This window comes from Furipterus horrens, unplaced genomic scaffold (assembly GCF_987537825.1).
Source record: "Furipterus horrens unplaced genomic scaffold, mFurHor1.1.pri manual_scaffold_17, whole genome shotgun sequence".
In the NCBI taxonomy this organism is placed as follows: domain Eukaryota; kingdom Metazoa; phylum Chordata; class Mammalia; order Chiroptera; family Furipteridae; genus Furipterus; species Furipterus horrens.
This window is the reverse complement of record NW_028327187.1, coordinates 72,570,882-72,642,970: the sequence shown is the minus strand read 5'-3', so window position 1 is coordinate 72,642,970 and position 72,089 is coordinate 72,570,882.

The following is a 72,089-nucleotide window of genomic DNA, read 5'->3' as shown; positions in this document are numbered from 1 at the left end:
CATAGCCTTGGCCTTCCTACATGAATGTTCAAGGCTGCTCCTCCTGCCCTTGCTCTTGGGAAAAAGAGATCCACAGCCTTCTAACAGTGGTGGAGCAGGGTGCATGCTCCACCGTGTGTGACTGTGCATGAGTGTGGGTGTCTGCGCATATGTGTTTGTGTACATCACTAGGGAAGCACATTTAAAAATGAAATCTCCTCATGCTAGGGCTCTGGTTGTTACCAAAAAGCCCTGAAAAACTAAGGGTGACCTTAGAAGGTAATAAAAGCCCACGAGAAAAAAGACCTGGTACCTAGGTTGGATGTGCGGTCCATGGCAATCTTTCCAGGGAAGGAATGAAGGTTGCTTTCCTGAAAGATGGCTAGAAGGGACCTTAAAGCACAATGGAAAATCTGAAGGACTTGGAAAAGACAGGTGTTTACAGGCAAGACTGAATGGCAGATATATGGCTCAGCTTCTGTGCCCTGAAGGACAGACTAATGGTCACCCTAAATGTTCCTTGTATAAGTTCCAGCAAAGCAGACTTAAAGATCATAAGTGATCATACCCTGCTCTTATTCAGTTTATGCAAATGAATAGGATAAATTAAAAATGGACCTAATGCTGTCCCTTTAATGACAAGGAGGGTAATCTTAAGGAGAAAAATAGTGATCCAAGGAAAATCACAATGCTCAGTGGTGGACTATAAAGTAGTGCAGCTAACTGTCGTTAAAGTTTCTTTTCATTTAAAGTTTCCTTTCATTTGTAAGTTAAACTAGGTCTGTAGCATCATCAAAGATGCCTAACTTTCAGGCAAGAAGAATGTCAAATGCCTTGCAACTGGGTGTCTTTCCAATAAGACAGGCTTACAGATTTAGAGACTGGTTTGTGGGTTATGTTACATAAATTAACATGTGTTTCCTGTTTTGAAAGGGCATAAGCCTAGGATCTCACTACCTGAGTGATTGTCTGTAAGTATAGGCCTCACTTAATCCTGTCTGTATCGCTGCCTCCTGAGACTGAATGGTTTGTCTGAACTAAGTGGCTGGGTTGGTGAAGAATGCGGTGGTCTGTGGGCTTCACCTTAAAACAGGTTTCTCTTTTCTATCCTAAAGACTTGGACAGAAAGGACCCAGAGGTCTGAGAGGGGAGAAACCTGAAATATTCTCCTCAGCCCAAGCTTAGTGGACAAAAGGGTTTTGGACAGGTATGACATGCCTGGCACACCTTCCTCCAAAAAAGCCCTTCTTTTTCCCTAAGGGGGGGGGGGCATTGAAAAATTAATAACCTGCCTTTTGTCATCCAGTGATTAGGGATTGAATGATGCCTTTTAACCCTGTTGCCAAATCTGTTGCCCCTAGAATACAACAAGGATGCCAGCCTGTTAAACCAAGCACGCCATTGTCCGGGGACAGCCAACTGACCTGGAGTCTGCAAGAACCTTTCCCATGTGGGAAGGCCACCCTCCCCTCCACACCCCCACCCTTATTAGGGAATTATGGACCCAAGGGAAAGTAGGACGATGACCACGCCCAGCTTGAAGCAGCTAGAAGAGCATGAGACTGTCGCCCATTGTCCTCTATAAGATTATAAAGGGTCTCAAGTCTGAGAGGGGGGGATTATTATTTTTTTTATTGTTATAAGAATTAATTAATTAATTTTAAAAATAATAATAATAATATAGGAAAGGGAGAAACTGGGGAGCCTGTATGTGTGACCCATGGGCATGGACTAGGAAGGGGTTGGATTGCTGAGGGAGGGTGGTGCTGGGAAGTGGGGAGCAAAGGGGAAAAAATGGAACTATTGTGACAATATAATAAATAAAATATACCTAAAAAAAAAAAAAAAAGAAATCTCCTAGCCCAGGAGACCTCTCCACAAAGGCAGAAGAGAAACAAAACCATTTTGTCATTAAATAGGCAAGAAATCAGAATTTGCTGCTCATCACAGGCAACCACTGAAAGGATTACAGAAACAGAAATTTCATATAGCCAAGTGGATACAAGCCATTACATTTGGTAGGTTTAACAATTTGAAGTCAGGTGGTGGCCTAAGATAGACCTATCTCCTCCCAAGAAACTGGGACATAGGGTGTTATCTGCCTTGAAGATTACATTCCATGGATTTGGCTCCCAGGCCCTTGAGAAAACTTGGCTGAGTTGTGAGACTGGCAAGAGGCCTACTTAGCCATTAAAAATATTTACATACATTTGAAGAGGACAGAGAAAGAAATTCTAAAAGAAAAGAGAAGGAAGGAGTTCTCTTACAACAGGAAGAATTAAGCCTCTTATTTTAAATTTGAATTTGTTCTTATAATATTTGCTAAAGGCCAAGAATTGTGTGTTTGTGTGTCTGCCTGTGCACATGCATGTGCCCACACACACTTATGAGTGCACACTGATAGACAAAGCCCCAAGTGGCCCCAAACTCTCCAGTGTGCTCTCCCCTTCCCTTAAATTTCCTCCAGCTCTTTGTACTCTCCAAGCTCCTTCTTCCCCCACACAAACACTTTGGACAACTTTGTGGAACATCCAAAACATGTCAGTATGAATTGGCTTGTGTTGTTTTCCCACTTGAAGTACCATTGTCCCCATTTCTGCTACCTCCCAAATGCCACCTTTCCTTTCACTATCTCCTGTGGCACTTCTGGCCTACATGAAAGTTTGTGATTTCTTCTATATCCTATTACATGCTATTGGGACTTCTAGTGTCCCCCACTAGACTGTACACTAGTTGGGTAAGGAGGACATATCTGTGGGCTTTTTCGTCTCTGTACTGCCACAGCACAGGGACTTTAGTCAGCGCTGCACTGAGAATCCTGCCAGGGCTCTCCAGCCCTCCCCATCTGACCCTCTTCTGTTTCTCTCCTCCCTAAACTCTACTGTGTGACTATTAAAACCAGAAGAATAAGGATTTACAAGACCTGTTTCCAGAGTGATTTCCCCTAAGAGTCCTTGGAGTACAGAGCTGACCTAGTGCACTTAAAATGTAGGGGCACCAAATAGTCCCTGTAAAAAAGTTTCAATATGTAAGTATGTAAGGGCTTTAAATGTTCTTTGTAAGAAGTAGCAAGGACTTGCTAAAAGGCCTAGGAAAAAGGAATGTAAGAAGGAGTGTTATATCAATTAGTGATTTACAAGCTAAAAGGACCTCAGCCTCTATCACCTTCCATTTACTTGTGTCTGGTTTATAACATTTGTGAAGGTTGTGCTTTGCAGAATGTCTAGCCCTTTGAAGATAAATTGCTTCGCAGGGAGTTCGTCCCTGGCTGAAGAGTTATGCTGCCGCCGGAGATAACCTTATAGCCTTGCGAATTTCTGTTTCTGTTACTGCCAAGACATTCCTGCAGTCCTACCCAGCCCCCTCTTCCTAAGGCTGTTTCCCGCCAAAGAAGAAACAAAGAGACTGCACCAGTATAAAAACCCAGCGTTTAGACTTCATTGTAGGTTGGAGCACGTTAGAGACCAGATCAGGGTCTGCCCAACTCCTGGCCATCATTAAAAATCCTTTGCTTACTTTATACACCGCTTCAGAGTGTTTAATCTCGCCTATGTAGCCATAACAAAAATGCATAAGGGCCAAGCTAAATTCCTTCTCACCTTGCCTCCCACCCTCCAGGCTCCCAGCACCTCATTGTATAAAGTCCTAGGGCAGTGGTTCTCAACCTTCCTAATGCCGCGACCCTTTAATACAATTCCTCATGTTGTGGTGACCCCCCAACTGTAAAATTATTTTTGTTGCTACTTCATAACTGTAATTTTGCTACCGTTATGAATCGTTATGTAAATGTCTGATATGCAGGATGTATTGTCATTGTTACAAATTGAACATAATTAAAGCATAGGGATTAATCACAAAAACAATATATAATTATATATATATGTTTTCCGATGGTCTTAGGTGACACCTGTGAAAGGGTCGTTCGACCCCCAAAGGGCAATTCACAGGTTGAGAACCGCTGTCCTAGGGAATCTAGATGATTTTGCAAGGAACTGTGTCCAGCACCCCTTTGTGGTGGACAGGATGGTACTTCAGGCCTGAGGAAGGCAAGAGGTGGTGAGAAAGAAGTCACCTTCCTAGAGAAGTTGGTTCAGACAGGCTGTCCAGAGCCTTTGCCAACCAAGAAGGCCAAGGTTTGTGCCACAAAATAGCTGCTCTTTTGGAAATTGTGATTTGGTAAAATAATGTGTCCAGGTCAGGCTGAGATGTGACAACAGAATAGTAGTTAAAAATTCGGTGCCGGGAAGTTCTATGCAAAAAGGCAGCCTGGCAGCCACCTGCCACCCACTTTGTGATGGGAATATCACATTCACTTTGGTGCCTTGTGTTTAATTTGGACACATGGCACTGGCATCTGGCTTCCCACATGTCTGAGGGCCTGGTCAAGGCAGCCATCATTCCCTACCTCTCCTATCAAAAAGGACAAGTTAGAGCAAATGTTGTCTTGTGAATGAGTGGGGCAGTGGAGGCTCACATCCTCACAGAGATAATCTTTTCTATAACTGCCAAGTGGTCATCTAGAGTCTATTCTTCCTCAAGAAACAAGGAACTCGGTGCCTCCAAGACAGCTGCCTTGTTTTTCTAGTCTCTGTAAGTAGCTTGTCAGTGGCAGAAATCAGTCTAACTATCTCCTTCCCTCTTCACAATGCTGACCTCTATTAATGTTGCCAGCACTTGATGGTGACCACAGGTCAGTGTCCCTTTGTGGGCATTTGTTTAACTCATCTGGAAATGGTTTGTTGTGAGAATCTGATGACCAAGTGGGTGTAGTAGTCACTTGATAAACTGCAAAGTCATGATGTGACATGAGGGAAAGAGTACCGGATCGGGAATAAAAAGATCTGGGGACCAGGTATGACTTTGTCCAGAACTCCTGTGTACTCTTGAGCAAGCCTCTTGACCTCCCCATCTGTCAATAACATAACAAAATGTGGGTGAAACTAGAGGGATTTCTACTGGACTTTCTGGAATAATTAAAGAAAGGTGGAAGTTGGAGAACTGTCTGTTTGAGAGAGCATAAATTCCTTTCTAAGAGCCAAGACTTTATAATCTCAATGCAATCCATGGGGTCATCTTTGTTCCACTGGCAGTTTTGTGATCCACTGCAAGAGAAAAGATTTTCAGGATGAAATACAGAAAGCTGCTTCAAAGAAATCGGAGCAGATAGATTATGGTGGACAGCAAGCCCTGCAAGCAGGTATCACCTGAGGAATGGCTGCAGGAACAGGATATGTAGCCTGAGGAAGAGAAGAATGATAAGAGCTATCTTTGGATGTTTGAAGGGGAAATGAAACTAGTAGTGAGTACTGTCAGGCTGCCTTTGCTCTGAGAAATCACCCAGAGAAAAGTTTAAGATTTTACACTAGGCTTATTAAAGGAAGGGAAGGAAAGGAGTTAGAATTAAGAGAAAACTCCCAAACCAACTCAAAGGCCTATAGGAGCAACAGAAGGGGAAGGAGACTCCCCGTCTGCTCCAGTGCTTGTAGGAGTCCTCTTCTTATCTGCCTGCAGGCGCTGACTCCACACTTTTCCAAACATACATTTCAGTTAGGGCAAGTTTACCCATCAACACTTTTGGCAGGTTATTTACATCTCCCTGCTTTCCCCCCACCAGGCCAGTCAATATGTAGTGCTAGGTCCCTCAATATTTTGAGCAAAGTTCATTTTGATTTCCTATGGGAGAGACTAGATCCAGGTTAATTTGCATATGGTTAATTTGCATATGTCAAAAGTCTGGGCGGGCAGTCCAGCTGCCACCATGTTCTGACAAGTACAAAGCAAAGAACTGGCTGAAGAACTATCATCCAAAGGCAAAAGCCATGGGGAGTTTGCTTCCTCCCATTCTAAGGAGTGGCATTCCATCTGTTAGACTATCAGAGCTACTTGAGTAATGCATCTGCCCCCTTCGTGGGCTCTCCACCTGGAGTGGAGTTAGAAATGGAGAGTAAATTGGACTTCAATGACTAGTTCTTTCCTTCCCAAACCGAATGATTTGTGATCTCCAAGTGGCAGTGAGATCAGGCATATTTTTTATAGCACCTAGTACAGACTTGTGTACACAGTTGGGCTTAGCAGAATGAGTGAATTAATCTTTCTTCATATAACAGGGAAAGCTTGTAATGGGGTGTTATCTTTGGCTTCTGACACTAGAGTAGTGATGGCGTCTCACAGTAAAACATTTTTGTATGTAAATATCACTTAAATCTGCACAGCAGTTGTAAAACAGTGAGGCCCTGACAGAAGCCAATGCACCAACCCAGAAACATTTTTATGGTAATCATTTTCTTACAGAACTTGGAGCTTCAGAAGGAGGGCATTGAAATACTCTCCTAGACTGCTGCAGCTGGGAAGAACTTTCAAAATCACAGAATTCAACCCTTTCATTCCTCAGATGGCTAACCTGAGGTACCAACTGAGGGAGTGAGGGAAGGGGAGTGACTCTCCTGACCCAAGGCCTGGCACAGGGTAGCAACCTACCAGAACATTGCTGACTGCCTGCTTGAAAGTGGGCCAAGTGAAGCAATGACAGAGTGGGGAGAGAAATCAGCCTTTGCTACCACCTAGGTGAGTCAGCAAGACCAAGATTAGGTACAGGAGTGGCTGGAGGTAAGAAAGCTGTATAACCAAGAGCTACAAATGAGACTGTGGTCAGAAGGGGAGAAATCAGGAAAGGAGAAATAAAATAAAAAAGGAGGGAGGTCCAGTTGTACAAGATTACATTGTGGGTCCTTGTGACAGGACATAACTAAGAATACCTACTGATACCTCCCACAGGTATAATGTGGAAGCTCAAAGAAAGACATCATCCCTATAGAGGATGATGCCCGTGAACACTGAAAAGATCCCACAAGTTTGCCACTTGGGGCAGGCCCTGGGCACTCCTTTCCTGGATGACAAGCAGGGCCCCAAAAAACTGGTCTTTATTCTGCATGTGGAGCATCCCTTCTGGGTATGCCCTATCCCAAATTTACAATTTCAACAGTTTCTCTGTCTCCCTAACTTTCCCTTTACTTGGATTGCTTTCTTGATGATAGTTTTGAAAGCCTGTCCATACTTAATAGTTCAGCTAAAATGCAACCTCTTCCTTGAAGCAGTTGAAATGCCCAAGTATTAGATCTTCAGCCCCATGACCCTAGTTGTCTCCTTTAGCATTCATCTCATCTTGCTTTGTATCAGTGGTGATGCATCCTGCTTCTTTTCACCACCCAGACCTCCCTTCCCATTGTTCATTTATTGAGCACAGAGAAGTTGTTTCATATGTGTTTCTGGCTCCTCTAGACACTGGTATTACAGGTACTCAGGCAGCATTTGTGGCCCAGTCAAATGCCCAAAGGAAGAATGACTAAAGAGGGGGGTTGCTGTTTAGCTGCACCCTCTTCATAAAGCAGTACTCCCTCTCCCATATTGCCCAGAGGAAAGGAGGGGAGGAAGGAATGGAAAAAGTAGAGGAGGGAGAAGACTGAAGGTAAGAAAATAGGAAGGAAAGAAGGAATGGAGAAAGAAGAAATAAAGGAAAGGAAAAAAGAAGGGAAGGAAGGGAGGGAGGACTGCTTAGAAAACACATAGGTTTTGTTTTGTTTTGTTTTGTTTTTGTCCTGAGGACCTCCTGGGAGACACAGAGTCAGGCGGTGGTGGTAGTGGTGGTGGAATCGCAGACCAGATTCCCTACATTACAGGGAACACTTCACTGTTCCACACACTGATTAAATTATTGATTTACTTATGGAGAGTCTACTGTGTGCAAGGTATGGTTTTGTTGGTGGTATATCCTCGAGGTTAATTGTAAGACTGTGTTCAAATCCCAATTCTGTCACTTACTAGCTATGTGACTTTGGACAAGTTACTTAACTTATCTGTGCCTCGGTTTCTTTATCTGTAAATTGGGGATTGTAATAGTACTTTCCTTATAGGTCCTTTTGGGAATTAAATGATTCAGTTGATACTGAGTGCTCAAAGCAGTGTCTGGCAAATAAATTCTATGTCCAACTGGCAATTATTTTAGGCACTGTGAATATATACATCAGGGAACAAAGCCAACAAGTTAAATCTTTGCCCTTACTGGGCTTAAATTCTAGTGGAAGGAGATGAACAATTGACAGTAACAGCAGAAGAATACATGCTAGGAGATGATAACTGATGTGGGGAGACAGAGAACAGGGAAGGAAAGTTGGGAGTAGAAAGGTGAGGGATGATATTTTAATTGTGATGGTGATTGTCGACATCACGGAGAGACCCTTATGCTGACTGTAGCTGCCTGAAACTTCAGCCTGGGGCTGACCATTCAGTCTTTCTTCCAACACAACCAAAGCACTTAAGGTTGCTTGTGCTCAAGAACATCTCTCAGTGGGACAGGAAGAGATCCTTTGTGAGAAAACTCTGAGGGACCAGGTGCCATTTTGAAAGTGAGAAGCTGTTTTCTGTTGATTTAGAAAAGACCCAGGTCCTTGGCCAGTATAGCAGTGTAAACATTTGCGGTCAACTCTGGCAGCTGCAGGTCCTCTGTGGAGCAAATGTGACCCTTTGAAGCTGGCATAGAGGAAGCTAGGAGAGCCAAAGTTCTTCAGAGATATTAGCTAATGAGGTCCTGAAGCCAGAAGCTTGGCTCAGTCTTGCTACCCCATGAACCTGCATCATGTTTTTTCTCAGCTGGGCCTCCTCTTACCTGAAAAGCCTTGTGGAACAGACTTGGAGCCCTGAATTTTTAATGATGCATAAGGTACAGAAGGTTTTGTGTGGGACATTCAGAGAGAATATTTTCTAGATTTCTAAGATCATTATGTATTCTGAGGGCAGGGTTTCTTGTGAGAGTCTTCCCAATCTGCACCCCCGCAACCCCAATCACTCAAAGGCTATCCTCACAAGTCATTGCCAGTCTCAGTCCCTTCTTTGCTTCCTGACAAAACACCACCTTTTCATTCTGTTCCACTGCTGCTTGTGGTAACTCAGGTGGTAGACATTCCACTTTTGTATTCTGTCTCTGTAACTGGATTGTAAATTCCTCAAGATCATGAACAATTTAAGGAGGTGACAAATTTTAGATGAATCAAACTGAAAGATGTATTCAACCATTTATTCAATATTTATTGAGCACCTACTAAGTGTCATGCATTGTTCTTGGTCCTTGGGGAAAGCAGTGAACAAAAGAGAACCAAGTTATTTTCTTATAGAGCTCATATTCTAGTGGGAAAAATAGACAATAAACTTAATACATATATAAAATTATTTTGGGCAGTAGTAACCACCATAAGGAAAAAATAAAACAGAATAAGGGGACCAAGAGTGATGGAAACCTTTTGGTTGTGGGACAGAGAAGGCTTATCAGATAGTGACATCTGAGCCAAAGTTGAATGACACTATGGGCCAAGCCATGTCCCAGGCAAAGGGAACATTGAGGGAACAGCAAATATTGTACAAAGGCCCTGAGACAGAAATATGCTAGTGCAGTTCTGTCACTTCACTAATTCAGAAATTAGTCAAAAGAGGAAATCTGTCTCTTCCAAGACTGTAGATTATGGAAGAAGTGAATGAATTAGGGATCCTGACACTCATGAATGCCCACTATTAATATTTTATGTATTTTTCCAGGCATATAAACATATAACATGTGCATGTGTCTGTATGAGTGTGTGTACTCATACAGACACATGCACATGTTTTACATATATATAGTCTCTCTAGAAAGTACCAGCCATATAATATAAAAAAGAGACATTTATTAAAGAAGGTACAAGATACAAGAAACATAGATGCCTCAGTCCCCTTAAAAGTAGGCACCTTGGGACATCACAGTTCTTTCAATTGCCATCACCTGCCCCATTGTATTTTCCTGAATGTCATCGAGGGTCTGAACTCTCTTCCTTTTCGAAGATGATTTTAGCTTTGGGAAAAGCCAGAAGACACATGGGCACCAAATCTGGGCTGTAGTCCAGGAAGCACAGAGGGTCCCAATGCAGATGAACTCAGACAGACATACTCCAAGACACAGACGCTCACTTCCTCTGTGCACAAGTATCCGGGGCCCCACCCCAAGGGGTGAGAGACCCACTCCTGAGGCGCAGCTCAGCAGGACTGAGGCTACTGCGCAGGCCACCTTGCACACGCACAAGCACACCGGCCGGCTCCAAACAGGCGCCAAACAAACGAACTGGCCACCGCGGGCACCCGGAAGTAACCCGGGGACGCAACAAACACCGCACGCAGGCGCACACCGCTGCTGCAAGGATCAGGAACCTCTGTCCCGCATCATTAAACCAGCTGTGGGTCCAGAAAAAGATGATGACACACAAAGGCTGAACTGAGTAAAAACTTTCCTTTTGGGTTCTTTTTTTTGTTTTTTTTTTTAATTTTTATTTCTACTTTAGTTTTTTTATTTGTATTTTAATTTAATTTTTTTTAATTTGCTATTTTTATTTTAATTTTAGTTTTAATTTTTACTTTTATTTTTAAAAAATTTTAAGAAACTATTTCTTTAATTTGTTTCATACCATCTCTCCTCATCCTTCTTCTTTAATTTTTGTTTATTTGTCTGTTTTGTTTAGCCTACCTTTCACACTAAATGAATAGACTATAACTACTATATAAATCTAATACTATACAATTCCACTTTCTTACTCTATTCTGCATTCTTCTCTCTTTTTCTTTTATTATTATTAACATACAATGTAAACATTACCTACTGTCTTGCATAGTCTCAACACTACTTGCTATTATTATTAATCTGTCATCCCCTCTCACAAAAATCATATTTTTCCTCCTTAAAAACAACTCTTATCTATTCTTCATATAGTACAAAAGCCCTAGCCTCTCTACATTTATATTAATACTGGCTCATTTGCTGACGATAGCGGGATAGAAGGTGGGGGTATTTTTGAGGGTGTGGGTTTCCTGATTGGGCAGTGTGTTTATGTTTTTAACAGCATCTCTACAAAAGAACTCAAGACAAAGAGGACAGAGTGACTCTCAATCAACTAGCGAGAGGGAAGGTCCCACCAAAGGGCATCTGAAATATAACCAGACAGCATAAACAAACGACATAGGGGGTATACCAAGAACATCAGGCTCAGGAGATCAAAGAGACTGCACCACTGAAACCCCCAGATCTCCTATAAAGAATCTCATACCACGAAGGTGGGAAGTCAGAGCAGACAAACCCCAAAAATAAAAATAAACAAGAAGAATCCAACATGGTAAGACGCAGAAACAACCTCCCAATGAAAAGGAAGTAGGAATCCCCAGAAAGAGAGGTAGATGGAATAGACATAGCCCAAATGTCAGACATAGAATTCAAAACAATAATGGTGAAGAAGCTCAATATACTCGACGACCTCAAAAACAACTACGACAACCTCGAAGGAAGTTACCAACAGCTCCAAGAAAATTACAGGGAACTTACGGAGAACTACACCAGCATAAAAAAAGGACATAGAAACTATCGATAAGAACCAGGAAGAAATGAAGAATATAATCTCTGAACTGAAAAACACAGTAGAATCAATCAAAAGCAGGCTAAACGAAGCAGAGGATAGGATCAGTGAGTTAGAGGACAATGAAGAAAAAAATTTCCAGACAATACAACAAAATGTAAAAAGATTGAAAAAGTATGAAGAAGATGTAAGGGAATTACAGGATAACATAAGACAAAGTAATATCTGGATCATCGAAATAAAAGAGGGAGAAGAAGAAGAACAAGGAATAGAAAAGCTGATAGGAGAAGTAATGACAGAAAGTTTTTCTAACCTAATGAGAGAAAAAGTCATGCAAGTTCAAGAAGCACAGAGAGTGCCAATGAAGAGGAACCCCAAAAAACCCACTAAAGGCACATCGTAATTAAAATGACAGCATTCAAACACAAAGAGAGAATCCTAAAAGCAGCAAGAGAAAAACAGCAAATAACATGCAAGGAAGCTCCGATAAGGCTATTGACCGATTTCTCAACAGAAACACTACAAGCCAGAAGGGAATGGCAAAAAATATTTCAAGCAATGAAAAACAAAGGCCTACAACCAAGAATACTCTACCCAGCAAGGCTCTCATTCAAAATGGAAGCTGAAATAAGGAGTTTCTCAGACAAAGGAAAACTAAAAGAATACATCTGCACCAAACCAGCATTGCAAGAGATGCTAAAAGGAATGATCTAAGAAGGAGAAGGAAAAAAAAAAAAAAAGAGGGAAAGGAACACAGATACAAAGGGAAATGAATAAATACGTCTCAATAATAACCTTAAATGTAAAGGGATTAAATGCTCCGATTAAAAGACATAGGGTAGCGGAATGGATACAAAAACAGGACCCATATAATTTCTGTCTACCAGAAACACACCTCAAAACAAAAGATTTACACAGACTGAGAGTGAAGGGATGGAAAAAAGTATTTCAAGCAAACGAATATGAAAAAAAAGCTGGGGTAGCAATACTCATATCAGACAAAACAGATTTCAAAGCAAGGGCAATAAAAAGAGATAAAGAAGGACATTTCATAATACTTAAGGGAACAATCCATCAAGAAGATATAACACTGATAAACATATATGCACCCAATAGAGGAGCACCCAAATACATAAAGAAAATTGTTGCGTGAATATTTGTGGAAAGAGACGCTGAGATCAAGTCCAGCAAGCAGGATGAGTGGCCAGCTACGCACGGAGGACTGTGGCTCACTCTGGCCATCAGCAATTGTTCACAGCCCGACCATTCCTTTTATTGGGTTACAAAAAAGATTTTTTTTAAGTAAAACTAAATAGAAACTAAAAAGGCTTACATGGTAACAAACATTCTTTCCACTAAAAGGAATAAACATTAACCTATAGAGCTACAGAACTAAAAGGCTTACGTGATTCCACTAAGCGGCATAAACATTAACCTATAGGGCTACAGAGCAAAGCAGTAAATCACAAAGGTCCAAGGGTCTGTTCCACATCCGATACAGTTGCTATGGGAGAAGAGACACTAATTTTCAAGCTTCTTTGTTCTTAGAGACTTGTAAACCGGCCCCCAAGAATTGTGTGCGAGTAAGGGTGCAAGGGTCTGCATCATTCGATGTTATCACTATGTTACAGAAACAGGAGAGTCCAAAAATCCCCGGAGTTTGTGGCTGGGGGGTGGGGAGAAGGAAGCAGCTTTCAGAATGCCTCTACATGCCTGAGGCTGATGGCCGGTGTCTTTCATTATGTAAATTGCTTTAATGCACCCAAAGCCTCAGGTGGATGGGAGGAGTCTTGAACCAGGTGATGGTATGGAAAGCACACAGAGTCTACGTGGGGTTCTGTGAATGGTCAGAACTATTGGCAACACCCACTGCGTCAGAGGACGCAGTCAGGGATATATAGGCAGCTGCGAACACTTTAGGGGGGCCTCGCTCTGGGGCTGTCTCCCTCGCAGAGGTGCTCTGGAGAAGGAGAGGAGATCACACGGTTTACAGAAAGAAGACAGCTTGCAAGGAGCCTGAGAATCCAGGTGGTCCTGCATTGAGAGGTGGAGGACACCACAGCACAGAAAGGACCTCGCCAATCAGATTGAGTGATTGGCAGCTGCTGGTAAAGCTGAACTGTGCCTAGGAAGTAGGGAAACGGTGTTTATGACCCCCCCCAAAACTGGTTAGGTTTGGTAGAGGGGAGGCAAGGATATGTGTAACTGTTAAATAAACAATTTTTCTTTTCACTCAAATATAATATTCAGAGTTGTAATTTTGGCGGCGGGCAATTGGACCCCTAATTAAAGATCCCGTGGGTTTGTTTTCAATTGGAGCAGCCCAGGGGTTCTGTAACAATTATGGGAAGGAGGCTTAGGTCTTCAGACCTCTTTGTTCCCTGGTTTCTGTGACTTAGTCATGAGGAGCCAAGGAGCCGAGTGCAGCTTCTGGCATCAGCAAGACTCGCTTGCAAGTTCTTGCAGGCTGAGATCACAGGACACCTGGGTAGGGGGGCCCGCTTGCAGGCCCCCCGGCAGAGGGCTTGTGACTTTCACCTACAGAAAATACCAGAAGACCACAAGAAGGATATTAACAGCAACACACTCATAGTAGGGGACTTTAACACTCCACTATCAACAATAGACACACGTTCAAAGCAAAGAAACACCTAGGATATACAGGCATTGAACAACACACTAAACCACATGGACTTAACTGATATATATGGAACTTTTCACCCCAAAGAAGCAAAATATACATTCTTTTCAAATGCACATGGGACATTTTCAAAGATAGACCACATGATAGGACACGAAACAAGCCTCAACAAATTAAAGAAAATTGAAATCATATCAAGCATCTTTTCAGATCACAATGCCTTAAAACTAGAAATCAACTCCAGAGAAAAAAATCAAAGACACCCAAACTCATGAAGAATAAATAACACGCTATTAAATAATGAATGGGTTAACAATGACATCAAAGAAGAAATCAAGAAATTTCTAGAAACTAATAATAATGAACACACAACAGCCCAAAACCTATGGGACACAGCAAAAGCAGTCCTAAGAGGGAAGTTCACAGAAATACAGGCCTATCTTAAAAAAATGAAAGAATCCCAAATAAAAAATCTAACCCTACAGCTACAAGAACTAGGACAACAACAACAAACAAAGCCCAGAACTAGTAGAGGGAAGAAAATCATCAAGATCAGAGCAGAATTAAATGACATAGAGACCAAATAAACAATTCAAAAGATCAACAAAACTAGGAGCTGGTTCTTCGAAAAAATAAACAAAATCGACAAGCTTTTAGCCAGGCTCATCAAGAAGAAAAGAGAGAAGACCCAAATAAACAAAATCAGAAACGAAAAATGAGAAATCATGACTGATACCACAGAAATACAAAGGATTGTAAGAAATTACTAAAAGCAACTGTATGGCAAGAAATTTGACAACCAAGAAGAAGTGAACAAATTTCTAGACACATATAACCTTTCAAAACTGAATCAAGAAGAAGTAGAAAGTCTCAACAGACCAATAACAAAGAAGGAAATTGAAACAGTAATCAAAAATCTCCCTGCACACAAAAGCTCTGGACCGGATGGCTTCACAGGTGAATTTTACAAAACATTTAGGGAAGAACTAACTCCTACCCTCCTCAAACTATTCCGAAAAATCCAAGAAGAGGGAAAAATCCCAAACTCTTTCTATGAAGCCAGTATTACCCTACATCCAAAACCAGATCAAGACACAACAAAGAAAGACTAGAGGCCAATATCACTGATGAACATAGTTGCTAAAATCCTCAATAAAATATTGGCAAACAGGATCCAGCAATACATCAAAAAGATCATACACCATGATCAAGTGGGATTCATCCCATGGATGCAAGGATGGTTTAATATTCACAAATCAATAAATATAATACATCACCTAAACAAATTGAAAGACAAAAATCACATGATCATATCAGTAGATGCAAAAAAAGCATTTGATAAAGTACAACACCCATTTATGACGAAAACACTCAGCAAAATGGGAATAGAAGAAGCGTACCTTAACATAATTATGGCTATATATGAGAAACCTGAAGCCAACATCATACTCAATGGGCAAAAACTGAAAGCATGCCCCCTGAAATCAGGAACTAGACAAGGCTGTCCACTCTCTCCACTCCTATTCAACATAGTGTTGGAAGTCCTAGCCACAGCAATCAGACAAGAAAAAGAAATAAAAGGCAACCAAATTGGGAAAGAAGAAGTGAAACTATCATTATAAGCAGATGACATGATGGTATACCTAGAAAAGCCTATAAACTCCACTAAAGACTACTCGATATAATAAGTGAATTTGGCAAAATAGAAGGGTACAAAATAAATATACAGAAATCTAAAGCATTTCTGTACACCAACAATAAAATATAAGAGACAGAAACAAAAGAGAAAACACCATTTACCATAGCAACAAGAAAAATAAAGTACCTAGGAATAAACTTAACCAAAGAGATAAAGGACCTGTACTCGGAAAATTACATAACATTGAAAAAATTAAGGAAGATACAAATAAATGGAAGCCAATGCCATGTTCTTCGATGGGAATAATCAACATCATCAAAATGGCCATACTACCCAAAGCAATTTACAGATTCAATGCAATCCCTATTAAAATACCAACATATTTCACAGACCTAGAACAAATCCTCCAAAAATTCATATGGAACCAAAAAAGACCCCGAATAGCAAAAGCAATCTTGAAACAGAAGAACACAGCATGAGGAATCACAATACCAGACATCAAACAATACTACAAAGCCACTGTAATCAAAACAGTCTGGTACTGGCATAAGAACAGACATATAGATCATTGGAACAGAATAGAGAGTCCAGAAATTAATCCAGGAATATACGGTCAACTAATATTTGATAAAGGAGGTAGGAACATAAAATGGAGTGAGAAGAGCCCCTTAAACAAATGATGCTGGGAGAACTGGATGGGGACATGAAAAAAAAATGAAACTAGACCACCAACTGACACCACACACGAGAATAAACTCAAGATGGATCAAAGACTTAAATGTAAGCCATGACACCATACATAGGTAGGAAAATTTCAGATATCCCAAAATGTAACAATATTTTCATGGATACCTCTCCTAAGGCAAGAGAAATAAAGGAAAAATAAATGAATGGGAATACATCAAACTAAAGAATTTCTTCTCAGCAAAAGAAAACATCAGCAAGATGAAAAGGGAACCAACCATATGGGAAAAGATATTTGCCAATGATATCACAGGCAGGGGACTGATCTCCAATATATATAAAGAGGTTGTATGACTCAACATCAACAAAACAGACAACCCAATTAAAAAATGGGCAAAGGAACTGAACAAACACTTCTCCGAAGAGGACATACAGAAGGTCCATAGACACATGAAAAAATGCTCAACATCACTAGCCATCAGAGACATCCAAATAAAAACCACAATAAAATACCACTTCACACCAATCAGAATGGCCATCATCAACAAATCAACAAACAAATGCTGGTGAGGATATGGAGAAACGGGAACCCTACTGCACTGTTGGTGGGAATGCAGACTGGTGCAGCCACTATGGAAAACAGTATGAAATTACCTCAAGAAACTAAAAATGGAACTGCCTTTTGAACCAACAATTCCACTGCTAGGTTTATACCCGAAAAATCCTAAAACCCTAATTCCAAAGAACTTATGCATTCCTATGTTCATAGCAGCATTGTTTACAATAGCTAAGTGCTGGAAACAGCCTAAGTGCCCATCTGTAGATGAGTGGATCAGAAAACAGTGGTACATTTACACAATGGAATACTATGCAGCAGAAAGAAAGAAGGAACTCCTGCCATTTGCGACAACGTGGATGGAACTAGAGAGAATTATGCTTAGTGAAATAAGCCAGGCAAATAAAGAAAAATACCACATGATATCACATAATACAGGAAACTAAAGAACAACATAAACAACAGAACTAAATAGAACAAGGAGCAGAATAACAGTCAATAGGGGGGAGGGGGGAGGGAGGGAAGGAGGATAAGTAAGGAAAGGGTTTAGTCAAGGAACGTGTGTAAATGACTCATGGACATGGACAACGGGGAGGGATATGATTGTGGAAGAAGGGGTGGGCTGGGTGGGGGGGAGTACTGGGGACAAAATGGGACAACTGTAATTGAAAAACCAAAAAATAAAAATTAAAAATATATATATATATATTATCCACTGAATGGGTTTATTAAATGTTATTTTAAAATAATGTATTAAATGTTTAAAAAATCTTTAAAAATAAATAAATAAATAATAAAATAAAATATTATAGTTTATTTAACTGTTCTCTGATTGTTGAGCTTTTAGGTTACTATTTTTTTATCACAATTATAAATATGATCAACATATATGTATATACATCTTTGTAGAGATGTCTAATTTCTTTACATAAATACCTATTGTATCTATTGCTCCATAAAGATTTCCCCCAAACTCAGTGGTTTAAAACAACAAACATTTATTATCTCACAGTTTGTGCTGGCTTGCCTGGGTCCTCTGGCCCAGAGTCTCTCCCATGGCTTCAATCAAGTGTTGGTCAGTGCTACAGTCATCTCAATGCTTGTCTGAGAGAGGTTCTACTTCCCAGATCAGTCATATGATTGTAGGCAGGCTTTCATTTGGACTAAGGGCCTCAGCTCCTCACTGGTTGGCCACTGATCAGAGGCTGCTCTCAGTTCCTTGCCACATGAGCCTCCTTATAGGGTAGCTTACAACATGGCATTTGACTTCCATCTGAGAAGCAAGAGACTGAGAGATCAGGGAGAGCCAGCAAGACATAAGCCACAGGCTTCTTGTACCTAGTATTGGAAGCAGTATCCCATCATGTTTGTTTTCAATTTATTGAAAATTATTCACTAGGTCTGGACTACTCTCAAGGAGACAGGATTACACAAGGACACACAAATAGAAGGAGATGAGGGTGTGTACGGGGCATTTTAGAGACTGCAGAGCAAGGAATGTTGGTTAAGAAGAGTGTACAAACATTTCATTGTTTGTAAAGAATTGTGATTATGCATTTAATTATAGCTCTTTTATTCTTGTTTTTCAAATGACTAGTTTTAAAAGATATTTTAAAAATAAAATAATGAGTAAATAGAAAATATTCCTAAAGTATATGCAGACATACTTTACATAAACACTCATGTAAATACCACTCAGTTTATTTTTAAAACATGTATCCCCTTCCTTTTCCTCTCGGGACTAATCACTACTCTATTTTTTGTGTGTTGTTTACTGTTCCCTTGACTTTCTTTAAACTTAACTCCTGTTTTGCTTTGTTTTTTTATTTTTTATAATTTATTTACTTGTTTGTATGTTTATTTATTTATTTATTTATTTATTTATTTATTTTTAGAGAGAGGGGAAAGGAGAAAGAGAGGGAGAGAAACATCACTGTGTGGTTGCCTCTCACTTACACCGCCAACTGGGGACTTGACGTGCAACCTAGTCATGTGCCCTTGTTACAGAACCCCTGGGCTGCTCCAATTGAAACAGAACCCACGGGCTGTTTAGTCAGGGGCCCGATTGCCCGCCGCCAGAATTATAACTCTCAATACCAGCGTTTAGTGAAAAGAAAAAGAATTGTTTATTTAACAGTTATATAGATTTAGTTATTTGTGGATTTCTGTTGTTAAGTCTTATGTTCTTTAAAACACCCATAAACGCATATCCTTGCCTCCCCCCTACCAAACCAGGCTAGTTTTAGAAAAGTTAGAGAAACTGTTTCCCTACTTTCCAAACACAGTTCAGCTTTACCAGTAGCTGCCAATCATTCAATTCTGATTGGGGAGACCTCGTCTGTGTTATGGGATCCACCAGCTTTTAATCCAGAACCTCGTGGATTCTCAGCCTCCTTGTAAACTGTGTAGTTCATCCTTTTGTAATCCACATGGTCAGTCTGTTCCTTTTCAAAGAGGCAAGGTATGTCCCTTCCTTAAAACTGCATCGTCAGACCTCGTTAAATCCGAATAGTCAGCCTGTCCCCAGTTTAATTCAAATGGTCCACCTTTCCCCAGTTAAATCTGCACAGTCAGCCTCAGTCTCAGTTAAAATGTCTGCCGCTTATTTTTAAATCCCTGACTACATCCTCTGATGCAGTGGGTGTGGTAACCAGTTCTGACCATTCACAGAACCTCACTCAGGCTCTGTGTGCTTTCTCCATACCATTCCCTGGTCCAAGACCCCTCCCATCTACCAGAGGCTTTGGATGGGTCCAAGCAATTTTGCATAAGGAAGACACTATCCACCAGCCTCAGCAGGCATGTGGAGGCATTCTAAAAGCTGATTCCTTCTCTCCATCCCCCAGCCACAAACTCTGGGGATTTTTGGACTCCCCTGTTTCTGTAACACCCTGACTGGGAATCGAACCGGCAACACTTGGCTCGCAGGCCGATGCTCAATCCACTGAGCCACAGCTGCCAGGGCTTCTTTTTTTTTAAACAAGGGCTTACTCTTTGCCATATTTTAATTAAGATCTTTAAATTTTTGACGTTTTACAAATAAATATTTTAATTTTTATTATTTTAAATTATAGTTTACATTCAATTTTATTTTGTATTATTTTCATGTGTACAGCATAGCAGTATATAATCACATACTTTACCAAAGGTTCCCTCTCAAATTTCCAGTACCCACCTGGCACCATACATAGTTATTACAATATTAATGACTATATTCCCTATGCTATATTTTACATCCCCATGACTATTTTGTAACTACCAATTTGTACTTCTCAATCCGTTCACCTTTTCACCCAGTTCCACAAATCTCCTCCCCTCTGGCAACCACCAATGAACTCTATGAGTCTGTTTTGATTTTTGTTTGTTTATCTTGTTCTTTAGATTACACATATAAGTGAAATAATATGGCATTTGTCTTTCTCTGACTGACTTATTTCACTTAGTATAATTCTGTCCAGGTCCATCTATGCAATCAAAAATGTAAGATTTAATTCTTTTTTATGACTGAGTGATATTCCATTGTATATATGTACTAACACTTGTTTATCCCTTTGTCTCTTGATAGGCACTTGGGTTGCTTTCATATCTCAGTTGTTGTAAATAATGATGTAATGAACATAGGGGTGCATGTATTCTTTTGAATTGGTGTTTTAGGTTTCTTCAGATATATACCCAGAAGTGGAATCACTGGGCCATAAGGCAGTTCAATTCTTAATTTTTTGAGTACCCTCCATGCTGTTTTCCATAGGGCTTCACCAATCTGCATTCCCACCAACAGTGCATGCGGCTTCCTTTTCTCCACATCCTTACCAGAACTTGTTATATGTGGATTTATTGATGATAACCATTCTGACAGGTGTGAGATATCTCATTGTGGTTTAAATTTGCATTTTTTTGATGATTAGTGAGATTGAGCAACTTCTCATGTGTCTATTGGTCATCTGTATATCTTCTTTGAAGTAGTGTTTACAGGTCCTTTGCCCATTTTTAATTGGGTTGCTTTTATTTATTTAATAAATAAACATTTTGTTTGTATAACCCCTACCTGACTAGAAGAGGGTATTATACTCAATAGGTACTCAATAAATATGTATCAAATCTATTGAGAGAGACTCTGGGTCCTTCGGAGTGGATGAAGAAACTGCTCAGACACCATCTGAGGAAGGAAGGGAGGGGGTTTTCTCTGAAGAAAATCGCCCTCCTTTCTTTATTAGCCAGGGTTTTTATCTACTTTCTACATGGGAAATGCTTAAGAAAAACATGCAGCCCTTCACCAAATGGTTGGGAGTAATAACAAAGGGAAATGCATATCAACACAGGGTTGAAACACCCAGGTATTTCACACAAGTTCAAAAACATTTACTCTTACTCAATTGTTCTATTTTTCACATCCTACTGACAAGAATTTGGGGCTATTTAGAGAAAAACATAGCAGGTTCTTTTTTCCTTAAAAGTCACTTTGTATTTCTATTTTATTTTTAAATATCCCGGAGGGTGGGATTCAGAGCAAGCCTGAAAGACAACCTGCTGGCTAAGGGCCCAGCGGGGGGTGGCTCCGCACAGTGGTCAGTCTTTTAAACCAAGCCTGTCTGTTTCCCACACCTCCCCATGCCTGTATGTCCCCCACAATCTATAATAATTGCTTTTTGCTTGACCTTTTAATTTTTTCCTGTCAATCTGTTGAAGGCTGTTAACCCTCAGCTTAAAAGTAAACTCTCAGTTTAGAAGTATTTCTTATGGTTATAGCCACTTCTTGCTTAAAATTTATTTGTTTAATCAATCTCTCATGCACCCCCTCCCTCTTCTGTCTCCCTCTCTTCCTTTTTTTTTTTTTTTTACTGACAAACGAATGATAACCCCTGCTTCATAATTTCTTACACAATCTTATAAAACTTCTTGACAACTCCTCCCACCCGTCTCTCAAACCCACTTAGGAGTTTCATTCAATAGTAGAATCTCAGTCCCTCTCTGGCTTGACTGAGATGAAACTTACTCAGGCTGCTGAACATTCCCTGAAATGGTTGCTGGTCTCCAGAACTTCTGCCAGAATTAATGATATACTCAAACAGCATGACTTTAGTCAAAGTGAACTATAGACACTAAAAGAGGCACTTAATTTTATCTGAAATATTTTCACAAGAAAAATATCAAATATCGGCATGGCTTGTGATTAACAACTCTATAAGAATAAAGATAATTTTGAAATTTTAAAAATTTGAGGGGCAAAGAACCAAAAACACAAGAGAAAAGTGAGAAAGATATATAAACAGACAATTCACCCCCCCAAAAAATATAAAATGCCCCTTAAATGTATGAAAAATGATCAATCTCAGTACATAATTAGAGAACTTCTGATGAAAACTACACTGGGATACCATTTCTTACTTATTGACAGGAAAAATTATAAGTGTGAGAACAGAATTTGTTGATGAGATGGTGGGGATACAGACATGCTCATGCATTGATGCTGAGACTGCCAACCAGTACAACTCTTCCACAGGGACCCTGGAAATACCTAATAAGACCTTTCAACCTAGAAATCACAAATCTAAAAAATCTATCATTGAAAATGAACTTCCAAAAATACAAAAACACAAATGCACAAAAATATTTTTGCAGCATAGTTTGTAATTGGAAAATATTGGAAACAACCTAAATGCCCATACATAGGAAAGTGCTTGAATAAATTATGCTGCATTAGTACAAAGATGTCCTATACAGCAGAAACAAAAAGAATGAATAAAAACTCTGTGTACTGATGATGAATGATTTATATGACATAATACCCAAGTGGAAAAAAAATCAAAGTTCAGGAGGGCACATTCAGAATGACAGAGAAAGGGCTTCTAAATGTGTTTCTTTAGAAAAGCAAGAACACTGCAAAAATTGTCAAAATCAACACATTTTCAGAACTCTTAAAATTAACTTAAGTCTTCCAATAATCCAAGGAACATGTATTCAACAAAAATGATTGAATCTTGACCCTGGCTGCTGTGGCTTAGTGGATTGAGCGTTGGCCTGCAAACCAAGTGTCACTGGTTTGATTCCCAGTCAGGGCACATGACTAGGTTGCACTTCAGGTCCCCAGTTGGGGGCGCAAGTTAGAGGCAACCACGCAGTGATGTTTCTCTCCCTCTCTTTCTCCTTTCCCCTCTCTCTGAAAATAAACAAACAAAAAAACAAACGAAATAGAAAAAATGATTGAATTTTAATAAGAATAGTAAGCTTGTTTTTTAATTTGCCCTGATTCCATTCCCCTCTCTTAGCTGCACAGTAGCTTAGAAACACAGTGGCCTCACAACTACAGCAGTTGTGAAAACCAAAAGTCTAGCATCCACTGGAAAGGGCATAACAGGTTTGGAGTCACCCAGAACTCTTTATGTGGGTTTAACAAGTTTTGCCCATTTTATCATGTTATTAAACTTATGGGCATGGGGGTGTTCATACTACTCCTTTATTATTCTGTTTATGTTCATGGGATCAGTAGTGATGACTGGTCTTTTATTTCTCACATTAGTAATTTGTGTCCTCTATCTTTAGTTCTTCTTTTAAAATTGGGGTATAATTGGCATATAGCATTATATTAGTTTTGGGTGTATAATATAATTATTTGATATTTATATATACTGAAAAGTGATTGACACAATAAGTCCACTTAACATTCATCACCATACATCCCCTCGTCGACAGCCGTCCGTCTCGAGAGACGATGGCGTAGCTTCTTGAGAGTCTATCTGCACCGCCGAGAATGGCTGTGCAGTCCGACTCGGGAGTGACAATCCCTGCCGCACTTGTTACAGGTGAGGGCAGATGGCTGTTGTTGCTGCTGTTGACGCTGCTTCCGCCTCGATCTTTTCTGGACCGCCTCCTCGTTGCGCGCAGCCTCTGCGCGTGACGTACCTTGCCTGACCGCGAGCCTCCAGGCTAGGCGGTCGTCTGCTTGAACTTCCCATGTGTTGAGATTGATGGAGCATTGTGTCATGTCCTTTTTGCAGATGTCTTTGAACCACAGTTTTGGGCGCCCTGTCATCCTCTGGCCTTCTGCTAGCTCGCCGTAGAGGAGGTCTTTGGGAATACAGCCTGCATCCATTCTTTTGACATGGCCGAGCCACCTGAGGCATCTCTCACTAAGAACTGCATGCAAACTGCTCGTGTTGGCTCGCTTCAGCACCTCGGTGTTGGGGACCTTATCCTGCCAGGCGACATGCAGAACGCGTCGCAGGCACCTCATGTGGAAGCTGTTGAGTTTCCTTTCGTGCCTTCCGTAGGTGGTCCACGTCTCGCTGCCATAGAGGAGAGTGCTGAGTACGCAGGCTTGGTAGATGCGCAGTCTGGTTTTCTCAGTGAGGCTGGAATTGTTCCACGCTCGCCGGTTCAGTTTGGCCATAACTGTGGCTGCCCTGGCGATTCTCCGATTGACCTCCAAGTCGACTGACAGAGAGCTCGAGATGGTGGACCCGAGGTAAGTGAAATCGTTGACAACCTCCAGGGTGTATCCGTCGATGGTGATGCATGGGGGAGTCCCTGTGCCTTGAGCCATAACATTCATCTTCGTCAGGCTGATGGCTAGTCCGAACTCCTTGCATGCGTGGGAAAGGCAAGTGACTAACTGCTGGAGTCCCTCTTCGGAGTGTGATGTCAAGGCTGCGTCGTCGGCGAAGAGCATCTCACGGATGAGCACCTCTTTGACTTTTGTCTTGGCTCGTAGACGGGCCAGGTTGTAGAGCTTGCCATCGGATCTGGTGTGAATGAAGACACCCTCGCTGCAGTCCTTAAAGGCATATTGGAGAAGCATGGAGAAGAAGATTCTGAACAAAGTAGGCGTGAGGACGCAGCCCTGCTTTACTCCGCTGCTGACTGGGAAGGCCTCAGAGGTTGCGCCGTTGTAGGACACCGTGCTGTGCATGTTGTCGTGAAAGGACATGACCACAACAAGCAGATGTGGTGGACAGCCAATCTTCCGTAGCAAGCTGAAGAGTCCGCTTCGACTGACCAGATCAAACGCCTTCGTGAGGTCGATAAAGGCGAGGTAGAGTGGTTTATGCTGCTCGTGACACTTCTCCTGCAGCTGGCGTAGGGAGAAGATCATGTCCACTGTTGATCGGCCAGCTCTGAAGTCACACTGGGACTCTGGGTAGACGCGGGAAGCAAAGGTCTGCAAGCGGGCAAGAACGACGCGGGCGAATACTTTGCCGACGACGCTGAGGAGAGAGATGCCCCGGTAGTTGTTGCAATCGCTGCGGTCTCCTTTGTTCTTGTACATGGTGATAATGTTGGCGTCTCTCATATCCTGGGGGATGTAACCCTCCTTCCAGCAGAGACAGAGTAGATGGTGGAGCGGCTGTAGCAGGACTGGTTTCCCGCTCTTTAGGATTTCTGGAGGGATTCCGTCGCTTCCTGGTGCTTTCCCGCAAGCGAGGCGGTCGATGGCTTTGCCGAGCTCTGCCGCAGTAGGTGGGGTGTCTAGCTCCTCCATGACTGGTAGGTCTGGGATGGCGTTAAGAGCAGTGTCTGTTACGGTGTTCCTCGTTGCGTACAGCTCGAGGTAGTGCTCGGTCCACCGCCGCATTTGCTGTTCCTGGTCAGTGATGACCTCACCTGTCTTGGACTTAAGGGGGGCGATCTTGGAGGGGATTGGGCCTGTTGCCTTCTTGATACCCTCATACATTCCTCGTGCGTTGCCTATATCGGCGGCTTCCTGAATGCTTCTGCACAGGTTTAGCCAGTAGGTGTTGGCACAGTGGCGGGCGGTCTTCTGGACTTTTTTCCTGGCAGCCCGTAGAGCTTGAAGTGTACTGGGAGTGGGCGTGGCCTTGTAAGCCAGTAGGGTCTTCCTCTTAGCCTCGATCACGGGTTCCATTTCTTCCCAGTGAGCCTCGTACCAGTCAGCGTTCTTCCGCTCTTTCTTCCCGTAAGCAATAATGGCGGAGTTGTATATGGCGTCGCGGAGACGTGACCAATTGGATTCGATAATGTCATCTGCCGCCATTCCCTCGCCGAGTGCATCTTCCATCCTGTTGATGAATTGCTGGGTCTTAACTGGGTTGCTGGCACAACTGGTGTTGATGCGTGGGCGACCCTTCATCTTGGAGTGGTGCAACCTCTTCGACGTTATGCGCACCTTGCTTACCACGAGGGCATGGTCCGTGTCGCAGTCTGCATTGTGGTAGCTGCGGGTGAGGAGGGTGCTGCCAATATCCGTTCTTCTGGTGATGACGAGGTCAAGCTGGTGCCAGTGGCGGGAGCGGGGGTGCCTCCATGACACCTGGTGGATCTCTTTGCACTTGAAGAATGTGTTTGTCACGCACAGGCCGTGGTGACACGAAAGCTCAAGCAGTCGCTGACCATTCTCATTGATCTTTCCTCTCCCAAAGTTTCCGAGGCAGGTGGGCCAGGCCATGTGGTCGGCTCCTACTCTTGCGTTGAAGTCTCCAAGGAGATAAAGAGCGTTACTTCTGGGGATCTTGGATAACGCTTCGTCCAGTGCATGGTAGAACTGTTCTTTCTCTTCGGTGGTGGCGCAGAGGGTTGGGGCATACGCGCTAAGAATGCTGACTGGGCCGAAAGTTGTTGACAATCGGAGGGTAAGTAATCTCTCTGTGCCTCCTGTGGGTGGCTCTATGGAGTTAACAAGCGTGTTCTTCACAGCGAACCCAACACCGTGCTTTCTTGGTTGGTCCGGAGACTTCCCTTGCCAGTAGAAGGTGTAGTTGGTTTCTCTGATAGTTCCGTTGTCGGCCAACCGGGTCTCCTGTAGAGCCGCAATGTCGATGTTTAGTCGTGCCAGTTCCCTGTCGATGACGGCGGTTTTCCTGGCACCATTGATCCACGGAAGGTCTGCAGTAAGTCCGGGACACATGGTCCTGATGTTCCAGCTAGCGAGGCGAAGAGCTGGAGGCTTCTTTCTTGTTGTTTGCTTGGAATTGCCTGGTGCGAGTGTTTTGTGGCCAACTTTTCAAGAGACGCCTCTCTGATCCCCACGCACCCAGTGGGGCAGGCGAGCCATGGCGAGACGGCACCTAATTGGCTGGGGGCTGCCCAGCTTGAGGTGGGCGGTAGCTGTCCAGTGAGGTGCGATGACCTCTCCCACCGTCAGAGGAGACCCCGACGCTCGTTTCCTTCGCCAATCGGATGAGCTTATAACCGGTATCTGTCTCCTCCCGTGTTGAGTTGACATCTTGCGATGACGCTGGAGTGTCCTCTCCAATGAAGCTACAAAGCCTGGGCAGGGTGATATGGAGGGCCAGCTGTTGCCCATGCAGCAGACCCCCCCTCTCTTCGCAGCTGAAGGATCCAAGGGGAAAGACAGAGTCAATACAGCTTGGCTTCAGGTGCGCCGCAGGAGTTGCCGGTGTTGACTACAACGTCAAACCGCCTTAGGGACTCCGGCTCCGGATTTTCTGTCGGGGTTTACTCCCTTAGCCTTTCCCCTGAAGAGGTATGCCGCAAGGCAGCGGAGGTTTTTTGGAATCAGAGTTTTCCTTCTCTGCATCACCATACATAGTTACAAATTTTTCTTGTGATGAGGACTTTTAAGACTTACTCTCTTAGCAACTTTCAAATATGCAATATAGTATTATTAACTACAGCCACCATACTGTACATGACATCTCCAGGACTTCTTTTTCTTTCTTTCTTTCTTTCTTTCTTTCTTTCTTTCTTTCTTTCTTTCTTTCTTTCTTTCTTTCTTTCTTTCTTTCTTTCTTTCTTTCTTCTTTCTTTCTTTCTCTCTCTCTCTCTCTCTCTCTCTCTCTCTCTCTCTCTCTCTCTCTCTCTCTCTCTCTCTCTCTCTCTCTCTCTCTCTCTCTCTCTTTCTTTCTTTCTTTCTTTCTTTCTTTCTTTTTCTTTACTTCTTACTGAGCCCGAATAGTGGTTCACAATTTTTTATCATTTCAAAGAACCAGCTTTTAGTTTTATTGATTTCACCTATCAATTTTTTGTTTCCAATGTCCTTGATTTCTGCTCTAATTTTTAAAAAATATTTTATTTATTTATTTATTTTCAGAAATAGAAGAAGGGAGGGAGAAAGAGAGGGAGAGAAACATCGATGTGTGAGAGAAACAATTGCCTGACTCTTGCATGGCCCTCACTGCGGAACTGGCCCACAACCTAGGAATGTGCCCGGACTGGGAATTGAACCAGTGATCCTTCAGTTTGCAGACTGGCACTCAATCCACTGAGCCACACCAGCCAATGCTCTAATATTGTTTTTAACTTATCGAATTTATTGCAGTGACATTGGTTAGTAAAATTATATAGATTTCACGTGTACAATTATATAATACATGATCTCTATATTGTGTGCTCACTACCTAAAGTCCAGTCTCCTCCTGCCACCATGTATCACCTCTTTATCTTCTTCTACCTCTCCCCACCACCTTTCCCTGTGGTAATCACAACACTGTTTTTGAGTTTTTGTTGTTGTTGTTGTTGTTTAATCCCTTCACATTTTTCACCCATCTCCCAACCCCCTTCCCTCTACAGATGTCAGTCTGTTTTCTGTATCTATGAGTCTGTTTCTATTTTGTTTGTTCATGACATTACACATATAAGTAAAACCAAGTGATATTTATCTTTCTCTGACTGGCTTATTTCACTTAGCATAATACTCACCAGGTCTATTCATGCTGTTACAAAAGGTAAGATTACATATTTGTTTGTTTTTTACAGCCAAGTAGTATTCCATTGTGTAAATATACCATGGCTTTTCTATCCATTCATACCACTTGGGCAGCTTCCAAATTTTGGCTATTGTAAGTAATGCTACAATGAACACAGGGGTGCATATATTCTTTCAAATTAGTGTTTTGGGTTTCTATGGATAAATTCCCAGAAGTGGAATCTCTGGGTCATAAGGCAGTTCAATTTTTACTTTTTTAAAACGATTTTATTTGTTTATTTTTAGAGACAGGGGAAGGGAGGGAGAAAGAGATGGAGAGAAACTTCATGTGTGGTTGCCCCTCTTGCACCCACAACTGAGGACCTGGTCTGCAACCCAGGCATGTGCCCTGACTGGGAATCAAACCAGCAACCCTTTGGTTCACAGGCCAGTGTTCAATCCACTGAGCCACAAAGCCAGGGCCAATTTTAAATTTTTTAAGGTAACTCTATAGTGTTTTCCAGAGTGGCTGCACCAATTTGCATTCCGACCAAAAGTACACTAGGGTTCCCTTTCTCCACATCCTCACCAGTGCTTCTTTCTTGTGTTATAAATGACAGCCATTCTGAAAGGTGTGAAATGATATCTTATTGTGGTTCTAATTTGAATTTCTCTGATAATTAGTGACATTGAGCATCTTTTCATATGTCTATTGGTCATCTGTATGTCCTCTTTGGAGAAGTGTCTATTCAGACTTTTGCCCATTTTTAATTAGATTGTTTTGTTTTGTTTGGTTTGGTTTGGTGTTGAATTTTATAAGTTCTTTTTTGCGTTATTATTTTTCTTTTTATTATTTTTATTGATTATGCTATTATAGTTTTCCTGATTTTCCCCCTTTGCCTTCTCTACCCAGCCTTCCCCACTCCCTCAGGCAATCCCCACACCAGTTTTCATATCCATGGGTCATGAATATAACTTCTTTGGCTACTTCATTACCTACTGTATTTTACATCCCCATGGCTTCTCTGTAACTACCTACTTGTACTTCTATTCTTCTTACATCTTCATCCATCCCCCCACACCCCTCTTCTATCTGCCAACCATCAAAACGCTCTCCATATCCATGATTCTGTCTCTGTTCTCCTTGTTTGCTTAGTTTGTTTTTGAATTTTTATTTTTTACTGTTTTATTACAGTTGTCCCAATTTTTCCAATTGCTCTTGCCTGCTCCACCACCCCCCACTCCCACAATCTTTTTATTATACTGAGTTGTCGATAGGTAGGCTTTAACAATTAGTATAATAATGGTTTGATGATGATCAACTCCTTTAATTTTTTATTTGTCTGGGAAGCTCTTTATCTGCCCTTTGATTCTAAATGATAGCTTTGGGTAGAGCAGTCTTGGCTGTAGGTCCCTCCTTTGTAAAACTTTGAATATTTCTTCCCAATACCTTTTAGCCTGCAAAGTTTCTTTTGAGAAGTCAGCTGACAGTCTTATGGGAACTCCCCTATATGTAACTAATTGCCTTTCTTTGCTGCTTTAAGATTGTCTCTTTATCTTTAACCTTGGGGATTTTAATTATGATGTGTCTTGAAGTGGACCTCTTTGCATCCATCTTATTTGGGATTCTGTGCTTCCTGGACTTGTATGTTTAGTCCCTTGGACAAATTAGGAAAAGTTGCTTTCATAATTTTTCAAATAAATTTCCACTTCCTTGCTCTTCCTCTCCTCTTTCTGACACCCCAATGATGCAAATGTTGAACCTCTTGAAGTTGTCCCAGAGACTGCTTACACTGTCTTTGTTTTTTCTGGATTCTCTTTTCTTCTTGTTCTGATTGGTTGTTTATTTTCTTCCTTATGTTCCAAATCATTGATTTGATTCTCAACTTCTTCCACTTTACTGTTGTATCCCTATAAATTGTTCTTTATTTCAATTTGTGTATCCTTTGATTCTCACTGGATCTTTTTTTATACTGCTGAGGTCCTCACTAAGTTACTTGAGCATCCTTATAATCAGCGATTGAACTCTGCATCTAATAAATCGCTTATCTCCACTTTGTTTAGTTCTTTTTCTGGAGTTTTGATCTGTTCTTTCATTTGGGCCATGTTTCTTTGTTTCTTCTTTTTGGCAGGCTCCCTGTGTTTGTTTCTATGTATTAGGTAGAGCTGTTTTGACTTCGTGTCTTGGTAGTGTGGCCTAATGTAGTAGGTGTCCTATAGAGTCTAGTGGCACAGCCTTCCCTATCACCCAAACTGGGTACTTGAGGTGAGCCCCTTCATGTGGGCTGAGTAAACCCTCTTCCTGTAGTTGAGCCTTGGTTTCTGTTGGCAGATCAACAGGAGGGACTTACCCTGGCCAGGAAGCTTCAAAGACTGGCTGTGATCATTTACCACCAATCTCACTGTGCAGGGGCAGTGTGGTCTGTAGCTGTTCATTGGGTGTGCTGGACTGATAGATTTTTAATTTTTAAAGTATATTTTATTGATTATGTTGTTACAGTAGTTCCAATTTTTTCCTCTTTGCTCCCCTCTTCCCAGTACCCCCCTTCCCTCCAGCAATCCCACCCCCCTTAGTTCATGTCCATGAGTGATGTATATAAGTTCTTTGACTTCACCCTTTCCTATAACATTCTTAACATCCCCCTGTCTATTTTGAACCAACCGATTATGCTTCTTAGTCCCTGTACCATTTCCCCATTTCCCTCCCCCCTCCCAGCTGATAATCCTCTGAATGATCCCCATACCTATGATTCTGTTCCTATTCTGGTTTGGTTAGTTGGATTATGTTTTTACTTTTTAAATTCAGTTGTTGATAGTTGTGAGTTTGTTGTCATTTTAGTATTCATAGTTTTGATCTTCTTTTTCTTAAGGAAGTCCCTTTGACATTCCATATAATAATGGCTTGGTGTTGATAAACTCCTTTAGCTTTACCTTGTTTGGGAAGCACTTCATCTGCCCTTCCCTTCCAAATGATAGCTTTGCTGGATAGAGATTCTTGGTTGTGGGTTGCTTTTCATCACATTTAATACTGCTTGCCAGTCCCTTCCTGTCTGCAAAGTGTCCTCTGAGAAATCAGCTGATAGTCCTACAGGCACCTTCTGTAGGCAACTCTCCGCCTCTCTCTTGCTGCCCCCAGGACTCTCTCTTTATCTTTCACCTTTGGCATCTCACTCATGATGGATCCTGGTGTAGTCCCCTCTGCATCCAGCTCGCCCGGAAACCCCCATGCTTCCTGGACTTGTATGTCTATCTCTTTCACAAAATTTGGGAAGTTTTCATCATTTTTTTCAATTCTTGCTTCCTCATTCTGCACTGGTTGATTTTTTTTTCTTCCTTATATTCCAAATCATTGATTTGAACCCCAGTTTCCTTCCCTTCACCATCGGTTTTGTGTGGATTTTTCTTCGTTTCACTTAGCATAGCCTTCACTTATTCTCTTATGCGTTTGCTGTACTCAAGCATATCTGTCAAGTCTATGAGCATCTTTATCATCAGTGTTTTAAATTCTGTGTCTGTTAGGTTGGCTATCTCCTCATCTGTTAGGTTGGCTATCTCCTTGTCGCTTAATTCTCCCACTGGAACCTTGATCTGTTTCCCCTTTGGGGCCATACTTCTCTCTCTCCTCATTCTGACAGGCTCCTGTGTTTGCTTGCCTCCGCGTCCCAGGTAGAGCTGTTGCTCCTGTTACATTGAAGAGGCAGAACCTTAGGGATTCGTCAGTACAGGGTGACCTGTTTCACCCCGTTGTGGCACTGGATGTGGGGGAGGGGTCCGAGAGGGAACGATGCCACCTGCCCAGCACTCGCCCCTTTTCCAGGCACCTCTCCCACTTCCGCACCAGACTGGTGCCCCAGTAGCTTCTGCCCTGGCCATCGTTCCCAGAGTGGGTGGGTTGGCAGATGTTCTAGGACTGTGGGGACTCTTTAAACAAGCAAACTCTTCTAAGACCGGCAGTTTCTGCCTCCACCCCATCTCCCACTGGTCTGCACAGTCAGAAGCAATGCGGCTTGATTTTCCCCGGTGCTGGGAGTGTGAGCTTTGAGGTCTGGTGAGATGCTGGGAATGCTCCCCTGGTGTTCCTCCTGACTTTTTAAATCGTGTGGCTGTGCTTTCTGCCTGCTGCTGCTGCCGCTGCTGCCACCGCTGCTGTCACCACTACACTGCATCCTTTGCACCCCAACTCTGCCTCTCCTACCTGTCTGGATGAGTATTTCTTCTTTATATCTTTGCTTGCTGGACTTCCATGCACTTTGATTTTCTGGAACTTCTGGTTGTTTATAGTTTTGAGGTAGTTATATTCCTTCTTCGTTGTGGAAGGAGATACAGCGTGTCTGTCTACGCCTCCATCTTGACTGGAAGTCCTCGATTTTTAATTTTTTAAGGTAACTCTATAGTGTTTTCCAGAGTGGCTGCACCAATCTGCATTCCCACCAACAGAGCATGAGTGTTACCGTTTCTCCACATCCTCACCAACACTTGGGTGGTGCAGGCCAAGGTCATTTCCCACTTGAGTTTTTCCCTAGGCCACCTGCTTGTGCAATCTGAGATGGCTGCTACTTGTGCTGGGCTTGGAGATTCCCAGATGAAGCCAAGCTGTGGATCTAGACTGGGTGCTGATCATACCAGTCTGGAGCTCACTGAGGCCAGCTGTTGCTTGTTTGAGAGGATTTAGGAAGTTGTGCAACATGAGCCAAGTCTACCCATGCCTATGGAAAAGCAGCTTGGGTTGGCCTGTAGGTTGAGTGGGTAAGAGTCTTTTGGGATCTCCAAAGTAAGTCAAACAGTGTTAGCCAGGTAGAGTCTCAGATATAGCACCAGCTTGCTGGCTCTGTGGTGAGGTTTAGAAAAGGGATAATGACTTATGCTCACCTTGATGTCAGACACTTCAGTTTCCCCCAGAATGCCACTGGTGCCTTTCAAGCTGCTACCCCAGAGCTGCAGCTCACAGGAAGTGAGTCTGAGTGGGTGAGGTCATTCGTTAAGAGGAACTGGTTGGGGCTTGAGCAGTTTCTTCAACTGACTCAATCCCTGCTGGTTTTTGCAGCTAGAAGTAGTGGGGACTTATCTTCCTGGCACTGGAACCCTGAGCTAAGGGGCCCAGTGTGGGTCTGGGACCCCTCACTCCTAAGATATCCCTCCCAAATTTTTATCCACTACACATGGGTGTGGGACCAGCCTGTTCCATGTCTGTGCCCCTCCTACCAGTCTGGATGGATGTGGTTTCTTTAATTCCATAGTTGTCAGATTTTGATTCAACTTGATTTCTGATGGTTCTGGCTGATGGTTGTTCTATATTTTAGTTGTAATTTTGATGTAGTTTTATGAAGAGGTAAGAAATGTCTGCCTACACTACACCTTCACCATATGTTCTCTTCTGCTCTAATGTTTATTGTTTCTTTTCTTCTGTTTCTTTTAGGCCATATTCATCTTCTACTTCTAGTCCAGCATATCCACAAACATTTTTTTGTATTCAAGTATTCACAGGTGTATTGTTACAATAGTCAAAAGGTAGAAACAATCCAAATTTTCAGGTAGATGAATGGATAGACAATATGTGATATATACAAAAAAATATTATTCATTCTTATAAATGAATGAAATTCTGATATACACTACAACATGGAAACCAAACACAAAAGGCCACATATTGTATAATTACATTTATGTAAATGTCCACAATATACAATATAAATCAATAGATGCAAAAAGTAGATTAATGGTTGTCATAGGGAGGTGGTAAGGTAGAATGAATATAATAAGCACAGAGTTTCTTTGGGGGTGATGAAAATATTCAGAATTATTTCATGGTGATGGCGACACACTTTTGTTAATATACTAAAAAACTACATTGAACACATACGGATAGTGAGATTTATGGTATCTGAACTATATCTAAATGAAATAAAATATATATTTACTATATAAGGTATTAAAATATATCTCTTTTTTCATATATTTTTTCACTTTGGTTTTGTTAACAAAATTATGCACAATTTTATTGCATGCTTTTTCAACTTAAAATGGATTGGATATTCAACATCATTAAATATTTCTTTTTTTTTTGTTACCTGTCTTCTTTTTTTTTTTTTTTTTTTTTTGTAACTGTATGTGAATCGGTGATAGCAGGATTAAGAATTGTTAGGTCAAAGGCTATTTATGTCCATTTAAATCTGGATCAATATTTCCAAAGTTACTTTCTAAATAGATTATACCAATTTACTTCCATCAATAGTATATGAGTCCATCTCCTCACATCCTCACTAGTACTAGAAACTATCACTCTTTTTAACCTTCACTAGTCTAATAGGAGACAAATAATAGCTTACAGTTATTTTAATTTATGTTCCTTTCTCAATTAACAGAATTAGGCATCTTTTCAAAACTAATGACCATTTGATTTCAGCTATGAATTGCTTGAACAAACCCTTTGTCCATATTCTTAATGTGATGTTGCCTTTTCTTTTTTTTTTTTTTTTTTTTTTTTTTGAGGTTAGAGTGTCAGTATTTTCTTTTTTTTTTTTTTTAAAGTATATTTTATTGATTATGTTGTTATCTTCTTTTTTTTTTAATTTTATTTTTTGGTTATTCAATTACAGTTGTCCCATTTTTCCCCCATTGCTCCCCCCTTCCAGCCCATCCCTTCTCCCACAATTATATCCCTCCCCATTGTCCATGTCCATGAGTCATTCATATACGTTCCTTGACTAGACCATTCCCTTACTTATCAACCTTTTCTCGCACCCCACTCCCCACTCCTGACTACTATTCTAGTCTTTGCCTATTTAGTTCGTTTGTTTGCGTTGCTCTTTTTTTTTTTTTAATTTTAATTTTTTTTTAATTTTATTTTTTGGTTATCCAATTACAGTTGTCCCATTTTTCCCCTTTTGCTCCCACCTCCCAGCCCACCCTTTCTCCCACAATTATATCCCTCCCTGTTGTCCATGTCCATGAGTCATTCATATACGTTCCTTGACTAGACCCTTCCCTTACTTATCCTCCTTCTCTCCCTCCCCCCTCCGCCCTACTGACTACTATTCTAGTCTTTGCCTATTTAGTTCGCTTGTGTGTGTTGCTCTTTAGCTTCCTGTATTGGGTGATATCATATGGTATTTTGCTTCCTTTGCCTGGCTTATTTCACTAAGCATAATTCTCTCTAATTCCATCCATGTTGTCGCAAATGGCAGGAGTTCCTTCTTTTTTTCTGCTCCATAGTATTCCATTGTGTAGATGTACCACTGTTTTTTGATCCACTCATCTACAGATGGGCACTTAGGCTGTTTCCAGCACTTAGCTATTGTAAACAGGGCTTCTATGAACATAGGGGTGCATAGGTTTTTTTGAATTAGGGTTTTAGGATTTTTCGGGTATAATCCTAGCACTGGAATCACTGGTTCAAATGGCAGTTCCATTTTTAGTTTTTTGAGGTAATTCCATACTGTTTTCCATAGTGCCTGCACCAGTCTGCATTCCAACCAGCAGTGCAGTAGGGTTCCTGTTTCTCCACATCCTCGCCAGCATTTGTTGTTTGTTGATTTGTTGATGATGGCCATTCTGACAGGTGTAAGGTGGTATCTCATTGTGGTTTTTACTTGCATCTCTCTGATGGCCAATGATGTTGAGCATTTTTTCATGTGCCTATGGACCTTCTGTATGTCCTCTTTGGAGAAGTGTTTGTTCAGGTCCTTTGCCCATTTTTTAATTGGGTTGTTTGTTTTCTTGATGTTGAGTTGTATAAGCTCTTTATAAATTTTGGAGATCAGTCCCCTGTCTGTGATATCATTGGCAAATATGTTTTCCCATATGGTTGGTTTCCTTTTCATCGTGCTGATGTTTTCTTTTGCTGAGAAGAAACTTTTTAGTTTGATGTAGTCCCATTTGTTTATTTTTTCCTTTATTTCTCTTGCCTTGGGGGATGTATCCGTGAAGATATTGTTATGTGTGATACCTGAAATTTCCCTGCCTATGTTTTCCTCTAGGACGTTTATGGTATCATGGCTTACATTTAAGTCTTTAATCCATCTTGAGTTTATTCTCATGTGTGGTGTAAGTTGGTGGTCTAGTTTCATTTTTTTGCACGTCCCTGTCCAGTTCTCCCAGCACCATTTGTTAAAGAGGCTCTTCTCACTCCATTCTATGTTCCTTCCTCCTTTATCAAAGATTAGTTGACCATAGAGGCCTGGGTTTATTTCTGGGCTTTCAATTCTGTTCCACTGATCTATATGTCTGTTCTTATGCCAGTACCAGACTGTTTTGATCACAGTGGCTTTGTAGTATTTTTTGACATCTGGTATTGTGATTCCTCCTGCTGTGTTCTTCCGTTTCAAGATTGCTTTTGCTATTCGGGGTCTTTTTTGGTTCCATATGAATTTCTGGAGGATTTGTTATAGGTCAGTGAAATATGTCATTGGTATTTTAATAGGGATTGCATTGAATTTGTAAATTGCTTTGGGTAGTGTGACCATTTTGATGATGTTGATTCTTCCCATCCAAGAACATGGTATTTGCTTCCATTTATTTGTATCTTCCTTAATTTCTTTCTTCAATGTTATGTAATTTTCAGAGTACAGGTCTTTTATCTCTTTGGTAAAGTTTACTCCTAGGTACTGTATTTTTCTTGTTGCTATAGTAAATGGTATTTTCTTTTTTGCTTCTGTGTCTGATATTTTATTGTTGGTGTACAGAAATGCCTTAGATTTCTGTATATTTATTTTGTACCCTTCTATTTTGCCAAATTCACTTATTATATCGAGTAGTCTTTTAGTGGATTTTATAGGGTTTTCTAGGTATACTATCATGCCGTCTGCAAATAGTGATAGTTTTATTTCTTCTTTCCCAATTTGGTTGCCTTTTATTTCTTTGTCTTGTTGATTGCTGTGGCTAGGACTTCCAACACTATGTTGAATAGAAGTGGGGAGAGTGGACAGCCTTGTCTTGTTCCTGATTTCAGGGGGAATGCTTTCAGTTTTTGTCCATTGAGTATGATGTTGGCTTCAGGCTTCTCCTATATAACCTTAATGATATTAAGGTATTCTCCCTCTATTCCCATTTTGCTGAGTGTTTTCAACATAAATGGGTGTTGTACTTTATCAAATCCTTTTTCTGCATCTATAGATATGATCATGTGATTTTTGTCTTTCATTTCGTTTAGATGATGTATTATGTTTATTGATTTGCAAATATTAAACAATCCTTGCATCCCTGGGATGAATCCCACTTGATCAAGGTGTATGATCTTTTTGATGTATTGTTGGATCCTGTTTGCCAAGATTTTATTGAGGATTTTAGCATCTATGTTCATCAGTGATATTGGCCTGTAGTTTTCTTTCTTTGCTGTGTCCTGACCTGGTTTTGGGATTAGGGTAATACTGGCTTCATAGAAAGAGTTTGGGATTTTTCCCTCTTCTTGGATTTTTTGGAATAGTTTGAGGAGGGTAGGAGTTAGTTATTCCCTAAATGTTTTGGAAAATGGGCCTGTGAAGCCATCCGGTCCAGGGCTTTTGTTTGCAGGGAGATTTTGAATTACTGTTTCAATTTCCTTCTTAGTTATTGGTCTGTTGAGACTTTCTACTTCTTCTTGATTCAGTTTTGGAAGGTTATATGTTTCTAGAAATCTGTCCATTTCTACTAGGTTGTCAAATTTCTTGTCATATAGTTGTTTGTAGTAATTTCTTATAATTGTTTGTATTTCTGAGGTATCAGTCGTGATTTCTCCTCTTTCATTTCTGATTTTGTTTATTTGGGTTTTCTCTCTTTTTTTCTTGATGAGCCTGGCTAGAGGCTTGTCGATTTTGTTTATTTTTTCAAAGAACCAGCTCCTAGTTTTGTTGATTTTTTGGATTGTTCGTTTAGTTTCTATGTCGTTTAATTCTGCTTTGATCTTGATGATTTCCTTTCTTGTTTTTGCCCTAGGCTTTGTTTGTTGTTGCTGTTCTAGTTCTTGTAGCTGTATGTTTAGATTTTTTATTTGAGATTCTTCTAGTCTTTTCAGATATGCCTGAATTGCTACGAACTTCCCTCTTAGGACTCCTTTTGCTGTGTCCCATAGGTTTTGGACTGTTGTGTGTTCATTGTCATTAGTTTCTAGAAATTTCTTGATTTCCTCTTTGATGTCATTGTTAACCCATTCGTTATTTAAGAACGTGTTATTCATTCTCCATGAGTTTGCGTGTCTTTGATTTTTCTACCTGAGGTTGATTTTTAGTTTCAAGGCATTGTGGTCTGAAAAGATGCTTGATAGGATTTCAATTTTCTTGAATTTGTTGAGGCTTGTTTTGTGTCCTATTATGTGGTCTATCTTTGAAAATGTCCCATGTGCCTTTGAAAAGAATGTATATTTTGCTTCTTTGGGGTGAAAAGTTCTATATATATCAGTTAAGACCATGTGGTTTAGTGTGTTGTTCAATGCCTGTATATCCTTGGTGTTTCTTTGCTTGGCTGATCTGTCTATTGTTGATAATGGTGTGTTGAAGTCCCCTACTATGAGTGTGTTGTTGTTAATATCCTTCTTGTGGTCTTCTAGTCTTTGCTTTATGTATTTGGGTGCTCCTATGTTGGGTGCATATATGTTTATCAGTGTTATATCTTCTTGATGAATCGTTCATTTAAGTATTATGAAATGTCCTTCTTTGTCTCTTTTTATTGCCCTTGCTGTGAATTCTGTTTTGTCTGATATGAGGACTGCTACCCCAGCTTTTTTTTCAGGTCCATTTGCTTGGAATATTTTTTTATATCCCTTTACTTTCAGTCTATGTAAATCTTTTGTTTTGAGGTGTGTTTCTTGTAGACAGCAAATATGTGGGTCCTGTTTTCTTATCCATTCCGTTACCCTATGTCTTTTAATGGGAGCGTTTAATCCATTTACATTTAACATTATTATTGACATGTATTTATTCATTTCCCTTTTGTATCTCTGTTCCTCTACTATTTTTTTGTTTTTTCTCTTCCTTTTTCTTAGAATATTCCCTTTAGCATCTCTTGCAATGCTGGTTTTGTGGAGATGTATTCTCTTAGTCTTCCTTTGTCTGAGAAACTCCTTATTTCACCTTCTATTTTGAATGAGAGCCTTGCTGGGTAGAGTATTCTTGGTTGTAGGCCTTTGTTTTTCATTGCTTGAAATATTTTTTGACCATTCCCTTCTGGCTTGGAATGTTTCTGTTGAGAAATCAGTCGATAGCCTCATTGGAGCTCCCTTGTAAGTTATTTGCTGTTTTTCTCTTGCTGCTTTTAGGATTCTCTCTTTGTCTTGGAATGTTGCCATTTTAACTAGGATGTGCCTTGGAGTGGGTTTTTGGGGGTTCCTCTTTATTGGAACTCTCAGTGCTTCTTGGACTTGCATAACTTTTTCTCTCATCAGGTTTGAAAAATTTTCTGTCACTCTTTCTCCTATCAGTTTTTCAATTCCATGCTCCTTTTCTTCTCCCTCTCTTATTCCTATGATCCTTAAATTATTTTTCTAATGCTATCCTGTAATTTCCTTACATCTTGTTCATATTTTCTCAATCTGTTTTCATTTTGCTGTATCATTTGAGAATTATTACCTACATTATCCTCTAACTTACTAATCCGATCCTCTGCTTCGTTTAGTCTGCTTTTGACCGATTCTGCTGTGTTTTTCAGTTCAGAGATTGCATCCTTCATTTCTTCCTGGTTCTTGTTGATGGTTTCTATGTCTTTTGTTATGCTGGTGTAGTTCTCTGCAAGTTCCCTGTAATTTTCTTGGAGCTGTTGGTAACTTCCTTGGAGGTTGTCATAGTTGTTTTGGAGGTTTTCGAGCATATTGAGCTTCTTCACCACCATAGTTTTGAATTCCATGTCTGACATTTGGGCTATGTCTATTCCATCTACCTCTCTTTCTGGGGATTCCTCTTTTCTTTTCATTGAGAGGTTGTTTTTGCATCTTACCAGGTTGGATTCTTCTTGTTTGTTTTTGTTATTTGGATTTGTCTGCTTTGCCTTCCCACCTTTGTGGTATGAGATTCTTTATGGTAGATCTGGGGGTTTCAGTGCTGCGGTCCCTTTGATCTCCTGAGCCTGATGTTCTTGGGGTACCTTTTATATCGTTTGTTTATGCTGTCTGATTATATTTCAGATTTTTTTTGTTGTTGTTCTTAGGGTATTCCTTCTGGCTTGTTGATTGAGAATCACTCTATTCACTTTATCTCGAATTCTTTTGTGGAGATGTCCTTTTTAGACTTGGTGTGTCACCTTCTTTTTCTGTGTCCACAGCTGGTCTAGTGTGGTGGTTCAGAGGTTCTTGTTTCTTGCAGCAATGGTGTGCGCCCGCGTTTGCAGGCACGGCATGCTCCCTCGCTGCCTGCCAGACCCAGTTGAGTTGTCCTTGCTCTCGAGCCCCTGCAAGGGCGGGGCGGCTGAGAGCTTGCCCTGCGATTGGCGCCTATTGTCCCTGGGCTGAGGTGTTTTCACACTCCCGTGCCTATGCCTTTAGTCCCGCTGAGCCGCTGAGCCGAGCTGCAGGAGTTGGTCTCTCGCCTCTTAGGGCGGGGCTGAGGACACTTGTGCACAGTGGAAGTGAGCGTCTGTGAGTCACTGCCGCCCGCTGTTCCAGCGCCGCAGCCGACTACCTTCCCTCACCCGTCTGGGCAGGCACGAACAGAGCCTGAGCTAGTGGTCTGCTTTCCGGCCTGGGGCCCGGCGCCCACGGGAGCTGTCTAGGGGTATCTGCGCATGGTCCTCTGTGTGTTCAGTGGGCCCTCCCTGTGCCTGTTGGGGCACTGATCTTATGTCCGTTGGGGAGTGTCCGATGGGCACCTGGACTCACGGCCCAGTGCACCTGGGCCAGTGAGTGAGAGCACTTCCCTATGCGCACCCCTGTGACCCAAGGGTAGGGTTGGGGAGTGGATGAGCGCGCCTCTGCGCCTGCGCTCCTGAAGAATGGACTACCACCCCCAAACTTTCCTCCCCTCTCCACCGTCCACTAGAGAAAAATATAAAGGAGAATTATGTTCTCACTTGCCCGGCAGCACGCTGTCTCCTGTCCTTCAGCGCCAATGCCACTTGGTTGGGTCCTGTCTCTGCCAGCGGGCAGTAATCCGCTCTCCTCCCAACTCCTCTCCGGGGTAGCCTGTGGTCACCAAAAAGCCTTTGTGTACTTCCAGCCGCAGCTCGGGCAGCCGCCCCAGTCAGGAATCCCATTTCCTCCCCTTTTCCTCTGCTATCCTCACTAAACAGGTTGTTCTCAGAGGGATTTTCTCTAATCCAGCAGTGCCTTGGCTCGACTCCTGCCAGTTTCCAGCTGCTCACTGAGATGTTCTGTCTGCAATTAGCCCAAACTGCAGACGGGTCTTCGGAGCCTGAAACCGCAGCCTCTCTTCACTCCTCCACCATCTTCCTCCAGCCTTCATTAAATATTTTTATGAAGAAAAATTAAAAGAACTACAACACAAATGCCTCCCAAAAGTACAATATTTGCCAAAGTTAGACAGCCTCAAAAATACACATATTAGGTTATTCCTTTTACTTAACTTGAAAAATAGGCAAAACTGATTTGATATAATAGAGATTAAAATAGTGGTTAATTCTGGGGAAAGCATTGAGTGAGTCATCTCATGGAAGAAAGTTTTGTGATTCCAGAAATGTTCTACATCTTCATGGAAACAATGGTGCTATAAAAATATCCATGTAAGTGGTTATAAAAATGCACATATATGTAAAACTCCATTTAACTGTACATTTTTTATTCTTTTTTAATTTTATTTTTTCATTACAGTTTACTTTCAATTTTTTTTTGTATTACCTTCAGGTGTACAGCATAGTTGTGAGATAATCATATACTTTATAAAATATTCCCCCTGATATTTCCAGTACCGAGATGGCATCATAGATAGTTATTATAATCTTATTGATTATGTTTCCCATGCTATATTTTACATCCTTGTGACAATTTTGTGACTACCAATTTGTACTTCTTAATTCCTTCACCTCTTTCTTTAAGTCCCCCAATGCTCCTTCTATCTAGCCAACCACCAGTTCTCTGTATCTATGAATCTGTTTTGATTTTGTTTGTTTATTTGTCCTGTTCTTTAGATTCCACATATAGTGTTCATCCTTCTCTGATTGACTTATTTCACTTAGCATAATACCCTATAGGTCCATCCATGCTATGAAAAATGGTAAAATTCATTCTTATTTATGGCTGAATAATATTCCATTGTATGTATATACTATTAATTTTTTTATTGTTCTTTTTTTAAATAATTAATTAATTAGTTAAATATTTTAACAATAAAAAATAACAATCCCTCCCTCTCAGACTTAAGACCCTTTACAATCTTTTAAAGGACAATGGACGAAGGTCTCAAGCTCCTCTAGCTGCTTCAAGCTGGACATGGTCGTCGTCCTACCTACCCTTGGGTCAAGAAATCCCTAATAAGAGTGGGGATGTGGAGGGGAGGGTGGCCTTCCTACAGGGGGAAGGATCGTGCAGACTCCAGGTTGGTTGGCTGTCTCTGGACAACGGCATGCTTGGTTTAACAGGCTGGCATCCTTGTTGCATTCTGGGAGCAACAGGATTAAAGGACATCATTCAATCCGTAACCACTAGATGACAAAAGACAGGTATTAATTTTTCAATGTCCCACATTAGGGAAAAGAAGGGCTTCTTTGGAGGAAGGTATGCCAGGTACATCTCACCTGTCCAAAACCCTTTTGCCCATTATACTTAGTTTGGACTGAGGGAAATATTTTAGGTTTCCCCCCTCTCAGGCCTCTGGGCTCTTTCTGTCCAAGCCATTAGGATAGAAAAGAGAAACCAGTTTTAAAGTGAAGCCCACAGACCACCCCGTTCTTCACCAACGCAGCCACTTAGTTCAGTCAAGCCATTGAGTCTCAGGAGGCGGCAATGCAGACAGGATTAAGTGAGGCCTATACGTACAAACAATCACTCAGGTAATGAGATCGTAGGCTTATGCCCTTTGAAAACAGAAAACACATGTTAATTTATGTAACATAACCCACACACAAGTTTATAGATCTGTAGGACTGTCTTATCGGAAAGACATCCAGTTGCAAGGCATTTGACATTCTTCTTGCCTGTAAATTAAACATCTTTGATAATGCCACAGACATAGTTTAACTTTCAAATGAAAACAAATTTTAAATGAAAAGAAACTTTAAAGACAGTTAGCTGCACTACTTTATAGTCTACCACTGGGCATTGTGATCTTCCTTGAATCTTGATTTTTCTCCCTAAGATTACCCTCCTTGTCATTAAAGGGACTGCATTAAGTTCATTTTTAATTTATCCTGTTCGTTTGCATAAACACAACAAGAGCAGCAAATGATCACTTATGATCTTTAGTTCTGCTTTGCTGGAACTTACACAAGGAACATTTAGGGTGACCTTCAGTCTGCCCTTCAGGGCACAGAAGCTGAGCCACATACCTGGCATTCAGCCTTGCCTGTAAACACCTGTCTTTTCCAGGTCCTCCTGGTTTTCCATTGTGCCTTAAGGTCCCTTCTAGCCATCTTTCAGGAAAACAACCTTCGTTCCTTTCCTGGAAAGATTGCTATGGACCGCTCATCCTTCCAAGGTACCAGGTCTTTTATCTCGTGGACTTTTATTACCTTTGAAAGTCAGTCCCAGTTGCTCAGGGCTTTTGGGTAACAACCAAAGCCCAAGCATGTCTCCTTTACGCATGACATTCCAGTCAAAGTCTTAGTCAAAAAAATCGTTATTAACAACTGGTCTTATTAGTTTTATGCAAAGAAACTTAGGTTATTACTTACTTCTTTAGAATGCCAAATTCTGGGGGGATCAGATAGGGAGAAAATATATACAGTGTGAAGGAAAAACCTTGTCCTTCTAATATTCACTGAACTTGCATTTCTATTCTTTATATTTTCCCCCCCACTAAAAATTTTTCTGTTTGTTTGTTTTTCCATTACAGTTGTCTCACTTTTTTCCCCCTCTTGCTTCTCTGCACCCTGTCCCTCCCTTCTCCCACATTCAGTCCCCACCTAGTTGTCCATGTCCATGGGTCATTTATACATGTTCTTTGACTAGACCCTTCCCCTTCTTACCACTTCCCTCCTTCCCATCTCCCCCTTTGTTACTGTTAGTTTATTCCTCGTTTACATACCTCTGGTTCAATCTTGCTCATTTGTTTGTGTTGTTCATTAGTTTCCTGTAACAGGTGATAGCATAAGGTAATTTTCTTTTGTTGCCTGGCTTATTTCGCTGAGCATAATTCTCTCTAGTTCCAATCATGTTGTTGCAAATGGTAGAAGTTCCTTCTTTCTTTCAGTACTTATTCATTGTCATTTTCCCCCTTTGTACTCGTGTTCCTCTCTGTCTCTCTCTGTTTCTTCATCTTCTTAAAGCAGACCCTTTAGCATCTCTTGCAATACTGGTTTGGTGGAGATGTATTCTTTTAACCTTCTTTTGTCTTGGAAATTCCTTATTTCACCTTCCATTTTGAATGAGAGCCTTGCTGGGTAGAGTATTCTTGGTTGTAGGCCTTTGTTTTTCATTACTTGGAATATATTTTGCCATTCCCTTCTGGCTTGTAGTGTTTCTGCTGAGAAATCTGAGGATAGCCTTATTGGAGCTCCCTTGTATGTTATTAGTTGTTTCTCTCTTGCTGCTTTTAGGATTCTCTCTTTGTCTTTGAATGTTGGTATTTTAATTATGATGTGTCTTGAAGTGGGCCTGTTGGGGTTCATCTTCATTGGGACCCTCTGTGCTTCCTGGACTTGCATGATTCTTTCTCTCTTCATGTTAGGGAAGTTTTCTGTCATTAGTTTTTCAAAGAGGTTTTCTATCCCTTGCTCTTCTTCTTCTCCTTCTGGAATCCCTATGATACGGATATTATTCCGTTTCATGTTGTCCTGCAGCTGTCTTAGAGCCTCTTCAGTCTTGTTCAGCCTTTTTTCATTTTGTTGCACTGTCTGTAAATTTTTGTCTACGTTGTCCTCCACCTCGCTGATCCGATTTTCTGCTTCCTCTAGCCTGTTTTTAATTCCTTCTACTGTGTTCTTCAATTCAGTGATCATATTCTTCATTTCCTCCTGGCTCTTATTGATAGCTTCCAAGTCCTTTTTGATGCTGGTATAATTCTCAGTAAGTTCCTTATAGTTCTTCTGGAGTTCACTGTAGTTTTTCTGGAGTTCTTTGTAGTTTCCGCTGAGCTCATTGAGCTTCTCCATAATCCATGCTTTCAGTTCCATATCTGATAGTTGGCTCCCCTCTATTTCATTTAGCACTCTTTCTGGGGACTCTACCTTTCCTTTCGATGGGGTTTTTTTTCTCTGTCTCCCCATTTTTGTGACTCCTATTGTTTGTTGGTGCTTCTTAGAATGATCTTCACTTCCTGGATCTGCCCCTGGTGGCGTCAGATCCTGTACCAGTCTGGGCCTAGGCAGCCTGTTGGAGACTTCCAGGGATCTACAGCCTTTGTCAGTCTTCTTTAGTTGTTAATCTATTCAATCTGTGATTAGCCGTCAGGCTTAAGGACAGTGGGTGTGCTGTGGCAGCTTAATTCCTATAGGCAGGGCCTTTGCTTCCCCTCAGGCTGATGCCACTTGGCCAGGAATGGTCTGCCGGTCACGTTGTGATGTAGCGGCCTTTTTTGTCTCTCCGTGGTTATAAGACTTCTCTCCAGCTGGTGTTCGGTTGGTTATTCCAGATGATTTCTCCAAAATTACATTGTAAATCCAGACTAGTTCTGGGAGGAAGTTAGTGTAGCTTCCACTTACTCCTCCGCCATCTTGTTTCTCCTCTATACTACCAATTTTTTATCCACCTGTTTATTGGTGGACACTTGGGTTGCTTCAATATCTAGACTATTGTAAATAATGCTGCAATGAACATAGGGGTGCATATATTTTTTTGAATTAGTCTTTTGGGTTTCTTCAGATATATACTCAGAAGTGGAATCACTGGGTCATATGGCAATTAATTTCTTAATTTTTTGTTTTGCAGAGTGACTTCGCCAATCTGCATTTCCACCAATATTACATGAGAGTTCCGTTTTATCCACATCCAGTCAACACTTGTTGCTTGTTGATTTCTTTATTATAACCTTAGCTGTACAGTTAATATGTGTGCATTACATTGTATATAAACTATATTCATTTAAAATATAAGACCAGATTCCAGCCAAGATGGAGGCATAGGTAGACATGCTTTGCCTTCTTCCACAATCATAGGAAGGATTATAACTACCTCAAAACAAAAAATAACCAGAACTGCCAGAAAATCAAAGTGTGTGGAAATCTGACAAAGACATAAAGAAGTAATACTTATCCAGATGAGTAGCAGGGGTGGAGGTGGGAAGCCGGGGTGGAGAGGACTTGGTGTGGCAGCAGTGGTGGCGGTGGTGGCAAGACTATGGCTATAGCTGGACAGCAGAAAGAGCAGTCACACATTATAAAAGCTGGGAGGAACACCTGGGGAGCGATCCCCATCCTAGGCCAGTCAGCACAGCACATGGTTCCAATGCCAGGAAAATAAAGCCTTGTTGCTTCTGGCTGTGAAAACCTGTGGTAGGGATGGCAGAAGAAACTGCCAGTCACTCAGAGTCAGTTTAGAAGGCCCCCATGGTCATAGAACATAAACAAATCCATCCACTCTAGGAATCATCACCAGAAATAGCTAGAGGGGTGCCAGTCACATAAAGGAAGTGGGTGAGGTGACTGGAAAAGGGGTGAGTACCCAGAAAGTGACATTGTCCCCTCTCTGACTCCTTTCCCACATACAGCACCACAAGATGGTGAAATGGGTCACCCAGCACTGATGATACATAAGGATCTGCCCCTTACAATGTAACAGGGGTGCCAAGACAGGGAATCAAAGCAGCTCTACCGAATATGCAGAGGCAAACACAGGAGGCTGTCAAGTTGAGGAGACAGAGAAGTATGGTGCAAAAGAGGGAGCAGATCAAGGCTCCAGTGGGAGAACTAAGTGACAAAACATAGCCAAACTAACATATGAAGAGTTCAAAACACTGGTGATAACGATGCTCACAGAAATGATTGTGTATGGCAAACACAACAAGGAAGAAGCAAAGCCTATACTAAATGAAATTAAGAAAAATTCACATAAAACCAATGGTGGAGGGAAGAAAACCTGAGTTCAAAGCAATGATTTGGGACATAAGGAAGAAGTAAAAAGTCAAACACTACAGAATTAAAAAATAAAAAGTAAAAAAAATAGAAAATAAGAAGAAGCTGGGACATCTCCAAAAGTGCCAACATCTGAATTAAAGATGCCAGAAGGAGAAGAGGAAGAGCAAGAAATCGAAAACTTATTTGAAAAATAACGAAAGAGACTTCTGGACATGATGGAGGCCTAGACAGACATGCTAAGTCTCCCTCCACAACTAAGAAGAAATACAGCTACCTCCAAACTAGAGACAACCAGAAGTTCTAGAAAATTGAGTTCCATGGGAATCCAACAAATAAAGATATAAAGAAGAAATACTCATCCAGACAGCCAGGAGGGGCGGAACCAGGGTGGAGAGGACACGGTGTGGTGGTAGCAACAGCGGCAGCAGTGGAAGGCCAGCGGAAAGTGCAGTGACACATTTTAAAAAGTGGGGAGGGATACCTGGGGAATGCCCCCCAGCCCAGACCAGCCCATACAGCTACAGTTCCAGGGCTGTGGAAAATAAAGCCTCATTGCTTCTGACTCTGAAAACCGGTGGGGGTTGTGACGGAGAACGAAGCTGCCAGTCTCTCAGTAGAGTCCACTTGTTTAAAGAGCCTGCACTGTCCTGGGATGTCCAAAGACCTACCCACTCTGGGAACAATCACCAGGGCAACACCTAGAGAGGTGCCAGTCTCATACAGAAGTGGGAGAAGTGCCAGGAAAAGAGGCGAGTGCTGTGAGCAAACAGCATTGTTCCCTTTCAGACCCTTCCCCTGAATACAGCATCAAAATGTGGTGAAGCACCCCCACTATTATTAGGGTTTTCTGGACCCAAGGGTTGGTAGGACGACGACCATGTCCAGCTTGAAGCAGCTAGAGGAGCTTGAGACCTTCGCCCATTGTCCTTTACAAGATTACAAAGGGTCTTAATATCTGAGAGGGAGAGATAGTTATTTTTTATGAACCAGTGGTATGGACTTGGGGGGGGTTGCTGGGGGAGGGAGATGCTGGGTGGAGGGGAGTAAAGGGGAGAAAATTGGAACTATTGTAACAATATAATCAATAAAATACATTAAAAAATGTGGTGAAGTGGGTCACACGTACTGATAAATACCCAAGGCTCTGCCCCTACAACTGAACAGGTGTGATAGTTCTACCTAAGACACAGAGGCAGACAAACACAGGAGCCTGTCAAGATGAGGAGAGAAAGAAGTATGACCCCAAAAAGGGAACAGATCAAGGTCCCAGTGGGAGATCTAAGCAATGAGGAGATAGCCAACCTCACAGATGAGAGATAGCCAATCTAACACATGTAGAGTTCAAAACATTGGTGCTAAAGATGCTGACAGGCTTGGCAGATATGCTTAAGTAGAGAAAATGCATAAAAGAAGTGAAGACTATGCTAAATGAAATGAAGGAAAATCCACACAAAACCAATGGTGAAGGGAAGAAAACTGGGGTTCAAATCAATGATTGAAACATAAGGAAGAAAAAAATAGTCAACCAGTACAGAATGAGGAAACAAGAATTGAAAAAAATGAGGAGGGGCTTAGGCATGTCTAAAGCAACTTTGTTTTTAGTTTTACATTTTTTTAATTTTATTTTTTGATTTTTCAATTAAAGTTGTCCCAATTTTCCCCCATTGCTCCTGCGCACCCAGCCCACCCCTTCTTCCACAATGACATTCATCCCCGTTATCCATGTCCATGAGTCATTTATACACATTCCTTGATTAAACCATTCCCTTACTTTTCCCCCTTCTCTCCCTCTCCCCTCCTCCCTATTGACTGTTACTCTGCTCCTTGTTCTACTTAGTTCATTTGTATATGTTGTTCTTTAGTTTCCTGTATTAGGTGATATCATATGGTATTTTTCTCTCTTTGCCTAGCTTATTTCACTGAGCATAATTCTCTCTAGTTCCATCCACGTTGTCACAAATGGCAGGAGTTCCTTCTTTCTCTCTGCTGCATAGTATTCTATTGTGTAAATGTACCACTGTTTTTTGATACATTCATCTACAGATGGGTACTTAGGCTGTTTTCAGCACTTAGCTATTGTAAACAGGGCTTCTATGAACATAGGGGTGCATAAGTTTTTTTGAATTAGGGTTTTAGGATTCTTTGGGTATAAACCTAGTAGTGGAATCGCTGGTTCAAAAGGTAGTACCATTTTTAGTTTTTTGAGGAAATTCCATAATATTTTCCATAGTGGCTGCACCAGTCTGCATTCCCACCAGGAGTGCAGTAGGGTTCCCATTTCTCCACATCCTTGCCAGCATTTGTTGTTTGTTGATTTGTTGATGATGGCCATTCTGACAGGTGTAAAGTGGTATCTCATTGCGGTTTTTATTTGCATCTCTCTGATGGCTATTGATGTTGAGCATTTTTTTATATGCCTCTGGATCCTCTGTATGTCCTCCTTGGGGAAGTGTTTGTTCAGATTCTTTGCCCTTTTTTTAATGGGGCTGTCTGTCTTCTTTGTGTTGAGATGTGAAAGCTCTTTATATATTTTGGAAAGCAATCCCTTATCTGAGGTATCATTGGCAAATATGTTTTCCCATATGGTTGATTCCCTTTTCATCTTGCTGATGTTTTCTTTTGTTGAGTAGAAACTCTTTAGTTTGATGTAGTCCCATCTGTTTATTTTTTCCTTTATTTCCCTTGCATTAGGAGATGTATCAATGAAAATATTGTTCTGTGGGATATCTGAAATTTTCCTGCCTATGTTTTACTCTAGGATTTTTATGGTGTCATGTCTTACATTTAAGTCTTTGATCCATCTTGAGTTTATTCTGGTGTGTGGCATAAGTTTGTTGTCTAGTTTCATTTTTTTGCATGTCTCTATCTGGTTCTCAGGGCACCATTTGTTGAGGAGGCTCTTCTCACTCCATTTTATGTTACTTCTCCCTTTGTCAAATATTAGTTCACCATAGAGGCCTGGGTTTATTTCTGGGCTCTCTATTCTGTTCCACTGATCTATATGTCTGTTCTTATGCCAGTACCAGGCTGTTCTGATTACAGTGGCCTTGTAATATAGTTTGATATCAGGTATTGTGAGTCATCCTATTGCATTCTTCTGTCTCAAGATTGCTGTGGCTCTTCGAGCTTTTTTTTTTTTTTTTTGGTTCCATATAAATTTCTGAAGTACTTGTTCTAGGTCTGTGAAATACATTGCTGGTATTTTAATAGGGATTGCATTGAATCTCTAAATTGCTTTGGGTAGTATGGACATTTAATGATGTTGATTCTTCCCATCCATTAACATGGTATATGCTTCCCTTTATTTGTATCTTCCTTAATTTCTTCAGGTTTATGTAGCTTTCTAAGTACAGGTCTTTTACCTCCTTGGTTAAGTTTATTCCTAGGTACTTTATTTTTCTTGCTGTTATAGTAAATGGGATGTTTTTCCTAGTTCATATCTCTGGTATTTTATTGTTGATGTATAGAAATGCCTTTGATTTCTGAATATTGACTTTGTACCCTACTATTTTGCCAAATTCATTTATTAGGTCAAGTAGTTTTTTAGTGGAGGCTATAGTGTTTTCTATGTATACTATCATGTCATCTGCAAATAGTAACTGTTTTACTTCTTATTTTCCAATTTGGATACCTTTTATTTCTCTTTCTTGTCTGATTTCTGAGGCTAGAACTTCCAAGACTATGTCGAATAGTTGAGATAGTGGACATCCTTGTCTTGTTCCTGATCTCAGGGGGAATGCTTTCAGTTTTTGTACATTGAGTATGATGTTGGCTTCAGGTATCTCATATATGGCCTTTATTATGTTGAGGTATGCTTTCTCTATTCCCATTTTGCTGAGTGTTTTCATCATAAATGGGTGTTGTACTTTATCACTTGCATTTTCAGCATGTATTGATATGATCATGTTGTTTTTGTCTTTCATTTTCTTTATGTGGTGTATTACATTTATTGATTTGCAAATATTAAACCATCCTTGCATACCTTGGATGAATCCCACTTGATCATAATATATGATCTTTTTAATGTGTTGCTGGATCTGGTTTGCCAATATTCTGTTGAGGATTTTAGCATCTATGTTCATCAGTGACACTGGCCTGTAGTTTTCTTTCTTTGTTGTGTCTTGACCTGGTTTTTGAATTAGGGTAATTCTGTTTTCATGAAAAGAGTTTGGGATTTTTCCCTTTTCTTGGATATTTTGGAACAGTTTGAGAAGAGTAGGTGTTAGTTCTTCCCTAAAAGTTTTGTAAAATTCGCCTGGGAAGCCATCCACTCCAGGGCTTTTGTGCGCCGGGAGTTTTTTGATTACTGTTTCAATTTGACTCTTTATTTTCAGTCTCTTCAAGGTTTCTGCTTCTTCTTGATTTAGTTGTGGAAGATTATATGTTTCTAGAAATTTGTCCATTTCATCTAGGTTATCAAGTCTCTTACCATATAATTGTTTTTAGTAATTTCTTACAATCCTTTGTATTTCTGTGATATCAGTTGTGATATCTCCATTTTCATTTCTGATTTTGTTTATTTGGGTTCTCTCTCTTTTTATCTTGATGAGCCTAGCTAAAGGTTTGTCGATTTTGTTTATCTTTTCAAATAACCAGCTCCTACTTTTGTTGATTTTTCTAATTGTTTGTTTAGTCTCTATGTCTTTTAATTCTGCTCTGATCTTGATGATTTCCTTCCCTCTACTAGTTCTGGGCTTCGTTTGTTGTTGTTCTCCTAGTTCTTGTAGCTGTAGGGTTAGATTTTTTATTTGGGATTCTTTCATTCTTTTAAGATAAGCCTGTATTGCTATGAAATTTCCTCTCAGGACTGCTTTCACTGTATCCCATATGTTTTGGGCTGTTGTGTGTTCATTATCATTTGTTTCTAGAAACTTTTTGATTTCTCCCTTGATGTGATTGTTAACCCATTCATTATTTAATAGCATGTTATTCATTCTCCATGAGTTTGAATGTTTTTGAGTTTATTCCTTGAGGTTGATTTCCAGCTTGAAGCCATTGTGACCTGAGAAGATGCTTGATATAATTTCAATTTTCTTGAATTTGTTGAGGCTTGTTCTGTGTCTTATCATGTGGTCTATCTTTGAAAATGTCCCATGTGCATTTGAAAAGAATGTATATTTTGCTTCTTTGGGGTGAAAAGTTTATATAGATAGATAGATAGATAGATAGATAGATAGATAGATAGATAGATAGATATAGATAGATATACATAGAGATATATTAATTCAGTCCATTTTGTCCAGAGTGTTGTTCAATGCATCAATATCCTTGGTGTATCTTTGCTTCGAAGATCTGTTCATTGTTGTCAATGGGGTATTAAATACCCCTACTATGAGTGTGTTGCTGTTGATATAATTTTTGTAGTCCTCCAATATTTTCCTTATATGTTTTGGTGTAACTATGTTGGTTGCATATATATTCATGAGGGTTATATCTTCTTGATGGACTGTTCCCTTAAGTAATATAAAATGTCCTTCTTTGTCTCTTTTTATGGCCTTTGCTGTGAAATTCGTTTTGCGTGATGTAAGTATTGCTACCCCACCTTTTTTTTCACGTCCATTTGCTTAAAATACTTTTTTCCATCTTCACTTTCAGTCTGTGTAGATTTTTTGTTTTGAGATGTGTCTCTTGTAGACAGCATATATGTAGGTCATGTTTTCATATCCAATTCGCTACCCTATATCTTTTGATTGGAGCATTTAATCCACTTACATTTAAGGTTATTATTGTCAGGTATTTATTCATTTCCCTTTGTTCCTGTGTCCCTCTCCCTCTGTCTTTTTCTTCTTTTTCTTACAGCATTCCCTTTAGCATCTCTTGGAAAGCTAGTTTGGTGGAGATGCATTATTTTAGTCTTCCTTTGTCTGGGAAACTCCTTATTTCACCTTCCATTTTGAAGGAGAGCCTTCCTTGGTAAAGTATTCTTGGTTGTAGGCCTTTGTTTTTCATTGCTTAAAATATTTTTTGCCATTCCTTTCTGGCTTGTAGTGTTTCTGTTGAGAAATCAGTTGATAGCTTTATTGGAGATCCCTTGTATGTTATTTGTTGCTTTTCTCTTGCTACTTTTAGGATTCTCTCTTTATCTTTGAATGTTGCCATTTTTATTATGATATGCCTTGAAGTAGGCCTTTTTGGATTCATTTTCATTGGGACCCTCTGTGATTTCTGGACTTTCATGACTTTTTCTTTCAGCAAGTTAGGAAAATTTTCTGTCATTACTTCTTCAATCAGGTTTTCTATTCCTTGCTTTTCTTCTTCTCCTTCTTTTACCCCTATGATTTGAATGTTGTTTCATCTCATGTTGCCTGCAATTCTCTTAAAGCCTCTTCACTCTGTTTAAGTCTTTTTTCATTTTGTTGTATTGTTTGGTAATTTTTTTCTATGTTATTCTCTAATTCACTGATGTGCTCCTCTACTTCACTTAGCCTGCTTTTGGTTGATCTACTGCATTTTTCAGTTCAGAAATTATATTCTTCATTTCTTCCTGGTTCTTCTTGATAGTTTTTTTTTTTTTTTTTTTTTTTGGTTTTTCAATTACAGTTGTCTAATTTTTCCCCCATTGCTCGCCCCCCAACCCACCCCTTCTCCCGGAATCATATCCCTCCCCGTTGTCCATGTCCATGAGTCATTTATACACGTTCCTTGACTAAACCTTTCCCTTACTTATTCCCATTCTCTCCCTCCCCCCTCACCCCTATAGACTACTATTCTACTCTTTGTCCTATTTAATTCATTTGTTTGAGTTGTTCTTTAGTTTCCTGTATTAGGTGATATCATATGGTATTCTGCTTTCTTTGCCTGGCTTTTTTCACTAAGCATAATTCTCTCTAGTTCCATCCATGTTGTCACAAATGGCAGCAGTTCGTTCTTTCTTTCTGCTACATAGTATTCTATTGTGGAAATGTACCACAGTTTTTTGATCCACTCATCTACAGATGGGCACTTAGGTTGTTTGCACTGCTTAGCTATTGTAAACAGGGCTGCTATGAAAATAAGGGTGCATAAGTTTTTTTGAAGTAGGGTTTTAGGATTTTTTTGGTATAATCCTAGCAGTGGAATCGCTGGTTCAAAACGCGGTTCCATTTTTAGTTTTTCGAGGTAATTCCATACTGTTTTCCATAGTGACTGCACCAGTCTGCATTTCAACGAACAGTGCAGTAGGGTTCCCATTTCTCCGCATACTCGCCAGCATTTGTTGTTTGTTGATTTGTTGATGATGGCCATTCTGACTGGTGTAAAATGGTATCTCATTGCGGTTTTATTTGCATCTCTCTGATGGCCAATGATGTTGAGCATTTTTTCATGTGTCTATGAACCTTCTCTATGTCCTCTTCAGATAAGTGTTTCTTCAGGTTCTTTGCCCATTTTTTAATTGGGTTGTTTGTTTTCTTGATGTTGAGTTGTGTAATCTCTTTATATATTTTAGAAATCAGTCCCCTGTCTGTGATATCATTGGCAAATATGTTTTCCCGTATGGTTGGTTCCCTTTTCATCTTCCTGATGTTTTTGTTTGCTGAGCAGAAACTCTTTAGTTTGATGTAATCCCACTTGTTCATTTTTTCCTTTATTTCTCTTGCCTTAAGAGATCTATTTGTAAAGATATTGTTACACGGGATATCTGAAATTTTCCTGCCTATGTTTACCTCTAGGACTTTTATGGTGTCACGGCTTACATTTAAGTCTTTTATCCATCTTGAGTTTATTCTTGTGTGTGGTGTAAGTTGGTGGTCTAGTTTCATTCTATTGCACGTCCCTGTCCAGTTCTCCCAGCACCATTTGTTAAAGAGGCTCTTCTCACTCCATTTTATATTCCTTCTTCCTTTATCAAATATTAATTGACCACAGAGGCCTGGGTTTATTTCTGGGCTTTCTATTCTGTTCCACTGATCTATATATCTGTTCTTATGCCAGTACCAGACTGTTTTGATCACAGTGGCTTTGTAGTATTGTTTGATGTCTGGTATCATGATTCCTCTTGCTGTGTTCTTTTCTTTCAAGATCGCTTTTGCTATTCGGGGTCTTTTTTGATTCCATATGAATTTTTGGAATATTTGTTCTAGGTCAGTGAAATATGTCATTGGTATTTTAATAGGGATTGCATTTAATCTGTAAATTGCTTTGGGTAGTATGGTTATTTTGATGATGTTGATTCTTCCCATGCAAGAACATGGCATTTGCTTCCATTTATTTGTATCTTCTTTTATTTATTTCTTCAATGTTGCATAATTTTCAGTGTACAGGTTTTTATTTGTTTGGTTAAGTTTATTCCTAGGTACTTTATTTTTCTTGTTGCTATAGTAAATGGTATTTTCTTTTTTTGTCTCTGTCTCTGATATTTTATTGTTGGTGTACAGAAATGCCTTAGATTTCTGTGTATTTATTTTGTACCCTGCTATTTTGCCATATTCACTTATTATATCGAGTAGTCTTTTAGGGGAGTTTATAGGGTTTTCTAGGTGTACTATCATGTCATCTTCATATAATGATAGTTTTATTTCTTCTTTCCCAATTTGGATGCCTTTTATTTCTTTTTCTTGTCTGATTGCTGTGGCTAGGACTTCCAGAACTATGTTGAATAGAAGTGGAGAGAGTGGACACCCTTGTCTAGTTCCTGATTTCAGGGGGCCTACTTTCAGTTTTTGTCCATTGAGTATGATGTTGGCTTCAGGCTTCTCATATATAGCCTTAATTATGTAAAGGTATGCTCCCTCTGTTCCCATTTTGCTGAGTGTTTTCATCATAAATTGGTGTTGTACTTTATTAAATGCTTTTTCTGCATCTATTGATATGATCATTTGATTTTTGTCTTTCATTTTGTTTAGGTGATGTATTATATTTTTTGATTCGTGAATATTAAACCATCTTTGCATCCCTGGGATGAATCCCACTTGATAGTGGTATATGATCTTTTTGATGTGTTGCTGGATCCTGTTTGCCAAGATTTTATTGAGGATTTTAGCATCTATGTTCATCAGTGATATTGGCCTGTAGTTTTCTTTCTTTGCTGTGTCTTGACCTGGTTTTAGGGTTAGGGTAATACGGCCTTCTTAGAAAATGTTTGGGATTTTTCCCTCTTCTTGGATTTTCTGGAATAGTTTGAGGAGGGTAGGAGTTAATTCTTCCCTAAATGTTTTGTAAAATTTTCCTGTGAAGCCATCCGGTCCAGGGCTTTTGTGTGCAGGGAGATTTTTTATTACTGTTTCAATTTCCTTCTTTGTTATTGGTCTGTTGAGACTTTCTACTTCTTCTTGTTTCAGTTTTGGAAGATTATATGTTTCTAGAAATTGGTCCATTTCTTCTAGGTTGTCAAATTTCTTGCCATACAGTTGTTAGTCATAATTTCTTACAATTGTTTGTATTTCTGAGGTATCAGTCGTGATTTCTCCTCTTTCATTTCTGATTATGTTTATTTGGGTCTTCTTTCTTTTTTTCTTGATGAGCCTGGCTAGGGGTTGTCAATTTTGTTTATTTTTTCGAAGAACCAGCTCCTAGTTTTGTTGGTTTTTTGGATTGTTTGTTTATTCTCTATGTCATTTAATTCTGCTCTGATCTTGATGATTTCTTTCCTTCTTTTTGCCCTAGGCTTTGTTTCTTGTTGTTGTTCTAGTTCTTGTAGCTTTAGGATTACATTTTTTATTTGAGCTTCTTGTATCCTTTTCAGATATACCTGTATTGCTATGAACTTCCCTCTTAGGACTGCTTTGGCTGTGTCCCATAGGTTTTGGGTTGTTGTGTGATCATTGTCATTAGTTTTTAGAAATTTCTTGATTTCTTCTTTGATGTCATTGTTAAACCTCTCATTGTTTAATAGTGTGTTATTCATTTTCTATGACTTTAGATATCTTCGATTTTTTTCTCTGAGGTTGATTTCTAGTTTCAAGGCATTGTGATCTGAAAAGATGCTTGATATGATTTCAATTTTCTTGAATTTGTTGAGGCTTGTTTTTTGTCTTATCATGTGGTCTATCTTTGAAAATATCCCATGTGCATTTGAAAAGAATGTATATTTTGCTTCTTTGGGGTGAAAAGTTTGATATATATCAGTTAAGTCCATGTGGTTTAGTGCGCTGTTCAATGCCTGTATATCCTTGGTGTTTCTTTGTTTTGATGATCTGTTTATTGTTGATAATGGTGTGTTGATGTCCCCTACTATGAGTGTGTTGTTGTTAATGTTCTTCTTGTGGTCTTCTAGTATTTGCTTTATGAATTTGGGTGTTCCTGTGTTGGGTGCATATATGTTTATCAGTGTTATATCTTCTTGATTAATCGTTCCTTTAAGTGTTGTGAAATGTCCTTCTTTGTCTCTTTTTATTGCCCTTGCTTTGAATTCTGTTTTGTCTGATATAAGGACTGCTACCCCAACTTTTTTTTCAGGTCCGTTTGCTTGGAATATTTTTTTATATCCCTTTACTTTCAGTCTATGTAAGTCTTTTGTTTTGAGATGTGTTTCTTGTAGACAGCAAATATGTGGGTCCTGTTTTCCTATTCATTCCGTTACCCTATGTCTTTTAATGGGAACATTTAATCCATTTACATTGAAGGTTATTATTGACATGTATTTATTCATTTCCCTTTGTACCTCTGTTCCTCTCCTTTTTTTTTTTTTTTCTCTTCCTCTTTCTTAGAACACTCCCTTTAGCATCTCTTGCAATGCTGGTTTGGTCGAGATGTATTCTTTCAGTCTTCCTTTGTCTGAAAAACTCCTTATTTCACCTTCTTGTTTGAATGAGAGCCTTGCTGGGTAGAGTATTCTTGGTTGTAGGCCTTTGTTTTTCATTGCTTGAAATATTTTTGAGCATTCCCTTCTGGCTTGTAATGTTTCTGTTGAGAAATCGGTTGATAGCCTTATTGGAGCTCCCTTGTATGTTATGTGCTGTTTTTCTCTTGCTGCTTTTAGGATTCTCTCTTTGTCTTGGAATGTTGCCATTTTAACTATGATGTGCCTTAGAGTGGTTTTTTGGGGGGTTCCTCTTTATTGGAACTCTCTGTGCTTCCTGGACTTGCATAACTTTTTCTCTCATCAGTTTGGAAAAAATTTCTGTCACTATATCTCCTATCAGTTTTTCTATTCCTTGTTCTTCTGATCCGTCTTTAATTCCAATGACTCTGATATTGTCCTTTCTTATGCTATCCTGTAATTCCCTTACATCTTGTTCATACTTTTTCAATCTTTTTTCATTTTGCTGTATCATCTGAGAATTTTTTCTACATTATCTTCTCAGTCACTAATCCGATCCTCTGCTTCGTTTAGTCTGCCTTTCACTGATTCTACTGTGTTTTTCAGTTCAGAGATTGCATTCTTCATTTCTTCCTGGTTCTTGTTGATAGTTTCTCTGTCTTTTTTTATGCTGCTGTAGTTCTCTGCGAGTTCCCTGAAATTTTCTTGGAGCTGTTGGTAACTTCCTTAGAGGTTGTCATAGCTGTTTTAAAGGTTTCAAGTATATTGAACTTCTTCACCACCATAGTTTTGAATTCCGTGTCTGACATTTGGGCTATGTCTATTCCATCTACCTCTCTTTCTGGGGATTCCACTTTTCTTTTCATTGAGAGGTTGTTTCTGCATCTTAACCTATTGGATTCTTCTTGTTTATGTTTGTTTTTTGGGTTTGTCTGCTTTGCCTTCCCACCTTTGTGGTATGAGATTCTTTATGGTAGATCTGGGGGTTTCAGTGGTGCAGTCTCTTTGATCTCCTGAGCCTGATGTTCTTGGTTTACCCTTTATGTCATTTGTTTATGCTGTCTGGTTATATTTCAGATGTTCTTTGGTAGGATCTTCCTTCTGGCTAGTTGATTGAGAGTCACTCTATCCACTTTGTCTTGAGTTATTTTGTGGAGATGCTGTTAAAAACATAAATACATAGCCCAGGCAGGAGACCCGGACCCTCAAAAATATCCCCCACCCTCTATCCCACTATTGTCAGCCAATGAACCAGTATTAATATAAATGTAGAGAGATTAGAGCTTTTATAGTATAGGAAGAATAGATGAGTTGTTTTTAGGGAGGAAAAGTATTATTTTTGAGAGAGGGGATAATAGATTAATAATAGTTGAGACTGTGCTAGAGAGTAGGTAATATTTACATTGTATGTTAATAACTTTAGAAGAAAAAGGGAAGAGTGCAGAATATAGTAGGAAAGTGGAATTGTATAGTATTGGATTTGTATAGTAGTTATATTCTATTTATTTACAGTGAAAGAGATGCTAAACTAGAGCTATAAACAAATAAACAACAATTGAAGAGGAAGGATGAGGAGAGATTGTATGAAAGAAATTAGAGATATATATTTTTTTACAGGAAGAAAAAGAAAAAGGAAAAAAAAACCGGAATATTTTTACTCAGTTCAGCCTTTGTGTGTCCTCTTCTATTTCTGCTTCCACTGCTGGTCTAACGTGGCGGGTCAAAGTTTCCTTTTTCTTGTCGCTGTTGCGTGAGGGTGGTGGCTGGCATGGCGCATTCCTTTGGCGCCTGTTGGAGCTAGCTGAGCTGTCCCTGCGCTCAAGGCGGCAGGGGAGCTAGCCTCAGGCCCGCTGCACCACGGTAGTTGGTCTCTCGCCTCTTAGGCTGGGGCCCTGGACACTTGTCCTCAGTAGAAGTGAGTGTCTGTGTGTCGCTGCTGCCCGCTGTTCCCATTCCGCAGCCACCCACTGTTCCTCTGCCCACCTGGGCTGCCACGAGCAGAGCCTGAGCAAGTGCTCTGCGCTCTGGCCTGGCACTCTGGCCTCGCGCCCACTGGAGCTGACCAGGGGCAACTGCGCACAGTCTTCTGCATGTCCAGTGGGCCCTCCCTGCACCTGTTGTGAAACTGATCTTATGTCTTTTGGGGTGTGTCCGAGGGGCATCTGGTCGCACGGCCCTGCACACCTGAGCCAGTGAATGAGGGCAATTCCCTATGTGCGCCCGCGCGACCCAAGGGGAAGGTTGGGAATTGGGCGAGTGCACTGCTGCGCCTGTGCTCCTCAAGAATGTCCCATCACCCCCAAACTGTCCCCCCCCTCTCCGCAGTTCACAAGAGAAAAATACAAAGGAAAAATTACGTTTTCACTTGCACAACAGCACGCTGTCTCCCATCTTCCAGCGTCAATGCCTCCTGGTCGAGTCCCATCTCTGCCAGTGGGCAGAGATCTGCTTTCCACCTGACTCCCCTCTGGGGAAGCCTGTGGTCACCAAAAGGCCTTTGTGTCCTTCCATCCGCAGCTCAGGCAGCCACCCCAGTCAGGAATCCTGTTTCGTCCCTTTTTCTTCCTCTATCCTCACTAAACCGGTTGTTCCCAGATGGTTTTTCTCTAATCCAGTAGTGCCAAGGCTCAACTCCTGCCAGTGTCCAGCTGCTCACTGAGATGTTCTGTGTGCAATTAGTCCAAACTACATACGGGTCTCGGGAGCCTGTGAGTGCAGCCTCCCCTCACTCCTCCGCCCTCTATGTCCTTTTTTTATGCTGGTGTAGTTTTTAGTAAGCTCCTTATAGCTTCCCTGAAGCTCTTTATAGCTCCCCTGGAGTTCATTATAGTTTTCTTTGAGTTTGTCAAGTTCATTGAGCTTCCTCATTACTATTGTTTTGAATTCCATGTTTGATAGCTTGCTTGCTTCTATGTGATTTATCTTTCCTTCTGGGAATTCCTCCTTTCTTTTTGGTGGAGTGTTGTTTCTGTTTGGTGGGGTGTTATTTCGCCTCCCCGTTTTGGGCACTGGTCTTGTTTCTGCTTCTCAGATTGATCTACTTTTATTTTTTTTCCTTTATGGTGTGAACTTCCTGTATACAATTGTTGAGCTGCTATCTCCAGTTGACGCCACTTGGAGGGAAGCAGTCTGCTTAAGTGATTTCCCCTGTAGCACTTGGGATTCTTCTCTACTGGGACCTAGTCCGCTGTTCTCCCAGCTCTTTCTCAAGAGCCAGCACCCAAAACTTATCACAAAGTGCCTCTAGTTCATTTCACTGTCCTTTGTCCTCAGCCAGAGGCGAGTGCCTTCCCTCATGAAGGCCAGGGACAGGGTTACCTGTTGAGCATGGGGGTGGGTGGGTCCAAGGAAGACTGGTTGCTCTCTTGTTCTTGTGGTGGGGGAGGCCTCTACTTGTTGGTGGGCAGGTTTGTTGTGGTCCTATTGGGATGGGTGACACATTGGTTTCATGCCCATTAGGTCGTGCCCGGGTGGCAACTGGGCGCAGTGGCCAGCGCGTTGGTTTGACCCCTATTGAGGCAGGCCAGAGGTTCCTGGGCGTGGTGGCCATGGTGTGCACCTACATGCAGCATTGAGCGTGCTAGTCTCATGCCCTTGGGGTTGCATGCCCAGGTGACACCCATGTGCGGTGTCCGGCACTTTCGTTTGGCACCTGTTGGAGCCAGCAGGGGTGCTTGTGCACGCGCACATGGTGGTCTGCGCACTAGCCTCATGCCCGCTGAGCTGTGCCCGGTGAGTTGGTTTTTTGCCCACTGGGGCAGGGCCCCGGACACCTATGCACAGTGGAGGTGGGCGTCTGGGAGCTGCGGCCGCCCGTTGTTCTTGCGCCCACTTGGACGTGTGCAAGTAACACCTGGGCAAGTGGCCGGAGTGTTAGTTTGGTGCCTATTGGGGTGGTCCAGGGGTGCCTGCACACGGTGGCCTGCGTGCCCTGTGGGTTAATTTTGCGCCTGTTTGGGCGGGGCCAAGGCACCTGAGCACGGTGGAGGTGGGTATCTGTGCCTGTCGGCTGGCACATTGATTTTGTGCCTATTGGGGCAGGCCCAAGGGGCACTCAGACACAGCAGCCAGTGAGTTGGTTGCACGCCTGGGCCAGTGGATGGAGGCACCTCCCTGTGCGTGCTCGTGGGACCAAAGGGGAGGGTTGGGGAGTGGGCGAGTGCACTTCTGCGCTTGCACTCCTCAGGAATCTTGTCCCATCCCTAACCTCTCCCCTCTCCACAGAAAACAAAAGAGAAAAAGAAAAAAAAAAACAACTACAACACATTTTTACATACACAGCAGTATGCTGTTTCTTGCCTCTCAGCGCCAGACGCCACCTGGCCCACTCCTGGCTCTGCCAATAGGCAGAGCCCTGCTCTCCTCCTGTTTCCTCTCTGGGGAAGCCTGTGGTCACTAAAAATCTTTGTGTACTTCCAGCCACAGCTCAGGAAGCCAACCCAGTCAGATATTCCTTCTCGTCCCTTTCTCCTCCGCTATACTCACCAAACAGGTCACTCCCAGATGGTCTTCTCTGATCCAGAAGTGCCAAGGCTCAACTCCTGCCAGTATCCAGATGTTAAATGAGATGTTCTGTCTGCAATTATTTCAAACTACAGACAGATCTCAGGAGCTAGAAAGTGCAGCCTCCCGCACTCCTCTGCCATCTTCCAATCCCCTGCATATGTTTCATTTGCAAACCTCAAAAAGTCCAGGTGGGCAGTCCATCTACCGCCATGTTCTGACAATATCGGGGGGGGGGGTCAAAAAGAGACTTTATTTATTAAAAAATTGTGTATTTATTCTTACATGTTTAAACTTCAGTCACCTTCAAAGTACTATCCATTTGGTGAAATATAACTATCAAGACATTTTTTCCACTGCTCTAAACAGTTTTTGTACTCATTGATTTGAGTTCCTTTTAAGCGCTTCTGACATTTTTTGTTTCACCTCTGCCACATTGGCAAAACATTTCTCTTTGAGGACATGTTTCATCTATGGAAACAAAAAAGAAGTCATTCAGAGTGAGATCGAGTGAATAAGGAGGGTGAGGCATGGGGGTCATGCTGGGTTTTTGTCAAAAACTGCTGAACACTTGGCGTGGTGTGAAATGGACAAATGTGTTGAAAGAGTCCTCAAAAAAAAATTCACAGAATCCTAACACAGTCTCTCATGACTAGTTGAGCTGGTACATTGATACAGATGACTTGCTAAAACACTCACCTAGCAGGGGAAGCCTGTACTACAAGGGACCCTCCCTCCAGAAGATAATTCTGGATTTTGGGATGTCCCCCCTCATAAATATATAGTTATATACAAATTTTATTTAATAAACTTTTACTGACAATAATAAAAGAGAAACATCAAATTTAAAAGTCTAAAGATTTATCCAGACCCTTCACTAAAGAAGAGATCCAAATAAATGGTCTGTGATTATATGAAAGGTGGTCCAAATTATTATTCATTAAAGAAATACAAACTGAAACACAGTGAAATAACACTAGACACCCAGTAGAAAAGCTAAAATTAAAAGGGCTTAAAATACCAAATGTTAGCAAAAATGCAGAGCAACTCAAACTCTCACACATTGCTGGTGAGAATATAAATTGGTTCAACTACTTTGGAAAAATATTTGGCAGAGCCTACTAAAACTAAATACACATATATTTTTGACTCAGGAATTCCAATCCTAGGTGCATTTCCAAGAGCAATGACTCCATATGTGTGCCAAAAGGCATGTATAAGGGGGGGGGGGGACCAAGATGGCCGCGGAGTAGGAACAGTGTTCTCAGCTCGCTCCTGCTAAGGAGACAATCCAGGAGGAACAAACTCGGGGAGGAATGACTGAGTGAGTGGGAATATCTGATAACGTGAACGGGGAGGAGATCGTGGGAGCAGCGTGGAGGGGGGTGGAGGGGTTTATCACAAACTGCTGACTGAGTCATTCTGAGACTCCGTGCGTTTGCAGTATCAAGCCGGAGAGCTCACTAGCCGGGAGGGAATTCTTGTAGGGAGTTAGGGAGAGGATTTGGCCGAAAAAGCCAGAGGAGGGAGAGAACAGTGAACAACCAGGACTGGGAGAAACTGTGTGACCTGAGTCTAGAGAGAAACATCCTCAGCTGCAACCTCCAATGGAAAGCTCGGCATCCCGGGCGTGCCCAGCACTAGCGTTAGGGCCCTACAGAACAAAGGAGCAGTTTTGGGGCTAGGAGACGGGCCGCACAGAAAAGCTGCTGCGGAACTCCGGACCGGGGGAGAACTGTGTTCTTGAAATCAGTGTTTGCTCTTTAGTCGCGCTAGAATCCCACAGAACAAAAGGCAGGTTTGGGGCTAAGAGAGAAATAGGACGTGCAGGGTGTGTAAGTAGGGAAGAGAGTGGAGGCGGAGGTTCTGGAGGGGAGACGGTTTTAGGGCAAGGAGAAGGGCCCGCAGGGAAGGGCTGCTGCAGAGCTCCAGACCGGCAGAGAGCTCCGGGGAAGGAGAGTGCTGCGCTGACCGACCACACTAGAGTCCCACAGAACAAAGGGACGGTGCTGTGGCAGGAAGAAAGATAGAGCGCGCAGGCCGATAGACAGGGAAGCCAGCGGAAGCGGTAGCTCGGAATAGAGAAAGTTTTGGGGCAAGGAGAACAGCACAGGCAGGAAAGCCACTGCAAAGCTCCAGACTAGGGGAGAGGCCCTGGGCAGGAAAGGGCCACTGGGCCCGGCACTTTGACCGACTGTGCCAGAGTCCTGCAGAACAAAAGGACGATCTTGAGACAGGGAGAGAGATAGGGTGCGCAGGCATATAGACAGGGAAGAGAGCAGAAGCTGTAGCCTGGGAATAGAGACAGGACTGGAGGCAGGGCGGGGATTGCTGGCAGGCACAGGCTGGACCAACAGAGGGAAGGAGTAGCTGGACAAGCATGAGGAGGGCTGAGGGTGCCTCAGGAGGGGACTACTAAAGGCAGCTCACAGCAGAGCGGTGGTAGGCCCACGAAAAAAAGACTAGCAACCCCAGAATCAAGCAGAACCCTCCACAGCCAGCCAACCAACCAGAAAAGATTTGAAACTCATGGAATTTTGAATAGGAGCAGACTCAGGAAGGAAGCAAGGAAAAACGAAAAAACAAACAAACCAAAAATACCCAGAGACTGTGCATAAAAGTTGAATTGAGTTAAAATCCTCATTCTTTTATCTCTCACTCTCTCTCTAACTACCCCTACCGTCAGTCCCTTCTTATTCTCGCTCCTTTTGTCCCCTCCCCTTCCCCCCTTCTCTCCCCTTAGCATTCTCCCCTGCATCCTATTCTCAGTTAATTTTATAATTTTAAGTTCTCTCCCTTTCTCACCCTCTCCTTTCTCTGTGCTATGCACCTTCAACTTTATTAAATTTCTTTCTTTATTTTGTCCCCCTTCAGTCTACATTTTTCTTTCATCTCTTGTCCTTATTTTCCTTCTCTCCCTATACATAATCTCTCTCTCTCCCTATTATACTTTATATTCTAATCTCTTAATATTCAAATTATAATTCTAATCTATCCCCCTCTCCCTTTACTCTCCTATTCTTACCCCTTCTCTTTTACTACCCCACCCCCCCACTTATTTCCCTACCTCTTGTATTTCTCTCCTTCATCCTATCTTTTGCCAACTCTTCAATTTCAATCCTCCCCTCCCTAATATCTCCTCTTCCTCCTGATTTCCTTCCCTCCTCTGAGCTCTTTTCCTCCCAAATCCTCTTGCTTTCCTATCTCCTATTCCTCTCTCTCTATATTCACCTTTTCTCTCTATCTTGCAACTTTATATCATGTTTTAATCTCCTAATCTTTTTTATAACATATAATTTAAAAAAGAATTTTAATCCAGTCCTCTCTCTTCTACCTCCCCTTCTTCTTTTGTTCTCTCTCCTACCCTTCTCTTCTCTACTTTCTCTCTCTCTTTCCTCTCTCCCTTCCTGTCTTGCTATTTTCTACTCTGTATTTTTATCCTTAAAAAATTCTCTCTCAATCTGTTTCCTACCTTCTAACCTCCCCAGCCCTCTCTTTCAATTTCTGGCTGTCTGTATACCTGGATGTCTGTTGTGTCTACCCTACCTCCCACGATAATCATATAGTATATACCGATTATATAATCCTAATACTATACACTTCCACTTTCTCTCTCCACACTGTAACCCTCCCCTCCTTTTCAAACAGACAGTATAAGTGTTAATTGCTCTCTTACATAACCTTGATCCCAATTGCTAATATTAATACTCTATCAACTTCCAGCTCAAAAATTACCCTTCCTTCATTTAAAACAACTCCTTTCTGTTTCTCCTACGAAATAAGAGTCCCAGTATCTCCACAAGTATATTAACACGGGCTCATTTGCAGCCTATAGTGGGATTGTATTTGGGGGAGACATTGGAGGGTGTGGGTTTCTTGCCTGGGTTGTGTAATTATGTTTTAGCAGCACCTTCACAAAAGATCTCAAGACAAGGTGGGCAGAGTGACTCTCAATCAACTAACCAGAGAAAAAGATCCACCAAAAAGTAGCTGAAATACAACCAGACAGATTAAAGAAATATCATCAAGGACAACACAGACGGAGATCCAGGAGGGCGGAGGAGTAAGTGGAAGCTACACTAACCCCCTCCCAGGACCAGCCAGTGCTGACTCAGCCCCAGTACAGCAGACAGACCATCCCCCTCCAAGTGGTGTCATACTAAGGGGCAATAAAAGCCCTGCCTACAGGAATTAAGTTGCTACACCCACGGTCCTTAAGCCTGACGGCTGATCACAGATTGAGTATAGTAACAACTAAAGAAGAGAGACAAAGGCAGTAGATCCCTGGAAGTCTCCAACAGGCTGCCTAGGGCCAGTCTGGTACATGATCTGACGCTACCAGAGGCAGATCCAGGAAGAACTGATCATTCTAAGAAGCACCAACAAACAAAAGGAATCACAAAAATGGGGAGACAGAGAAACAACCCCCCATCAAAAGGAAAGGTAGAATCCCCAGAAAGAGTGCTAAATGAAATAGAGGGAAGCAAAATATCAGATACAGAATTTAAAACATGGATTATGGAGAAGCTAAATGAGCTCAGCGGAAACTACAAAGAACTCCAGAAAAACTACAGTGAACTCCAGAAGAACTATAAGGAACTTACTGAGAATTATACCAGCATCAAAAAGGACATGGAAGCTATCAATAGGAGCCAGGAGGAAATGAAGAATACAATCTCTGAATTGAAGAACACAGTAGAAGGAATTAAAAGCAGGCTAGAGGAAGCAGAAGATCGGATCGGCGAGCTGGAGGACAACGTACACAAAAACTCCCAGACAATGCAAAAAAATGAAAAAAGACTGAACAAGACTGAAAAGGTTCTAAGACAGCTGCAGGACAACATGAAACGTAACAATATCCGTATCATTGGAATTCCAGAAGGAGAAGAAGAAGAGCAAGGGATAGAAAACCTCTTTGAAAAACTAATGACAGAAAACTTCCCTCACATGAGAAGAGAAAGAGTCACGCAAATCCAGGAGGCACAGAGGGTCCCAATGAAGATGAACCCCAACAGGCCCACCTCAAGACACATCATAATTAAAATGGCAACATCCAAAGACAAAGAGAGAATCCTAAAAGCAGCAAGAGGGAAACAACTAATAACATACAAGGGAGCTCCAATAAGGCTATCCTCAGATTTCTCAGCAGAAACACTACAAGCCAGAAGGGAATGGCAAAATATATTCCAAGCAATGAAAAACAAAGGCCTACAACCAAGAATACTCTACCCAGCAAGGCTCTCATTCAAAATGGAAGGCGAAATAAGGAGTTTCTCAGACAAAGGAAGACTAAAAGAATACATCTCCACCAAACCAGCAATGCAAGAGATGCTAAAGGGTCTGCTCTAAAAAGATAAAGAAACAGAGAGAAACAGAGAAGAACACGAGTACAAAGGGGGAAAATGACAATGAATAAGTACTTATCAGTAATAACCTTAAACGTAAATGGATTAAGCGCTCCAATTAAAAGACATACGGTAGCTGAATGGATTAGAAAGAATGACCCACATATATGCTGTCTACAAGAGACCCACCTTAGAACAAAAGATCTACACAAACTGAAAGTAAAGGGATGGAAAAATGTAATACAAGCAAATGGACATGAAAAAAAAGCCGGGGTAGCAATACTTATATCAGACAAAACAGATTTCACAGCAAAGTCCATAAAAAGAGACACAGAAGGGCATTTCATAGTACTTAAGGGAAAAATCCATCAAGAAGATATAACCCTTATAAATATATATGCACCCAACTTACGAGCACCCAAATATGTAAGGAAAATTTTGAAAGACTCCAAGAAAGATATAGGCAGCAACACACTCATCGTAGGGGACTTTAACACCCCATTGTCAACAATGGACAGATCTTCAAAGCAAAGAAACACCAAAGATATTGAGGCACTGAACAACACTTTAGATCAAATGGACTTAGTCGATATATATAGAAGTTTACACCCCAAAGAAGCAAAATATACATATTTCTCAAGTGCACATGGGACATTTTCAAAGATAGACCACATGGTAGGACACAAAACAAACCTCAATAAATTCAAGAAAATTGAAATTATATCAAGCATCTTCTCAGATCACAATGCCTTAAAATTGGAAATCAACCTCAAGGAAAAAGCTCAAAAACATTCAAACTCATGGAGAATGAATAACATGCTATTAAATAATGAATGGGTTAACAATGACATCAAGGAAGAAATCAAAAGTTCCTGGAAACCAATGATAATGAACACACAACAACCCAAAACCTATGGGATACAGCGAAAGCAGTCTTAAGAGGAAAGTTCATAGCAATACAAGCCTACCTAAAAAAGCTAGAAGAATCTCTAATAAAAAATTTAACCCTACAGCTAAAAGAACTAGAGGAAGAACAACAAGCAAAACCCAGATCAAGTAGAAGGAAGGAAATCATCAAGATCAGAGCAGAATTAAATGACATAGAGTCTAAAGTAACAATTCAAAAGATCAACAAGAGTAGGAGCTGGTTCTTTGAAAAGATAAACAAAATTGACAAGCCTTTAGCCAGGCTCATCAAGAAAAAAAGAGAGAGAACCCAAATAAATAAAATCAGAAATGAAAGAGGAGAAATCACAGCTGATATCACAGAAATACAAAGAATTATAAGAAATTATTACGAACAACTGTACGGCAAGAAATTTGACAACCTAGAGGAAATGGACAGATTCCTGGAAAACTGTAGTCTGCCCAAACTGAATCAAGAAGAAGCAGAAAGTCTGAATAGACCAATAACAGCTAGCGAAATTGAAGCAGTAATAAAAAAACTCTCAGCACACAAAAGCCCAGGACCAGATGGCTTCACAAGTGAATTCTACAAAACATTTAGAAAAGAACTAACTCCTATCCTCCTCAGACTATTCCAAAAGATACAAGAAGAGGGAAGACTCCCAAACTCGTTCTATGAAGCCAGTATAACCCTAATTCCAAAACCAGGTCAAGACACAACAAAGAAAGAAAACTACAGACTAATACCGCTGATGAACATAGATGCTAAAATCCTCAACAAAATATTGGCAAACCGGATCCAGCAACACATTAGAAAGATCATACACCACGATCAAGTAGGATTCATCCCAGGGATGCAAGGATGGTTTAATATTCGCAAATCAATAAACGTGATACACCACATAAACAAAATGAAAGACAAAAACCACATGATCATATCAATAGATGCGGAAAAAGCATTTGATAAAGTACAACACACATTTATGATAAAAACTCTCAGCAAAATGGGAATAAAGGGAGCATACCTCAACATAATAAAGGCCATATATGAGGAACCTGAAGCCAACATCATACTCAATGGGCAAAAACTGAGAGCATTCCCCCTGAGATCAGGAACAAGACAAGGATGTCCGCTCTCTCCACTCCTATTCAACATAGACTTGGAAGTTCTAGCCACAGCAATCAGACAAGAAAGAGAAATAAAAGGCATCCAAATTGGAAAAGAGGAAGTCAAACTGTCATTATTTGCAGATGACATGATAGTGTACATAGAAAATCCTTTAGACTCCACAAAAAAACTACTCAATCTAATAAGTGAATTCGGCAAAATAGCAGGATACAAAGTCAATATTAAGAAATCGAAGGCATTTTTATACACCAACAATAAAAACTCAGAGATAGAAACTGAAAGAAAAATCCCATTTACCATCGCAACAAGAAAAATAAAATACCTAGGAATAAACTTAACCAAAGAGGTAAAAGACCTGTACACAGAAAACTACATAACACTGAAGAAAGAAATTAAAGAAGATACAAATAAATGGAAGCGTATACCATGCTCATGGATGGGAAGAATCAACATCATTAAAATGTCCATACTACCCAAAGCAATTTATAGATTCAATGCAATCCCTATTAAAATACCAGCAACATATCTCACAGACCTAGAACAAATACTTCAAAAATTTATATGGAACCAAAAAAGAGCCCGAATAGCCACAGCAATTTTGAGGCAGAACGCAGTAGGAGGAATAACAATACCCGATATCAAACTATACTACAAGGCCACGGTAATCAAAACAGTCTGGTACTGTCATAAAAACAGACATATAGATCAATGGAACAGAATAGAGAGCCCAGAAATAAGCCCAGGTTCATATGGTCAACTAATATTTGATAAAGGGGGAAAGAACATCAAATGGAGTGAAAAGAGCCTCTTCAACAAATGGTGTTGGGAGAACTGGACAGGGACATGCAAAAAATGAAAGTAGACCACCAACTTACACCATACACCAGAATAAACTCAAAATGGATCAAAGACTTAAATGTAAGCCATGATACCATAAAAGTCCTGGAGGAAAATATAGGCAGGAAAATTTCAGATATCTCACGTAGCAACATTTTCACTGATATATCTCCTAAGGCAAGGGAAATAAAGGAAAGAATAAACAAATGGGACTACATCAAACTAAAAAGTTTCTGCTCAACTAAAGAAAACATCAGCAAGATGCAAAGGAAACCAACCATATGGGAAAATATATTCGCCAATGACATCTCAGACAAGGGATTGATCTCCAAAATATATAAAGAACTCATACGACTCAACACCAAGAAGACAGACAACCCAATTAAAAAATGGGCAAAGGACCGGAACAAACACTTCTCCAAAGAAGACATACAGAGGGCCCATAGACATATGAAAGTATGCTCAACATCACTAGCCATCAGAGAGATGCAAATTAAAACCACAATGAGATACCACCTCACACCAGTCAAAATGGCAATCATCAACAAATCAACAAACAACTTGTGCTGGAGAGGATGCGGAGAAACGGGAAGCCTGGTGCATTGCTGGTGGGAATGCAGATTGGTGCAGCCACTGTGGAAAACAGTTTGGAATTTCCTTAAAAAACTAAAAATGGAACTGCCTTTTGAACCAGCAATTCCATTGCTAGGATTATATCCAAAAAATCCCGAAACACCAATTCAAAAGAACCTCTGCACTCCAATGTTCATAACAGCACTATTTACAATAGCCAAGTGCTGGAAACAACCTAAATGCCCATCTGTAGATGAGTGGATCAAAAAACTGTGGTACATTTACACAATGGAATTCTATGTAGCAGAAAGAAAGAAGGAACTTCTACCATTTGCAACAACATGGATTGAACTAGAGAAAATTATGCTTAGTGAAATAAGCCAGGCAACAAAAGAAAAATACCTTATGCTGTCACCTATTAGAGGAAACTAATGAACAACACAAACAAATGAGCAAAATTGAACCAGAGGTATGTAAACAAGAAGTATACTAACAGTAACAAGGGAGGCGGGGG